The sequence below is a fragment of the Lathyrus oleraceus genome, chromosome 1 (assembly GCF_024323335.1).
Source record: "Lathyrus oleraceus cultivar Zhongwan6 chromosome 1, CAAS_Psat_ZW6_1.0, whole genome shotgun sequence".
In the NCBI taxonomy this organism is placed as follows: domain Eukaryota; kingdom Viridiplantae; phylum Streptophyta; class Magnoliopsida; order Fabales; family Fabaceae; genus Lathyrus; species Lathyrus oleraceus.
Genome location: NC_066579.1, coordinates 455,793,826 through 455,865,914, shown reverse-complemented (window position 1 = coordinate 455,865,914; position 72,089 = coordinate 455,793,826). Strand labels below are relative to the sequence as shown.

Genomic DNA, 72,089 nt, shown 5'->3' with positions numbered 1-72,089 from the left:
CTTGTGAACAAACCTTGCTCCTTAAGTGCCCCAGAACAGTAGCCAATGCTAGCCCGGGATTGGTTAAACAGGAATAAATCCATCAACAGGAATAAATCCATCAACAGCACTAAGGCTGGCAAATCTTCCTTGAGTTCACAATTCCCTTGCTCGGGATGATCCATCAATCTGGCAGAGTTGGCTCTGGTATAATACCGGCGAAGCGCGTCTTCAAAATAAATGAAGATCGCAGGGTCAGACCACAGGACGGGAGACCGGAACAAAACACCTGTTTATGCAAATGATGCATGAAGTGTTTATGCATATGCTTGTTTTTTATCAAAGGAACCCGAGGGTTTTATTTGCAAACTTTGAAATTTTTAAGCATTTTGATCATACATGAGAATATCTCATCAGATATATCAGGTGAAAAAATTTTCCCGGTTTTTTTCATGTTTTGAAAATTTTTGCAAATAAACTCCTTTGAGTTCCTTGAAAATTTTCTTTTTTTCTGATGATATGGATGTGGATGAATGCGTGAATGTATGAATGCAACAAACACACTCAAGGATCAAGCAAGGCACGCCAAACAAAGGTCGTGGGAAAGCTCTATGTATCCCTAATATCAATCATCCATTTTGGTGGATTTAGGTTTTCACCTTATCGACACCCAAGTTCCATTGATATTAACGGTACATGAACCGGTTCAAACATTCCTAATATCAACCAGCCGCTTTGATGGATTTTAGGTTTTACACCTGATCCGGGATCCATTGATATTAACAATGTTTGAACGACTCAACCACGAATCACGGGTTTGTTGAGAGTCACGAGCATGGAGTCTCGGTTAAGAACCACCCAAAGGGAGTGTACTAGGGTTTAAACCTGCCAGACATGTTCTATCAGAGGTTCCCATAATCATCGTTCCATCTTTCGAATATTATCGGAGGAACGAATACTCGTATTCCAAGAATATTCTCAAGAGAAACTCTTACGAGTGTAGTATCGCGTAACAATCGTATCAGAACTGACATCTGAACGACCTCCGCACTACGGTCCTAAAAATAGGCCAAGATGGGTTTGGTAAACTACGGTCCTTGGCTTCTGCGGCACATGATTGAAAGAATAATGCCTAACCACAAATAACTTGTGTGACATTATTAGTCCAACATGACCTCCACCAAGTGAATGGACTCGCAAGTCAACTGGCTAAGGACTACTCCACACCAGTCAACAAGACTATGCCATTCTCCTATCCTAGAGAGCACTCGAGTTCGGGTACAGAACTCATCTCACAGATCACCAAAGCACACAGCAATTGTATATCAAGCAATTCACACATTACAATCAATACAGTGATCCCAAATTGTACAAAAATATGTCACAAATGACAAATAATAACATATATCACAACAAGGGTGAAAAGTAGGCAATACCACCAGGGATTCTGGTGAGGTTTCTCCCCAGCAGAGTCGCCACTTTTCTGTGACGGTGTATTCGTCGCTATATGATCTATCGATTAAATCATAAGCTATGAGATACATTGAAATTTCGAGTCGCCACCGCACTTTTATTTATCCAAAGGACTGGCTAAAAAGCGAACAAAAGCCTAAGAAGTTTTACACGTAGAAAACTAATAAAAAGATCAGAGATTCTGGGTAAGGGGTAAATTACGCAATGGGAAGGTGTTAGGCACCCATCACGTCCTAGGTACTCCTAGGGAGCCCTTTTCACACTTGTTGTAAAAGATTGTTATTTGTTATGACATAAAGATTGTGCAAACATGATTGGGATGGTGAGAAAAGAATATACATTTTTTATTAGGTTATTGGGTTCGAACGGATGAACCCGTTGCCTACGTACCTTCCATCAAAGGTAAGGATCAGAACGCCGTAGTTCGGCTAAAAGATTTCCAAAAGTTGGTGGATTCAGTTTTAAACACAAGCACTGAGGCTTTTCATTATCAATGGGAGAACACTCGACCAAAAACAACATCCACCATGCGAGGATAGCTTCGACGTACTAGAGGGGTTAGCCCTGTTTGAAGTACGGAAGTCTTACTGTCGACTCACTAAGGATAGGCAAGATTTACATCAACCACAAAGATAATTGAAACCTATGGCTAATGTGAAAAGATTAACAATGGACAAAGCCAAAACAAGTGAATGAGTGAAGTTAATTGATTGTGATTATGAAAGTGAAGTCAGAGTATGATTAAGATTGATTCAAAAGAAGTATTATGAAATGAGTTTGAAAAAAAGTCAAGGACTTGAGTCCAGGTTTTTAGTTAGAAAACATGAAGATGTTTGCACAACACTTATGTCAAGTTTAAAAGGTATAGTGTGAAAAGTCTAGGACATAATGAATGAATGGATGAGGATGGAAAGTAAAAACTTCTTAGAAGGTTCACTTCTTGAGATCATATGGGAGATGATTCAAGTGTGTCCTTTGGAATAGCAATGGGTAATAACAAATAAACAAGCAAGTCAACAAAGGCGGATATCGGATGCCAATCACTGGGCTTATACCAATCTCCTAAAATAAAACTGGATATCAGATGCCACTCAATGGTCTTACACTAATCTCCTCAAACAAAGAAATAAAAGGCGGATGCCGGATACCAATAGATGGATTTACACCAGTCTCCTAAAACAGAACAGGATATCAGATGCCACTCAATGGACTTACACTAATCTCCTCAAAAGAAAAACAAAGATGAGAAACGGAAGCTAACTGCCAATCTGTCTGGACTTAGGTTAACTCCACAAATATGCTCATAGGAATACCAATGCCACGTTACAGGGACTTACAGTGGATCCTCACATACAAGAACAAAAGCAACAATATGATCACAGGAATGCAAATGCCAACTTGCAGGGACTTACAGTTGCAACCTCACATAAACAGAGAAAGCAAAACATGGATGTCAGATGCCAATCTGTCTGGACTTACTCTAACATACACAGTATGATCCTAGGAAAACAAATGCCAACTTGCAGGGACTTACAGTTGTATCCTCACATACAAACAAACAAAGGAACATGTGATCATAGGAAAGCAAATGCCAACTTGCAGGGACTTACAGTTGCTACCTCACATACAATCAAATGCATCAAGCAAAGATAAGATGAGTGGCCAAGGTGATGGTCTTATACTCACTTCCATATCACAGGAGCAAATGCCAAAGCAATGGACTTACAATTGTCCTCAATGGGCAAACAACAATGATAGCATCACAAAAAGTAAATGAGATGAACATGCACTAATGGCAATTGATGATGATGATGCATAACATATAAGCAAGCAAGTGCACATGAAGCAATCAATCAATCAATGAATATCAAACAGCACACTCTATAGCCAAACAATGGGGGCTCACACAAGAGGGTTTGACTTTGAAAGTCCACTGTAATGGGTAAGAGTCGCTCTTAACCTTGCCATTGAGGGGCTAAGGTGAAGCAGATGAAAAGGAGATGAGGGGTGTGCCTCATTGCTTCAATCTCAAATCAGAGAGAGCATAAAAGAAAGTGTGGGAGTTCAGAAAGTAGGAACTCTCTCCACATTATTGACTCGATTAGATCTTGGGTTTTTATCTCAATGCTTCAACCATGTAATGGGAGCAAAGAGAGGACACACTGAATAGTGGGGGATAGATTACTTATCCCTACCTTCCACCAATTGCCTTACTTGAAGGACTTTTCCTGCTTAGGACAAAATTAAACAAACACAGGCATTGCCTCTTAAGGAGGACTTCAGACAGTTTGCCCGGTCAAATAACAGACCGGGTCTCCAGACTACATGAAGAAGAAGTAATTATACCTCAAAGCAAATGCTAAAAAGCAAAGCAAGCAAGCAAGTTCAAAGAACTTAAGCAACTAAAGTACCAATGATGAAGCAAGCTGATGATGCAGTGTTGTTTTGGATCCTTTAGCTCGAAACAGGTACTCTCCTGGCCTTGGAATGGTAGATGGTGAAGCTATTTAAGCTCAAGCATGCTTGGACACGAGCAGATTACAAATTGCCATGACTGGTCCTTCGAAAAACAGAGCTAGAAAATGGCAATCCAGTTGTGATTTGGTGGTTGGAACAAGCTCAATGTTGGTGATGGATGATGGAACAACCAAAGGCAGCTTGAGGGTTTTAGAATTTTTGTGCAGAAAATGTGCTTTTTTGCAAAAATGCAAGAGAGAGTGAGAGTATCTTTCTGGTCCGTGGCTGCTGCAAAACTAGGGTTGGAAATGCAGAAGAATCCCTTAAATATCATCTGTTAATCATCACTTAACCATGTGCTAAGCTAACTTAGTGTAAATGCCTTCATTTGCAAAGTTGCTAATTGTGGACAAAGTGGAAGTGGAGGTGTGTTTTTGCTGCGAATTTGGGCTGGGCACAGGCTGCTAGCAGACCATGTTTGTGCTGTTTGTAGTGGTACATGTACTGCTGTACTTGATTTGCTCAAATGAGGTTATTTGCCTATTTCCAAGTTTTTGCATTTTAATACCAAATGGTGGTGTAAAGGTGGTATGATGATGGTTTATGGCTTGGAACAAGTCACAAATGTAATATGGAACATTTCCCAATTGACCCAATCAAGAAAAAGTCAAAAACTCAAAAAGTCAAAGTTTGGTCAAACTTTGATTTTAAATGCAAAAGGTCCAAAAATGCCATTTTGAATGGTAAGGTTTTAGGTCATGAAATTTATATTTTTGGAAAGAGGATGAAAAATGTGGTTTGTAGGAAAAAAACCCCACCAAATTTGGCCTTATGGTTTGAGAGATATGGCTTGTTGAAGTTCAAAAATTGGTGAAAATGATTTGATCATATCTTGACAACCACACATGGGATTTTGATGTTCTTGGACTTTTTGAAAATGGGAAGACAAGATCTTCAACTTTCATGTTGGGCAAAAATTCATTTGAAGCTTGTATCATGATGCAAGTTTAAGATCAAGAAGTTTCCATTTTTGGCAGTTGAAATTACAGGTCCACTTTCTATTTCTGGAAAATTTTCTGATTGGCTTGATTTTCTCCCATGATGAGGTTGAACATGATATATAAGGCTTACATGAGCATGAATGAGCTCCTTCAAATCAATTCTATTCATCAAATCATTGATTAAATCAACTGTTGACCAAGTTTGACTTTTCTAGGGTTTTGAGTGACTGGACCACTTCTGATGATTTCCAAACCCTAATTCCTTGAGAACTTGACTTCAAATAATGTCTCAAGTTGTATGAACTTGTGATTACTGATCATGGTGTCCAAATTCTGCAAGAATGGCCACCATCCACTGCTTTGACTGACTGTTGACCATCTTTGACCTAATTGCTTCATCTGCAATCAACAAGGTTAGAATGACAATATTTTTGTACTTTTTGGTTAGTAAACATATGAAAAGCAAAGATATACAAATGCAAAGTATGCTTGGTGATCAAGAAACACCTCACAAAGCAAACCACCCACTAGGAGGGAACAAAGGCATGCAATGATCCTTGAGGTTATGATGTGAATGATATGGGCCATGAGGGATCTTAGGGCCCAAAATTGGGGTCTTACAAGGGGTTAACCCTATAATAGGCAAGGAAGACTTACAATTCAATCAACTAAGGACAAAGGTGAGATTAACATCAACCACTAAGATAAATCAAACCTATAGCTCATGTATGAAAAGATTAACAATGGACAAAGCCAAAACAAGTGAATGGGTGAAGTTAATTGATTGTGATTATGAAAAGGGAGTCAAAGTATGATTAAGATTAATTCAAAGAAGTATTATGAAATGGAGTTTGAAAAAGTCAAGGACTTGGGTCCAGGTTTTTGGTTTGAAAACATGAAGATGTTTGCACAATATCTATGTCAAGTTTGAAATCAAAGTGTGAAAAGGTTTAGGACATAATGGGGATGAATGGATGGAAATGGATTGTAAAACTTCTCAGGAGGTTCACTTCTTGAGATCATATAGAGAATGATTCAAGTGTGTCCTTTGGAATGAACAATGGATACTAACAAACAAACAAGGATGAAATTCAAACAAAGCGGATACCGGATGCCAAACACTGGTCTTATACCAATCTCCTAAAACAGAATGGGATATCAGAAGCCACTCAATGGTCTTACACTAATCTCCTCAGAAGAAAACAAAGATGAAATATGGAAGTCAACTGCCAATCTATCTGGACTTAGGTCAACTGCACATATGCTCATAGGAATACCAATGCCACATTACAGGGACTTACAATGGATCCTCACATACAAGAACAAAAGCAACAATATGATCATAGGAAAGCAGATGCCCACTTACAGGGACTTATAACTGCAACCTCACATACAAATCAAACAGATCAAATTATGATCACAGGAAAGCAGATGCCAGCTTACAGGGACTTATAACTGCAACCTCACATACAATCAAACCAAACAACAGAAGATATGAGTGACCAATGAGGTCTTACACTCTATCCTTCCACATCACAGGAACAAATGCCAAAGGAATGGACTTACAATTGTCCTCAATGGGTAAGCAACAATAATAGCATCACCAATACAAATGAGATGATCATGCACCAATGGCAATGGATGATGATAAATGCATAAAGCATACAAGCAATCATGTGCATATGAAGCAATCAATCAATCAATGAGAATCAAACAGCACACTCTATAACCATACAAGGAGGCTCATACAAGAGGGTTAGGCACTGAGGCCAACTGGAATAGGGTCAAAGATTTGCTCTTAACCTTGCCATTGAGAGGCTAAGGTGAAGCAGATGAAAGGATATGAGGGGTGTGCCTCATTGCTCTTATCCCTAATCAAGGAGAGCATCAAATATAAGAAAGTGTGGGAGCTCAGAAAGATGGAGCTCTTTCCACATTAGACTCTATAGATCTTGGGTTTTGATCCCAATGCTACAACCATGGAATGGGAGCAAGGAGAAGACTCACTGAATAGTAGGGGATAGGTTGCTTATCCCTTTGATCTACCAATTGCCTTACTTGAAGGACTTTTCCTGCTTGGGACAAATTTAAACACACACAAGCATCGCCTCTTAAGGAGGACTTCAGACAGTTGCCTGGCCAAGTAACAGGCCAGGTCTTCCAGACTACATGAAGAAAAAGGAATTATACCTCAAAGCAAATTGCTAAATAGCAAAGCAAAGTAAGTTCAAAGAACTTAAGCAACTAAATGGTACCTGAAATAGTCAAACAAATCAGTACACAGTTCAACAGTTTAAATCAGAAGGAAACAGAAGTCAACAGTCAAACAGATAGACAAATGTGCAAAGCACAAGGCACAAGGCTTATGAGCCAAGCAACCTACAAAACAAAGAGGTTAGCACATGATAAACAATCAAGCTCAAACAAATTGGATTGTTCTCTTTGAAGCATTTGTGCTTAACCTGAAACAATGAGCTCAAACATAAGCAACAGGACCACTAGGACAAGCCTAGGGTCAAAATGAGATGAGAAAGTCAAAACAGCAAGGGATAGTCAACCAAAATCAATTTCAAACGTTTAAGAAGCAAACTCAATTGGTCTCAAATCCATATCATGCATTATCATCATTTCATAAGCAAAGGAAGTCAAAGCATGGCAAATTGGTGCATATAAAAGTCAACAGAAAGACTTGCATTAAAAGTCAACTCAAACATTTTCAAAAAATCACCAGATAATTCATGATCAATCCTAACACCTAGCATGGTAAGCATGTAAAATTTCATCACAATTGGACAAGTGGAAGGCAGTCAATGAAAATCATGAAGTCAAAGCAAGTTTGAATATGCTCAATGAAGTCAACAGCAAGACTTAGCTCAAAACCAAACATAGTCAATTCCAAAAATTACCAAATAATTCATGGTCAATCACAATCCATAACATGACATACATATAAAATTTCAGCTCAATTGGATCATGGGAAGATGGTCAATAAAAATCAGGAAGTCAACACAATTTCAAGTATGCACAAAGAAGTCAAACAAACATGTATCAACTTCAAAAAATCATAACTAAATGAAAACAGATGAGAAATGAATGGGATCAACACCAATGCAAAGCTCAAGATGTCTAGTATGCACATGTAAAATTTCATGATCATCCAATAAGGTATGAGAATTTCACAAAGGAAATGGCAAGATGTATCACACAATTCAACATTTTGGTCAAACAGGGGATAAAATCTCAAACAATTTGGAAATGGCATAATTAATTCCAAGAAAATTCACACACAAACTAGACATATAAGAGAGGGTTCATGCAAAATTACACATTAATTGGAGGCCAGGAAGCATGTCAACAAAAATCATGAACTTGCATATCATTGGTGTGACACAAATCGTCACACCCTACTTCCAAAATTCATAAGTCAACAACCACATATGATAAATGCACAAACTCTACATCAAAATCACCATGAATGAGTGTAGATTAACCACAAAAAATTTCAGGGTCATCGGATACATCATCACAATTTCACAAAAGAAATGGCAAAAGGTGTAAAATGTGCATACATGTCAAGAAACCTAAAGCCATTTAAAATCCAGCCAACCAAAAATTCAGCAAAAATCATGATAAAATAGTAGACATTCATGTGAATATGATGGAAAAATTTCATGAATTTTTGGAGTTGAAATGAATGAGAAATGAATTTTGTAAGTTGAGTAACAAATTGGAATGAATGAATCAACATAACATGATTTAGATAAGTCAAAGGTTGACCGAGTGGCATTTTTGCAATTACCACATTCACTAATCCAAACGCACCGTTTAGGGCCACAAAATAGAATGTTTTGATTGGCCAGTTTTCAATGAAACAGTAACAGGGGCAGAAAATTCAAACAATCAACCAATCGTGGTTCATGTTTCTGGGCAGGCTTAGGGTTTTGGAACTTGGGGTTTTAGCAGCAGCAAGGCATTTCATGCAACCAACATCAACAAACAAAATTCGACCAGCATCACACAACAGCATGGCATTGATATAGTGACCTTCATGCAACATCATACAACAAACCAACACAGTTCATGCAAATTTCTGGGAATGCTAGGGTTTATCACAACAGCAAACATTCATCACCTTCATGCAAATCGAAATTCCAAAATGCCCAGAAATAAAAATTAAGCATATCAATGGCATCAGCAAACATCAAGCATGCATGCTCCAAGCATAGATTTCATTGAATCAACAAATCAAAGCAAATCGATGGAAAACAAGTTTGAGCATAAAAAAATGAAATCCAGATTTCTCATGAATGACACAACCATTTTGAATGATACAAGTTGCAATGGATTCAGCATGGTAAGAACTACAAGAAACATAGCATTATTTTGAGAAAAGAGGAACTCGAAACCTTACTTGAATTTGAAGCAAATGGTGAATCAGTGATATTTTGAGTGATGCAGCTCGAAACAGATGAAGATCTTGGTTGATGTTGGTGTATACTTGAAGCCCTTTAGCTCAATGATGCTTAAACATGTCCAACTCTTGATTTGCCATGGAAGGGGTCTTGGAGAAACAGAACACAAACTGCTACTACAGGTGGGATTTGATGGTTCAAAATGCCTCCAAAGGTTGGTTAGATGATGAAGGAACCAAGAGTGCTCGAGGGTTTTTGAAGATTTTGGCCGAAAATGCAAAGGATGTGAAAATGGCAATTGAGAGAGAATCAGAATTTCTGTATGATGGAGGCTGCTATTAGGGTTGGATGTCCAGAAAATGACCCTTATATTTGCTGTTTTAAGTCTGCTAATGAAGTGCTAAACTTGTTTTACTTTAATGAAGCCATTTGCACAATTGCTAACTTTCCACCAAATGAACATGGAGGTGTATGGTCTGCACGATTTGGGCTTGAAAACATGTCTCAAATATCATACCAACCAAGTCCCAAATGGCAAAAAATGAGTAGAAACCTTTAATTCACAAAGTCAACTTTTGGTCCACTTGAATTTTAAATGGAACAAGTCAAAAAATGCCATTTTGATTGGCAAGGTTTTGGTACATGATGTTTATATTTTTGGAAAGAGGAGATGAAATGTGGTTTGTAGGAAAAAACCCCACCAAATTTGGCCTTATGGTTCATGAGATATGGCTTGTTGAAGTTCACAAATTTTTGAAATTGAATTGATCATATCTTGCAAACCATCCATGGGATTTGAGAGTTCTTGGACTTTTTGAAAATGGAAAAACAAGATCTTCAACTTTCATGTTGGGCAAAAATTCATTTGAAGCTTGTATCATGATGTAGGTTTAAGATCAAGAAGTTTCCATTTTTGGCAGTTGAAATTACAGGTCCACTTTCTATTTTGGGAAATTTCTGATTGACTTGATTTTCTTCCATGATGAGGTTTGGCATGATACATGAGGCTTGTATAGACATGAATGAGCTCCTTCAAATCAATTTCATCCATCAAATCATTGATTAAATCCACAGTTGACCAATTTTTGACTTTCTGTTGACTTTCTAGGGTTTTACAATGATTGAACCACTTCTGATGAATTCCAAACCCTAATTCCTTGAGACCTTGACTTCATATGATGTCCCAAGTTATATGAACTCTTGATTATTGATCATGGTGCCCAAATTCTACAGGAATGGCCACCATCCATTGCTTTGACTGACTGTTGACTGTCTTTGACCTAATTGCTGATGATTGCTTCAACTGCAAGCAACAAGGTTAAACTGACAATATTTTTGTACTTTTTGGTTAGTAAACATATGAAAGGCAAAGATATACAAATGCAATACATGCTTGGTGATCAAGAAACAAACTCACAAGGTATCCCACCCACTAGGAGGGAAGCTAGGGCATGCAATGATCCTTGAGGCCATGATATGATATGATATGATATGGGCCATGAGGGATCTTAGGGGCAAAATTGGGGTCTTACACATGCCTTTAAAGGTTATAAAGGGGAAGGTGGTTGCATACTTTATAGTCGACCACTCTATAGTTGAAAACTCCCAAAACTATATAGAGCTTGAGCCATGGAAATTATATTTTGATGTTTTTTGTCAGAAAGATGGAATGAGTATTGGAGTGTTGATGATTTCTCCTAGTAAAATTCCAACAAAATTTAAGTATAAGATCGATGGTCTCTGCTCGAACACTGAAATTGAATACGAGGCTTCGATAGTCGGACTTGAAATCTTGTATGAATTGGGGACAACTAGAGTCGAAATAATGGGTGACTTTGAGTTAGTTATAAAGCAAATAACAAAGGAATACAAATGTGTCAAGGAAAACATAATAATGTACTTTGTAATATTAAATAGACTATTACGGAGGTTTGAAATGGTGAGTGTTAAACACATTCCTTGACTTAAGAACTGATAGGCAGATGACTTGGCTCAAATTTCTTCTAAGTACAAAGTTTCAAAAGAAAAATTGGAAGATGCAATAGAAGTCTGAGGGAGAGTTAGGTCGACCAGACTGTTTCTGACAGATTTAGAAACAACGAAGCTAAGTCATGCAGATGAAGAGAACTTTGAGATATTGTCCATAGATAGTTTGACAGATGAAGATTGGAGGAATCCAATAATGGAATACTTAGAAAATCCAACAACACCAGCAGAGCGAAAGGTCGGTAATCATTCTATGAGCTACACCCTTATGGGGAATGAATTATTCAAAAAGACACCTGAAATAGTCTTACTCAAATGCCTTAGTGAGTCTGAGGCGTACTTAACTCTTTCTAATATCCATAGTGGGACATGTAGAGAACATCAAGTAGGCCATAACATGAAATGGATTTTATTTCGTCAAGGGATATACTGGCCCACTATGCTAAAAGATTGTATCGAATTCGCTAAAGGATATCAGGAATGCCAAATACATGCAGGTACCCAACACATTCATGCAAGCGAATTACACTCTATTATGAAGCCTTAGCCTTTCTGAGGTTGGGAGTTGGATCTAGTTGGAGAGATTTGACCAGCATCTTCTAAAAATCAGAGATACATCTTAATGGGCATTGATTACTTTACTAAGTGGATCGAGGTCATACCTTTGGTGAATGTTGATCAGGAAGTAGTGATCGAGTTTATCCAAAGGCACATAATTTATAGGTATGGGATCCCAAAGACCATCACAATTAATCAAGGGTCAGTTTTTACTAGTCGAAAGGTTCAAGACTTTGCTAAGGAAGTAGGGTTTAAGTTGTTAACGTCTACGCCTTATTATGCTCAAGCAAATGGTCAAGTCGAAGTGGCAAATAAGTTAATAATTAGATTGATAAAGAAACATGTGGGGAAAAAACCAAGGAATTAACACAAGACATTAAACCAGATTTTGTGGGCCTGTCGAACCTCCCCTAAAGAGTCCACAAATGTTACGCCTTTTCGATTGACTTATGGGCACGGTGCAGTGCTACCAGTTGAAATCTATCTCCAGTCACCTAAAATTCAAAAGCAAAACGAAATCCCATATGAAGCCTATTGGAACATGATGTTGGATGTACTAGTTGGTTTAGACGAAGAAAGGTTGAATGCCTTGGAATTATTGGAAAGACAGAAAAAAGGGTATAAAAACCATATAATAAAAAGGTTAAGGTCAAGTCATATTCGACTGGAGACTTAGTATGGAAAGTTATTCTACTTATGGATCCAAAGGATAAGTCAAGGGGTAAATGGTCCCCAAAGTGGGACGACCCTTTCCAAATCATTCAAGTTTTTTCTAATGGTGCATATGAAATCGAATAGTTAGTCGAGGATCGAAGAATCCTGAGAGTAAACGGGAAATATTTGAAAAAAGTATAGGCTTGCGCTTCGGGAGGTTAAAATATTAAAAGAATAATGCATATGCAGAATCGAAGCCAAAATGGTAATTAAGATAAAATGCCAAAATAGCTAAAGTTATTACAGAATGCCAAAAATGGCGAAAGTCACTACACCATAAATTCAACTGTCAAAGAAAAAAGTTCAAACAATTACAAAAACATGACTATAAGGGAAAAGCAACCTTCATGCGCTCATACTTCAACTTTGAAAGCCCTAAGCGACGTTCGAACACATACTTGTTGGAGGCCATAATGTTAATCTCTTTTTCCATAGTTTAGGCTCGTTCGACGTGATGTATCCCCACCTAGATTTCTTTGTTAAGTTCCTCATGGCCAACCTTTAGAATCTCATATTTACGATTTTTGGCTTTCTTGATGTTGGTTTGCAAGTCCATGATCTGTTGTTCCCAAGCAGAGATGCCGTTATCACGGGTTTCAATTTCTTTCTTATTTTGTTCCGAACTTGTTTTCAACTGAGCAACTTTGGTGGTGGATTCACTGGCAGCCTCTCATTCAGTTGCTTGCGTTTCTGTTATGTTCTGAATTTTAGTCAAAGCATCCTTGATGCGATGGAGGTCTGCAGTGATTTGATCAATCAATAGCCCAAGTTCCATGATAATTGTCGCATCTCGAAAAATACGATTCCTCGCGATGGTCGCGGAAAAATTAATGTTCAAACAGAGTCGCCACCGATCTTTATTTATCCCAATAAAGGGATAGGAAAATATCGATAAAACCTTTAGGAAATGGGATAATGGTCATCGCAACCATATTCGGGTTCGGGAGTGGATTACGTAAGGGGAAGGTATTAGCACCCCTTACGTCTGTTGTACTCAACGGGAACCTTTTAGTTCTAATTTGCATTTCGTGTGTTAATTTATGTTTGTTTGTTATCTTTGAGTTATAAAATATTGAAAATAGAAATGGATGAGAACCTCATAAAGGAGAAAGGGGAGGTTTTTTATTAGTGTGCTCGCGAAGATACAACAATCTCCTACCTACGTATCCTTAAATAAGGAAATCAGAGCATTCGTAGTTCGGGGAACTACGGTTGGTTGGTGTTTTTAACGAACAACTGTTTAGATCGCATCCTAAAGGCTAAACGTTGGCTTGTCTACTCTCGGCGGAGGCTTAAGCACTAGTTTGTTATGCGCATTAGAAAGGATTAAATAGTTTTCTTTTTGAAAAGAGTTTAGGTCACACGGAGGTGACAAGTTGGATTAATATGTTGGATGATTGGTTTTGATCGCACGGTGCGAGACAGAGATATATTTGATGTGTTAAGATATTTTTGTTGGATGACGATTACTCGGATGGTCAAGTAAGATAACTCGTATCCTAACAGTCGGGAAAGGGAATATAAGACTCTAGACCGCTTTCTTTTTCATCCTTAATTGTGAAAGGATCTTAATGATGATCAAGATATTTTAAACGGATGAAGAATACTCGGATAACCGAGTAAGACAACTCGTATCCTAACAATTAGGAAAGGGAATAGAAGACTCTAGACCGCTTTCTGTTTCATTTGAGTAGTTATGAAAAATAAGGTTGTATATGGTTGATGTATTTTAGCATGAACGAAAAATACTTGAATGGCTGAGTAAGACAACTCATATCCAAGCATTTGAGGAGAGGAATCGAAGACTCAAGACCATCTCCCTTTTCGTATAGTTTTTTACGAAAATGATTTGATTAAGTTGTATGTTTGGCAGAAAATGACAATTGTTCGATTGACCGAGTAAGAAAACTCGTATTCATCCAATTGAGGAGTGAAGTTGAAAAACTCAAAGTCATCTCCTTTTTCATTTCGTTATTATGAAAGTGTTTTGATTTGATCGGGGTTTGGAAGCTTGTAAAGAAATGACGATTGTCTAACTAACCGAGTAAGAAAACTCGTATTCAAACAATCGAGGAGAGGAGTTAAAGGCTTAAAACCATCTCCCTTTTCATTTCGTCATTACAAGAATGATTCGTTTTAATTGTGTTTAGGAGGAAATACTCGACGTTGGATCGAGGTTTTAGATTTGTGTTTTGAATGAAATGAACTTATTTAGTGTATTGCTCTTCTACTTGATAAAAATCGAATAGGTTTCATTGTAAGAAAGCCCAAGAGTAAGCTATGTGAGGTTGATGGCGTTGCTTTAAAAGCGATCGACTTACAAGGGTGTTTTGAATTGATTTGGAAAAGGCGCACTCGATATTGACCGAGGTTTGTATTTACATGTGCATATGAATTGAATTATGAAAATGGTCTCAAAATGAGATTGCTTATGAATTTTAGCTTATGCAACGTGAATGCAAAAATAATCAACAAGAAAATAAAGAGTCTCATTGTAAGGTAGCCCAAGAGAAAGCCTTTTGTGTGCAAAAAGTGATATATGCTAAACAAAGGATAATGGTCTTACAAATATGCCCCCCTAAGGTGGTGCCATGATTCCATTCTTACAATATGCATGTAAGTTACGGATGAAAATCCAAGTGTTTACAAAATATCACAAAGAGTAAAGGAAGCCTTCCAAGCAAAGGTCCTAAGATGAAATCCTCTAAGTCAAAGTTGATTAAGAGTGGAGTGAATGTTTTTTGTCTTTATCATTTTATCATGTTTTTATTATTTTTAATGTATGATGACAATAAAATGAATAACAAGTAAATAAACATGCATGATGAGTTTGTACAATGATAATGATAATGAGTACTTGAATGTAAATTACAAGGTAATGACATAAAAGTAAATCACAAGATAAAGAATGACAATATCACAATAATAATGGTTAGTGAATATAAATGAACAATAAAATAAATTGCAAGGAAGTAAAGTGCAATAATGTAAATGTTAGAAGTTAATAGTTAATGGTTAGTAATAATAAAATAAATTGCAAGGAATTAAGGTGTAATAATATAAATGTTAGTAGTTAGTAGTATAACAATAAGCAAATGGATTACCAAGTTAATATAGAGAATATGGTTTCATCTATGCATCAAATGACTTAAATATGGGTGAAATAGAGGCAATATATCAATGCCTCGAAGTATCATGAATGATCCATTGATCAACCATTAATAGGTTTGAAACATTGAAGATTTAATCAACTCTAAACAACCATGGTCATGATCTAATAGAACTCATCAACCAAATAAATGTAACAAAAAGTCAACAATAAATATTAAATGATAAGAAGAAACAATGTAAAGGAAATGGTTTCATCTATGTATCAAATGACCCAAACATGGTTGAAATAGAGGCAACCTATCAATGCCTCAAAGTATCATGAAGGATCTATTGATCAATCATTAATAGGTTTGAAACATTGAAGATTTTATCAACTCTAAACAATCATAGCCATGATTTAATAGATCTCATCAACCAATAAATGTAAATGATAACAAGAGACAAAGTTTGATTGGAAATGGTGGATAAAAAGTAGTAAGAGCAAAAAATCCCCAAAAGGGTGTAAACCCAACAAAAAACACTTGTCTCGAAGTTGACTCAAATCTCTCTCAAAACACAACCCAAGAGTAAAAACTCATTTTCAAACATAAAACAAAACAAAAAAAATGTTAAGGAGTTTGAGTCCAAAATATTACCAAGAGTGTGGTGTCAAAACTAGGTTATTGTTGTGTTTGGGTTTGAGAATGAAGCAAAAAGCTTGGAAGAGGGAGGCTATGGTTGTTGTGGTAGGAAAATGGAAAAGAAGGAAGGTGTATGTTTATATGGTGATGGTGAATGATTATGTAAGTGAAGGTTAGAAGTTTGCTACTGTTGTTGTTGTGTGGAAATAGTGTATTTTTATATGGTGGTTGGGTGGTTAAAAGAAGAAAAGAGGGTTTGAGTGAGTTAGGGTTTAGGTTGAAAAGAGGGAGTTTGAAGGTGATTTGGGCAGAGGTTTTGTGGCTTTTAAGCTTGAAAAATGAGTGAGGATAGTGCTCTATTTATAGGGGAAGCAAAGGGGTTGAAGTGGGTGAACCAAAAGGTCATTTGGGTAAAAAACAGAGTTGTTTTTGCTGTCTACGCAGGTGTAATCGGTTACCCAAATTAGGGTAATCGGTTACACAGTCTAAAATGGCCAAAAAATCAATTTTGAGTCTGTGTAATCGGTTACGCTGATTAGGGTAACCGGTTACACAATTTTTTTAAAATTCTTAAAATCTTTTTTTATTTATTTTTTAAATAATGAATGTATGCATGTGCAGTAGGGTCATGGATCAGATGAAAGTTGTATTGGGATATGGACAAAATTAGGGTATGACAATAATGTCTATGACTTCTAGAGAGGTGGTTAGGATATCGACTCGCTTTAGAAGATCCTTTATCCTAAAACAGACAGAAGGATCATTCTCTAAGACTTGAAGCAGGTCGACGTCGAAAGCTTTCTCTTTGATCTTTTTGAGCACATCATTAACAAACTCGTTCATAGAGCGGCCACCAGACACAGTTAAGGAGCTAGAGCATTTGTTGTTTGAACTACCTCTGGCGTTTATGATTGTCTTTAGGTATTCTACTGGCTTACTCCATTTTAATGCTTCTGATTCCTCTTGAGAAAGAGCAACAGTATTACTAGTCGAAAGTGCTTTCAATTTTTTGGCAGCGTCAGAGGTTTGGATAGCCTCAAACATTTCACCTGATTTTTCCTCATCATCTACGTATCATCAACTAGAGGGATGTCAAACATAGAGTGATCTTCATCTTGTTCTTCCTTATCATCGGAGACATCTTTAGTTTGGTCAAGAATGTCTGGCGAAGCATCATTAGATTTGTCTTAGACATCTTCCTCCGCCTCTGGCATATTCGTGTCTTCTTGGACTTCGATGATGGGATGTTCTTCTTATTCTCGATCAGAGTCGCTTGTTTGAGAATGTTGGGTGGTAGTTTTCAGTGGCGAGGCATCCTATTATTCTTCATTAAGTTGGCTAATACCCCCCATATATCCCTTTTGTCGAATTTTTAATGGATGTTAGATGATACGAATGAGTGCTGGCAGGGTGATACGACAGAGTGCTGGTGGGATGGTATGAAGGGCCATCACTACTTACAAGAATAATGTGTTTGTCGTTTGATTTCCCAATACCTTTCGCGCCACTCTACAGAGGAAATTAAGCCATTGTGAGTAGTCAAAAGAAAAAGGAATGAAATAACTGAGGAAATTAAGGTGAGATTCTTTTACCTTAAGACCTTTAGCTCCATATCTGGAGTTATCACTCTTAAGTCGTTCAGGGGTAATCTTAGCAGTTGGCTCATCAAGCACCTTGGAAACAACATTTTTTTTTTAATCTTGGTAACAATAACTTTTGGTTGAGAAGTGGGATCAGAGGTATTCACTTTTTTATTTTCTTCTTGGCTTGTTTGGAGGTATTTGGCGAGAGACTACCATTATCTTATTCAACTACTAGGATCTAAGGTTCCTTGAGTTTTTTTTTTGGTGTTGTTGGTGGATTTCGACTTGCATGAGAATAAATATCTCAAATATTAAAATACGAAGATAATACATCAAGATAAATGATAACAATATGTGAAGTATACCTTTATTATTATTGTTGTCATCGTGGGTGCTTCTTCTTCCTCTTCGAATGCATATGTGATCATAGTGGTTTTCTTTGTAGGACCTTTTTGTGGTGGTTTCCTTTCGATAGCTGAAGAGAAAAAAACAATAAGCCAGAACAATTATCACAAGTAAAAAGGGGAGTCAAGAAATTGTTGGGATAACAAGTAAATCGAGAACCTCATATTCCACACCTTCATATATTGGAGACTCTATGTGAACGTCTTCTATCAATATGAAGATGTCCTTTGAAACTATCCATAATGTGTTTAGTCGGAACCATCTGTTTCACAAGCTTTTGAGAGTCTTGTCGAAGAATTTTCACAAAATCCCCATAGATGAACCAGTCTGGAAACGGAGGGCTGAAGGCCACACCAAAATCAGCAAATGGTAGTCGAGGGAATTTTGGTTTGTTAAGATTGAAAGTCAACTCATACTTGTGTTCCGGTTTAACATACAGAGGCAATTTCAAATCAGGGAGTTTCTTCATAAATTTTTCTCTCAAAGTAACTGCTGCTTCGCGGATGGTTCGACTAAGATCATCAGGTCTATAGACAGTTCCAAAGTATTTTTGGAATGCTTTGATTTCCTTGATATGAGTCAAAGTACCTTTCTTGGCCTTTTCCTATACATAAGAAAACACATTTGTTAGATGTTGAGTAAAAGCTGTCACGTTAAACATTTATGTGTAGTAATAATTCTTACACCAGGTATCATATTCTTGCGTACAAAAGAATGATGGATTAATGGGGACATGGGTTAATTGTGAGATGCTAGAATATCTCTCAATTTCTTCCATACATTCAGCTTCAGAGTGGACCATGTTGTATAGGATGACAACATTTTTCTTGGCGAAAAGTGGTTTCGGTAAGATCTGGTTAAGACCAAACTGTCGAGAGACCAAATTTGGTTAATAACTGAGAAGAACGAATTGGTTCTTCGATGGTCTGAGTCTTGTAGGTATAATATTGGGTGTGAGGAACGCATCCCATATGGCCAAAGATTTTGCCTCTTGATCCCTTGAAAGAGGGGGAAATTTTCTAGTGAACCACTCTGGACCATGAATCTTGTTGGCAAAGGGGGCCATAAAAGAGGTGAAGTTGTAACGCTTGGCGTGCATCATCACGTATCCAGTGAATGTCTTATGCAATTTAAGCCCTTCGTCATTGGGAGTCAGTTGGGTGAGGCGTGTTCCTTTGACCTTAATGTTCTTAATATCCTTAGCTTCTTCATTTATGGGGTTTGAAATTCTAGTTAACAGACTTTCGATGTCACACGGGTTGTTATGACATCCAATTCTGCGCAGACAAGAATTATGCAGAACTTAAAAAGTAAGTGCAGTAAATAACACAAGGAATTGTTTACCCAGTTCGGTCCAACATGACCTACGTCTGGGGGCTACCAAGCCAGGGAGGAAATCCACTATTAGTAGTATTAATTCAGACCTAAAACCAACTGTTTAACCCTATCACTTAATACCTACCCAATGCAATTTCAATCTTACACTAAGATCAGCGTTCCTACTCACTCCCCCTTAATCACCTCAGTGATTACAACCTTTAATTAAGATTAAAGACAATTGTGAAGTCACACTTCAAACAACTTTTGATTGTGCTTAACAGCTTTAATCAAGATACACAGCACTCACGCTTAGAAGCTTAGAGTGACACAACACTTACAACTCAATGAACACCCTATACCAATGCAATCATCTCAGTGATAATAACTTGGCTCACAAGATACACCTAATACAAGACACACAAAAATACAGCAGTGAAGTATGATGGACACACAAAATCTTCACGCCTAAAATCCCCGAGTTCTGAATGAAGGATAGCCATCCTTTTATATTGCAGCACTTGGGCCTTGTACTTGTATTTCCTGAAATTAAGGTCAAGCATGTTAACCTAATTTCCACATCTTAGGGTACTAACAAATAGGTTATTTGTTAGGTTCATTAATTATAGCTTAGTTGTTAGTTTCCTAGATTTTAGCTCAGCTATTGAATTCCTGAAGAATAGCCTGAGAAAAATGCTGAAACAGAAAAACTAAATAACCTACAATTTAGCATATGCTGTCAGGAATGAATGTCACAACATTCAGTTTGACTTCCACATCATAGACCATATGCTGAGTCTATTTTTCCTGAAAACAGACTGTACAAATTCGATGTACTGTACAGGACCAATTTGTCCATACTTCAGCGTACATTAATAAATGTCACAATATCCAATTTGACATTTACACATAAGGCCTTATGCCATGGTCTGTTGTTCTCCTGAAGAACAGACTGAGATACATACTGAACTGTAGCAGACAACCAACCTGCCTATTATTCAGCATATGCTGTCAATGATGAATGTCATAACACCCAGTTTGACATTCAGACAGTAGGCCTTGTGCCAGGTCTGTTATCCCCTTGATAAACAAACTGGAGGTAAATACTGAGTTATTAAAGAACACCAGCTGTTCTAGTCCTCAGTATCTGCTGACAGGGATGAATGTCATAACATCCAGTTTGACATTCAGTAGATCATGTATTAGCTAAACCTACAGCAAACTACTCAAGTATGTCATGACATCAGTCAAGACATCAGAGTACAGTTAGATGATCTAACACACAATGCAGTCAAACAATCATCTCCACAGCATGTCATGACATCAGTCAAGACATTAGAATCCAGCTAGTGTTTTACCATACAATGCAGCCAATTAAACATCTACAAACTCCCTCTTTGGCTAAAACACTTTGGCCTCACAACAGAGTCCACAGCAGCGGAAAACACACATCTAGCAGGAAATTAACCTAGCTAATACACTCAGAGTAGCAGCACACTCACACACATGGAAGTTAAATAAAAACTTCACATATCAGCACACATACAGAAGTTAAATAAAAACTTCTAATTGCAACACACATACAAAAGTTAAATAAAAACTTCTAATTGCAGCACACATAAACACACTCACACTCATGGAAGTGGAACATCAGCTGCAACACAACCTCTGGATTAGAGGATCTTGAATATTTGTCCTGAATATCTGTTTAGCAAAACAATTTGTTATCCTGGGGCATCACAGGTGTTACTCCCCCTTTTTGTCAAAAATGTTGCCAAAGCAGCACTTTAAATTACACACAAATGACAGAATTACATACTTGATTTTACTTCACAGTTTCAACCAAGAATACCCCCTCTTGATCTTGCTTTACAACTTTGATCAAGACAACACCCACTTGATCTTGCTTCACAGCTTTGATCAAGTAGTCACACACTCTTGCTTTACAGCAGGTACACCCATATCAGATGCCATGACTTTGAGTCTGACATCTTGAACCACTCATGCATGAACACTTTCTTGAAGTCCAGAGGGCACATAGGATGTCTCATGTCCAAATATCCCCTTAACATCTTGTTACTACACTTGCAGCAAGTAACATAGCTGTGAACTGTTGTCCAGTCATAACACACTTTCAATTGTTTAATAGGTTGAGATATTAAACAATACATCCCAAACATCATTGGTTGCTATAAGTCCTCAGAAAGGCATATTCCCAGTTTGCCCCTTAAATTTTCAAATTGAGTAGCATCCAGAGCCTTTGTAAATATGTCAGCCAGTTGTAGTTCAGTGGCTACATGTTCCAAGGTAATCACTTTGTCTTCCACCAGATCTCTGATGAAGTGATGTTTAATGTCAATATGTTTGGTCCTGCTGTGTTGGATGGGATTCTTGGAAATATTGATGGCACTGAGATTATCACAGAACAATGTCATGACATTTTGAAAGACATTGTACTCAGTAAGCATCTGTTTCATCCACACCAGTTGGGAACAATTGCTTCCAGCTGCTATGTTTTCAGCCTCTACAGTGGACAGAGATACACTGTTCTGCTTCTTGCTGAACCATGATATGAGATTGTTTCCCAAGAAGAAACATCCTCCTGATGTGTTTTTTCTGTCATCAGCACTCCCAGCCCAATCAACATCACAATACCCAGATAGGACAGGCTCAGAGCCATGAGAGTATAGCATACTATAGTCACAAGTCCCATTGATATACTTGAGAATCCTCTTGACTTGATTCAAGTGGCTCACTTTGGGCTCCGCTTGGTATCTAGCACACACTCCAACTGCATAGGAAATATCAGGTCTACTTGCAGTTAGGTATAGTAGACTACCTATCATGCTTCTATACAAGCATTGATCAACACTAGGACCTCCATCATCTTTGGTTAACTTTAAATGAGTAGGTGCAGGAGTTCTCTTGTGCCTAGCATTATCCATACCAAACTTCTTAACTATGTTTTTGGCATACTTGCTTTGGGAGAGAAACATAGAATCCTCCATTTGGTTGACTTGCATTCCAAGAAAATAAGTCAGTTCCCCAACCAGACTCATTTCAAACTCAGATTGCATCTGGTGAACAAAATGTTTCACCATTTACTCTGACATTCCACCAAAAACAATATCATCCACATAGATTTGGGCAATCATGATTTTGCCATCTTCATCTTTCACAAACAAGGTCTTATCTATCCCACATTTTCTGTATCCATGAGAGGTCAGAAATTCAGTCAACCTTTCATACCAAGCTCTAGGTGCTTGCTTCAACCCATACAAGGCTTTCCTCAACTTGTACACATGTTTAGGTTGGTTAGGATCACAAAACCCTTTAGGTTGTTCCACATAGACTTCTTCATTTAAGTAGCCATTTAAAAATGCACTCTTCACATCCATTTGGAACAATTTGAATTTCAGAATGCAGGCTACACCTAACAGCAATCTGATTGACTCAAGTCTAGCAACAGGTGCAAACGTCTCATCAAAATCAACCCCTTCAACTTGAGTATATCCTTGAGCCATTAGTCTTACTTTATTCCTAGTGATTACTCCTTTCTCATCAGACTTGTTCTTGTAAATCCACTTGGTACCATTGATGTTAGTCCCTTCAGGTCGTGGAACTAGCTCCCACACTTCATTCCTTTTAAACTGCTCCAGTTCATCTTGCATGGCATTGATCCAATATTCATCAGTCAGGGCTTCTTTCACATTTTTTGGTTCAACCTTGGATACAAAACAAGAATTTGAGCTAATTTCCCTTGATCTGGTAGTCACACCACTATTGGGATCCCCTATGATAAGATCCTTAGGGTGGTCCTTCTGAATTCTGATAGATGGCATTTTGGTGGGTGCATCTACCTCACATTCAGGAGGAGTCTCCTGTACTTCTTCAGACTTGACTGGTATGTCTGTTGAAGTATCAAGGAATGTTCCAACATCCTCTATGGCATCGATTCCTTCCTCTTTATCATCCATAATAACATTTATGGATTCCATCAGGACATTGGTCCTGTAGTTGAACACTTTGTAAGCTCTGCTGTTAGTTGAGTATCCTAGGAATATACCCTCATCACTTTTGGGATCCATTTTCCTTCTCTATTCACGATCTGTGAGAATGTAACATTTACTTCCAAAGATATGAAAGTACTTCACAATGGGCTTTCTGCCTTTCCATATTTCATACTGAGTGGAGGAGGTTCCTTTTCTCAAGGTGACTCTATTGTGAACATAGCAAGCTATATTCATAGCTTCAACCCAAAAGTGCATAAGGAGCTTCTTTGCATGAATCATAGCTCTGGCAGATTCTTGAATAGTTCTGTTTTTCCTTTCAACTATCCCATTCTGCCGAGGAGTTATAGGAGAGGAGACCTCATGACTTATTCCTTCAGACGAGCAAAACTCGTCAAACTTGGAATTTTTGAACTCCGTACCATGATCACTCCTAATTCGGACAACACAACTGTCCTTTTCCCTTTGAAGTCTGATGCACAGTTCTTTGAAGACATCAAATGCATCTGACTTTTCTCTGATGAAGCTTATCCAAGTGTATCTGGAATGGTCATTAACCACCACATATGCATACCTCTTTCCACCCAGACTTTCAACCTGCATAGGTCCCATTAAGTCCATGTGCAACAGTTCCAGAATTCTGGAAGTTGTAGGATGTCCCAGCTTAGGGTGTGACATCTTGGTTTGCTTGCCAACCTGGCATTCTCCACAAAATCTTCCTTCATCAATAAGCAGCTTTGGGATTCCTCTAACTGCTTCCTTGGATATGATCTTTTTCATTCCCCTTAAGTGGAGATGACCAAGGCGTCTATGCCACAACTTCACCTTCTGTTCTTCCTCGGCTGAGGAGCACATTGTGGAAAAGTTTGAGACCTTAGGTTCCCACAAATAACAGTTATCTTTGGATCTGGATCCTCTCATAACTTCTTGATTATCTCCATTTGTCACAACACATAGCTCCTTAGTAAACTGAACATAGAACCCTTGATCACACAGCTGGCTTATGCTGATGAGGTTAGCAGTTAGTCCTTTTACTAACAACACATTATTCAGTTTTGGAACTCCATAGCAGTCCAGCTTACCCACACCTTTTATTTTTCCTTTAGCACCATCACCAAAGATCACATAACTGGTAGTGTGAGGTTGTATATCCACCAATATATTCTCCATACCAGTCATATGTCTTGAGCAGCCACTGTCAAAGTACCAGTCTTCTCTGGTAGATGCCCTTAGAGCTGTGTTAGGATAACCATGCAGCCTGTAGCAGAAGACTTTTATATGGCTAAACCTACCACAGTGATGACATCTCCATCGCTGAAATTTCTTCTTCTGATGGTTACTCATCCTGGTTCCCTGATGTTGAGACATCGGGTGTGACCTCCTCTTGAATTTATGAACTTTAGCCTTTGAGCGTTTGAGTTCAGCTGAGGATTTTTTCACAAAGCCTAACCCAGACATGGTTCCAGACTTCTGTCCCACCTTTAGGATCTCTTCCAAGGAATCTGTTCCTTTATTTAGCATTCTGATGGATTTCGTCATTTGATCCAGCTTGGAGGTCAGCAAGATTATCTCACCATTTAGACCATCTATGACTGTCAGATGCTTCTGTTTCTCATCCTCCAGCTCCTTGATGAGCTTCTTCTGCTTTTCTCCTTGTACACGCACTTCTGCACTAGTGACACATAGCTCCTTATATGATGCAGCAAGTTCATCAAAGGTCAGTTCATTTGCACTTGAGTCATCATCAGTGGCACAAACACTAGTTAGTGCAGTGACATGTTTAGCAGATTCTCCTTCAGATTCACTCTCAGAATCTCCCTCAGACCATGTGACAGATAGCCCCTTCTTTTGCATCTTGAGGTAAGTAGGACATTCAGCTCTAATGTGTCCATAACCTTCACATCCATGACACTGGATTCCCTTGCCTTGGTTGAACTTTTCTTCAGAAGTTGATCTTTTCCTGATGTCAAACGAGATGTTCTTGACATTTGGTCTACCTTTTTTATCAATCTTCTTCACGAACTTGTTGAACTGTCTCCCAAGCATGGCTATGGCTTCTGATATGCTTTCATCACCTCCAGTATATCCTGCTTCTGACTCCTCTTCACTATTTGATACAAAAGCTACGCTTTTGTTCTTCTTTTCAACATTCTCACACAAGCCCATTTTAAAGGTTTGGAGAGAACCAATGAGCTCATCCACCTTCATATTGCAGATCTCCTGAGCCTCTTCTATTGCAGTGACCTTCATGGAAAATCTCTTAGGTAAAGACCTGAGAATCTTTCTTACAAGTTTCTCTTCAGCCATTTTCTCACCTAAGCCACCAGAGGTGTTGGCAATTTCAAGAATATTCATGTGAAAGTCATGAATAATCTCATCCTCTTTCATCCTCAGATTTTCAAACTTAGTGGTCAGCATCTGAAGTTTAGATATCTTCACCTTGGAGGTACCTTCATGAGTTATCTTGAGGGTATCCCAAACTTCCTTAGCCAGCTCACAGTGGTGCACCAGTCTGAAGATGCTCTTACTGATTCCATTGAACAATACATTTAAGGCCTTAGAATTTCCAAGGGCTAATGCCTCTTGCTCATTGTCCCACTCTTCTTCAGGAATTTGCACACTTACTCAATCTTCACCTGTCTTCGTTGGATGTTCCCATCCTTTGTTGACAGCTCTCCAGACTTTGCTATCTAGAGACCTTAAGAAGGCTATCATACGAGGCTTCTAGTCATCATAGTTAGAACCATCCAGCATGGGTGGTCTATTTGAGTGTCCTACATCCTTGTCCATGGTACTAGAAAGTAACTTCCCTAGATCTCACCCAGAAATTAACAGGCAGGGTGCCTGCTCTGATGCCAATTGAAATTCTAGTTAACAGACTTTCGATGTCACACGGGTTGTTATGACATCCAATTCTACGCAGACAAGAATTATGCAGAACTTAAAAAGTAAGTGCAGTAAATAACACAAGGAATTGTTTACCCAGTTCGGTCCAACATGACCTACGCCTGGGGGCTACCAAGCCAGGGAGGAAATCCATTATTAGTAGTATTAATTCAGACCTTAAACCAACTGTTTAACCCTATCACTTAATACCTACCCAATGCAATTTCAATCTTACACTAAGATCAGAGTTCCTACTCACTCCCCCTCAATCACCTCAGTGATTACAACCTTTAATTAAGATTAAAGACAATTGTGAAGTCACACTTCAAACAACTTTTGATTGTGCTTAACAGCTTTAATCAAGATACACAACACTCACGCTTAGAAGCTTAGAGTGACACAACACTTACAACTCAATGAACACCCTATACCAATGCAATCATCTCAGTGATAATAACTTGGCTCACAAGATACACCTAATACAAGACACACAAAAATACAGCAGTGAAGTATGATGGACACATAAAATCTTCACGCCTAAAATCCCCGAGTTCTGAATGAAGGATATCCATCCTTTTATATTGCAGCACTTGGGCCTTGTACTTGTATTTCCTGAAATTAAGGTCAAGCATGTTAACCTAATTTCCACATCTTAGGGTACTAACAAATAGGTTATTTGTTAGGTTCATTAATTATAGCTTAGTTGTTAGTTTCCTAGATTTTAGCTCAGCTGTTGAATTCCTGAAGAATAGCCTGAGAAAAATGCTAAAACAGAAAAACTAAACAACCTACAATTTAGCATATGCTGTCAGGAATGAATGTCACAACATTCAGTTTGACTTCCACATCATAGACCATATGCTGAGTCTGTTTTTCCTGAAAACAGACTGTACAAATTCGCTGTACTGTACAGGACCAATCTGTCCATACTTCAGCGTACATTAATAAATGTCACAATATCCAATTTGACATTTACACATAAGGCCTTATGCCATGGTCTGTTGTTCTCCTGAAGAACAGACTGAGATACATACTGAACTGTAGCAGACAACCAACCTGCCTATTATTCAGCATATGCTGTCAATGATGAATGTCATAACACCCAGTTTAACATTCAGATAGTAGGTCTTGTGCCAGGTCTGTTATCCCCTTGATAAACAGACTGGAGGTAAATACTGAGTTATTAAAGAACACCAGTTGTTCTAGTCCTCAGTATCTGCTCACAGGGATGAATGTCATAACATCCAGTTTGACATTCAATAGATCCTGTATTAGCTAAACCTGCAGCAAACTACTCAAGTATGTCATGACATCAGTCAAGACATCAGAGTACAGTTAGATGATCTAACATACAATGCAGTCAAACAATCATCTCCACAGCATGTCATGACATCAGTCAAGACATTAGAATCCAACTAGTGTTTTACCATACAATGCAGCCAATTAAACATCTACAGGGTTGCGTGTTGGCAATAACGCTTTGAAGGTGGCATTGATCCATAGTTGAAGTAACCAGTATGGGCCAGAGAGTAGTGGATTCGACCCAAGACAAAACTTCTTAAAGGTGTAGACACATTCTCCCAAGGATTCATAGAGACAACCCAAGATCACATGGCTAAGGTAAAGTGTGTGCCTAACATGCAACTGGTTTTCCATGGGCAAATATTTCTTTGCTACTTGGATAAACTTTGAGCAGAAAACACACTAGGATAACCAGAGTGTGAGGAATGCAATATGCGCTACATCAGATATTTCTTCAGCGTATTTCTTGTGATAGTTTGTGAAAGTGGCTCGACTACCATCGAAGCCAATAGTGTCTTCAGCTATGAGGTTGGGGTCATAAGTTTCTCTTGTTGGTCAAAGACCAGTAATTACGGCTACGTCGAAGAGTGTCGGGGTCATCATCCCACAAGGATGGTGAAAGGTGTTATGCGTACTACCCCAAAAATACAAGGAAGCTATTAACATAGCTTGGTTATATCCAGGCCCAACCTTCGACAGTTGAATCATGTCGAAGATTCCCATGTCTTTCCAGACTTGGGTTTTCTTTTTCTCTACTTTGGCTAGCAAAGCTAGGTAATCTTTTGGATCTTTGAACAAAGGGCAAGAGCGAAATACCTTAAAGTTATTCATATTGTCTGAGTTTATAGGATATTTTATAGGCTTAGTCAAAGACGTGGTTTGTTTCTCTGTAACCTCAGTATTAACCCTAGTTTTCTTCTTACTAGCTATGGGTTTGTTACAGTGGTATGCTGGAAAAAAATCCTTAAGTTTTGCATAATTAACATTTAGATATGGTAAAGGACCTAAAATTGCATGTTTTGTACCAGAAATAGAAATGGGGATTAATATTTGAGATTAGTAAATACAACATTTTTCTTCTTCAAGAGGAGGTTCTGGGATATATTGTTGGTTTTCCACTATCGTTGGGCCAAGAATCTTGTGAATTGGAGCAAGAGCTGATTGTTTTTTGGATTCTCTGGAGCTTTTTGTTATTGACGTCGTTGATGAAGATTTGTTGAAGAAAATATGGGTTTGAAATTGAGAGAAATGAAGAGTTTTTTTCTTACTTGGGAGTGTTAGAAACTCAGAAAAGTGAAGGAATAGAAAAGAAGTTTAAAGGGATTATTTATAGTAGAGTGAAGATAAAACATTTCACTTCAAGCATTAATGATTGATGATGATCGTGAGACACGTGTTCGATTGAAGGAAGATTGAGTGGATGGTGGTAGTTGGCGTGACCCACGATCTCCTAGGAAATAGGAGCGTGATAGTTAAAGTGGAATTTGCGCATGCCTTGATGAGACATTTTAAGAAAAGTGGTCATGATAACCATGATGTCATAACAGTAAAAGATGATGTTACGTTGAAACATTCTAAAAAAATGTCTTTTTCTTCATTAAGTCGAAAACAACATTTTTTGGGGGAAATTTGTTAGAAGGAATTTCGACGCTGAGGAAATGTTCGAAATGAACTAGAAAGCCCAATTATGAAAAGAATACATGAAGATGATTCTTTCGACAAAATGAGTTTTAGTTGAGGAAACCCCTTGCGTATATGGAAATGTTGGTTTGGGACTTAGAAATTTTTTTGGGTTCAAACTGCAATTTAACAGAGGCATTTCGATTGGAGTTGTGTTTGACAAAGCGTGAATTCAAATAAGTCTCATAACTGTTTTTTGGCCTCATCTGATTCTTTAGGAAAACACGTGGAAAACTATGGATAATGAAGTGCATGCAGACGAAAATGTGTCATCTTTTGGAGAAGAGACCGTTTTTTACAATTATTTCGAATTAGTATAAATAGAAGTCTTAATGTTTAGGATTCGGGGTGTTCCATCTTGTATAAAACTCACAAATTTACTCTAAGTATCTGCGTATTGAGAAAACGAGTTGCTGAGAGAATGTACGTATGATCACCATATTTTTATATTTTTATGAAATCATTTACAATTTCGCCATTTATCTTCATTGCAATTTTACTTTGAAGCCTTCTTTACATTGTCCCTTTATATCTCTGCATTTACTCTTTAACTTGGAATGTTGTTTTAAAACCAAGAACATTGTCGAAATGTTCATCTTTTACAAAACCTAAAGTAACAAAAACACATGTCCTAAGATCAATCTAGTCGATCTTGCGACTGACCAAAATATTTTTGAATTTGGAAGACTAGTGCTTGTTTACCAATTTTGATGGTAAACAGTACCCCGACCCAAACGCCTATGGCACCGATGTAACAAGCTGAGACCCTATATTAAGGACATAAAATGAATGGCTTACCGCAATGGAAGACTTAAAAGAGGTCCAAAATGGCCCCTTGGACCATAAAGTCACCAATTTAGGCACTTTTATGTCTCAATATGAAGAAGAATAGTTGATCACCCTGCTCATGAGGAGCATTAACTTGTTCACTTGGGCGCCCTTAGAAATGCTAAACATAGATACTAGAGTGATGTGTCATTGTCTTGCCATTAATTCCGTTGTCAATCCAATATCTCAAAGGAATCCCAAGGTTGGTGATGAAAAATAGTAGTTATTGACGAGGAAGTACAGAAGTTGACAAACACCAGTTTCATAAAAGAGGTTAAATATCCATCTTGACTGACTAATATGGTATTGGTAAGGAAGATATCAAACAAATGATGTATGTGGGTTGACTTCACCGACCTTAACGTTGACCTCAATAGTGGTTGATATTCCTAATGGAGCGTAGGATTCAAGCTCAAGATTACTATAAATATCTTAGCCTTATAGCTGAAGGCGACAGTCTGATTCTCATACAGAAAACCATATATAGAGAGTTTCTCACATTCTATGTGAGTTAGCTCTCAACCTTACAATATGTTGGACTTAAAACTTCACACATAAAGAGGGGTGAGTTGTGTGGATTAGAAAAACTTGGTTTTGAAAAACTTTGGGAGATGAAAACAGAGTTTAAAAATATTTTAAAAACTTAACAGTGGGAAAATAAAATGCGGAAAATAAATTGCAAAAATAAAAGGAGTTAATGGAAAAGAGGAACACTAAGAATTATAGAGGTTCGATAAAAAACAAAATGATATACTCTTCTCCCAAATAATTGATCTTAAGAGTTTCCAATAATACTTTGAAAGCTTCTAGCAGGAAAGACTCACGACCCCCCTCATACAAGGGAAATGGTGATTAATATTCAATCACATATATCAAAGGATAAATGTGTGCATTTGTGTACTTTCTTCATGATAAGCTAGAGAGTGAAAGGGTCAATCTTCCTTCCCAAATGATAGATTGAAGCGGTTAGTCTTCTCTCCACAAACACATACCTTTGAGTGGTTAGTCTTTAAGTTCCAAAACCTTTGAGCTTAATACCTTGGTTTTACATAGGCTAACTAAAAACCAGTGAGATTTTAACACCATGTTGGTCTCAAACTTGTGAAGCTTTTAACATGGGGTTGAGCTTCAATCTATCTTGGTTTTAACATCGGGCCGACTAAGAACCAAAGATATTTTATGCAGATTGATCTCCAACCTAAACTAGGAGTGAAATACCCAATCCACAAAAAAATCATTTTACGGTTTTAGCTTTAACCTATACAAATCCCTAATTAGACAGTATCCAACCAAGATATATGCAAAAGGTTCCCTTGGTGGATTTTACAATTCTACCCATTCCTGAATTACAAAAATGATCTCACTTACAAAAAGACTTTTCTCACAAAAACAGTTAGGCTAAAAACATAGTGAGAGAAAGTTAAAGAAATGTTGAGAGAGAGAGAGAGAGAGAGAGAGAGAGAGAGATGAAGGTGTAAAAACACGACTATGGATGCTTTGAAACGAGAAATATAACCTCTATTTATAGGCATGATGTTGACTAAAAAAGGAAATTTCATTTTACGCATCTTGTAACAATCTAATCGATTAGAAGATATAAATAAGTGTTTGTAAGTTCCATAAAAGGAAGCAAAGTATATATACCAGTTGCGCTTCATTAAGGCGCTGTCTAAATTGCTTGAAACGTAAGTTTGAACTAAATTAATTGATAAGACAAAGGACCTAATCAACTAGATAAGCTAAAGTCTTCCATTTAGCTATTTTAATAGCTCCTAACTCATTTGGCATAACTTCAAAACATTTCTTAAAATGTTTTCTTTGATAAAGCAGATTGAAAAATGTTTTGGTGTATGTACTTTTAGCCACACATTTTTACAATAAAGTCCTTTTGACTTACAATCGTTCACTCATTACTAAAATAGGATATCACTAATACTAAGTTAGAAGATCACCATATAACTTCAAGACTTTGTGGGATATCATTCTTTATGTTGACACATGCTTGTGTGGCTTAAGACGAGGCTTTAGTTGTATTATTTGTTTGCCATCATCATATCATCAAGTTTATCAAACCCTAAAGATATGTTTCCATCTTTATCTGTTTAATCATTCATGCCTGACTTATCATTAGTTCTCATCATCAAAATTAAATGTCCTTTGTTAAAAGCATATCAACTGGAAAAAAAGGTTCCACACAATAAACTTTAAGGTTTATGACATCCCTTAATAACTAGGGGTTGTCATGTATTGTACTTTTAGCAAGTATAAAACCTAATAGGCTACAAGCTCGAACTTATGTTACATGTAGAAGCATGTGCTTTATTAATACTTAGAGGATGTTCTATAAAGGTTGGGCCAAATTATCAAACTAATTAGAGGCGAGGATGTGAGACCAACCGTTACTCCCTAGTTAGTATGGAACCTGAATTCAATAACTCATAAGTCCAACTCAATTAGTAACGTCGTCCACCTTAACATCACAACATATCATAATGCAAAAATGACCAATAACGATCCTTATACACATCATTTGATTGGAATAATGTTATCAAACATTTCATCTCTATTAGGCCTCGTACTTAGGGGTTGTGAACTGATATGAACCTAAAGGCAAACAAACTTATGCTAGTTGCACAATCATTGCCTTTAAACTAATACTTATGGCTCACTACGCCTATATGAGACATACCCAATCGTTATACCAAGTAGAGACGAAGTTGTGAAGCCAAGTTCTACTCCTTAGTGGGCATGGAACATAACTCGAACAAACACATATGTCCAATTGTGATAAGTAGGACGAGGGAGAGTGATCATTTTACCCAAACAGGAAAGTCAACCGCCTTCACGTGAAAACTAGTTATAATACAAAAGTGACCAATCACGATCCTCATACACAATCACAAATATTATATGAAATATGTTACCCAATCATTCCCAAGATGACAAATCAAAATACATAATTGTAGGTTACCTATAAATAAAGGGTTAATAAATAACTCAGATTATTTCATTCTCATCATAAACCAATCATACGTTTTCCACCATTTAGATATTATTTTGGATCCTTGTCTCTAGTACACTTTTAGTATAATCCTTGCTAAGTTCAACGAGAACATAAATGACACAAACTATATTCAAAAGATAACATCTTTATCTCTACAATGTTTGCAGTTTCATCTTCTACATTAGCTATTGTTAAAAGAATGATTAGGAAGCGATAAAAGTAAACAAGAGGGAGAGAAATTGTACTAGGAGAAAATTGGAAATATGAAAATAAAGGTATGATGAAGGGTCACTCTAAAGCGTGAATATCAATGGAAGTTATAAAATCCAAAGGGAAAACAGAAAAATAAAGCAACACACCTTCAGAACTCAAGGAAAATAATCGTAGTTGGCAAAAGAAAATAAGAAAAATAGAGTTTACGCAAAAAGAGGAAAACCAAATTGAAAGGAGAAATGAAACTTATATAGTAAAATGAGGTAGATAAATCAATGATCTAAAATGAAGGAAGGTGTGCAAACAAAAATTAACGGTATGATTCACCTCGAGGTCATAACGACACTGGAGTGCCCTTGAGCACCCTAAAGGGGAACGTCTCACCCTATTCTAGGGACCCGGGGCCACATGTAAGAACAACCATACAAATATGTTTCAATGATAAGATTAACATTTAATACATTAAAACCCCAAGGTCACCCATTATGGTTCCCCAAATATTGTCCACTTCTGCAAACATGGAACCTAATGCGAAGTCCCCCGTCTAGGTCGAAGGTATCCTGGAGTTTTGAAAAACTTCCCATTGTTGTGCTTTACTAAGCCATGGGGCAACTATTCCACGTCGAACTTATGCCTAATGATAGATATACCCAATTACCCATCTTATGGCATATCCACAAAAGGGTTGAAGGTCTAGTGCACCTACAACTATTACACTTATACTCGATTCATTCTACATGTGGTTACCCATCAATAGATATGATCTAACGAACCACCATGTTCATCGCCATAAAACATGAGGTAGTTCTAATTGTCTGTCATATATAATGTATCCACGACAAATATGTTGATACATTTTTTTTCCATAACTTACTCCACAACTTGGATTCATGAATTGACTTGGCTCTTGGAGTGATAGCCTTGTAGGTCATTTCTTCCGTTCTGTTGCATCCGAAAGCATCCTTCACCGTATAAGTTGGTTTCACGATCTCATATCCATCATTTTTTATTCCTTGAACATTACAAATACAATGAACCCATTTAATTTTAACTGCGTGTTAGATGCATAAATGCAGAGAAAAAGATAATGAATTTTTTAGTAAGAAGAAAATAATGATCCATTCTTTCTCTTTTTTTTTTATATATATATATATATATATATATCTTCCCCGTTTTCTTCGTTCATTTTCTTTTTTTTCTATTTTTACTATTCTTCTTTGATTTTTTATTTACTTCTCAAATGAAAAAACCATTAAATTACAAGATTTCTCACATTTTTGTTAGAAATTCAAATTTTAATTAAAAACTCATATTGCATAGGTTTCTCAGATTTTCATTTTAAAACTTTAATTTTATATTTTTCTCTTATTATTCTCTTATTCTATGATTGGTCAAAAGCTGAGAATTTTGAGTTAGATATATCAGATTTTCAATAACAAAGATGATTCAAAGAGATAAGAGAAACATGAGGTTAATGATGATGATTGATGTGATTTTGATGAACAAGTGAAAAAGTGATGTGGTGGAATAATATTCTCATTAATGAAGAATAATAATAAGAATCTTTAATTCGATTGTTATATTGAATATGATACATATTTTTCCAAATTTATTTTAAGCTTTTATGAGTTTTAATATGTATGTGTTGAAGATGGGGATGGAGATGAAAAAAGTTGATGGTTTATTGTTAGATTTCACAGACTTCAACGTCCCATTGTTTGATATTTTTTAATCCGACCAAATGGTTAAATCTTTAAAAAATAATAGAATTTATGATATAAAGTCAATAATATTATACCACCTTAGATATTTAAAGTTAAAATAAAGTGGAATGAACTAAATTGACTAACGAAGTTCGATTTAAAGAAAAAAAAATTAACTTTTATTAATTAAAGGACCAAACTTTATATATTAAGTTAAAGAATTAAATATTTAATTAAACCAACATATAATTAAAATTAGGGATGGACAAATTGGAACCATTAAGTGGTAAATGACTTCCGCTAATGAACGAAGATTAGGAGAATACAGGGTTCTATTCCTGATAGGAACAATACTGGTCACCAATATGATGGCCTCTTGACACGAGCTCTTGATTACTAAGGCTTCTTTCACCCTAAAAAATCGACTCAAACCGACTCAAACCGACTCATCGTCCGATTCTTCTAAATAGAAGAAGGAGGATTATGATGAATTTGTATTAGTTTTTGTCCTCTTTCTTGTTTGAAAAAATTGAAGTGGACCCTATCCAAAGTCCAATAGGTAGGTCGGTTTCTTAAATATTTAGGCATGATATTACATTTTTACACTCTCTCCTTTTTCATATTCCCTTTCAATATACTTTTACACACATTAGCGTGAAAATCAGTTTCAACGAAGATACACAAACAAAACCGTGAAATCAATCTTCTTCTCGAAAATACATATCTAGGGTTTTGAAATTGAAGCTGAACCAAAATCATGGCGTCGAACGACGAAGAGATTAAGAAGACGCAAGATGAGCGTAAGAAGATGGAACAACAACTCGCATCTCTCACTTCACTCACCTTCGACACCGATCTCTATGGTGCTAGCGATAAAGATTCATACAACACTTCAATTCCCGCTAACGAAGACGAAGAAAATGCTGAACCCGTCGTTAATGAAGCTCCTCGAAGAATAGCGTCAATCACCGGCCCTAAATCTCACTTCCTAGACATGCCTTCCGCCGACAACGACAACGATGTCGGCGGAGGTATCGGATTTGGTAAGCCTCAGAGGATTATTGATCGTGAAGATGATTACCGGAGACGTAGGTTGAATCAACTCCTTTCGCCGGATAGACATGATGCTTTTGCTGCTGGAGAGAAGACGCCGGATCCATCTGTGAGGACTTATGCTGATATTATGAGAGAGGAAGCGTTGAAGAGGGAGAAGGAGGAAACATTGAGGGCGATTTCGAAGAAGAAGAAAGAAGAGGAAGAAGCTAAGAAAGTTGCTCCGGAGAAGTCTCAGGAACAGCAACAGCAGAAGAGGAGGAACAGGTGGGACCAATCTCAGGATGAAGGTGGTGCTAAGAAAGCTAAAACTTCTGATTGGGATGCTCCGGATTCGACACCGAGACGGTGGGATGCGACTCCGACTCCCGGGAGAGTCACTGATGCGACTCCGGGGAGGAGGAATAGGTGGGATGAGACTCCGACGCCGGGGAGGTTGGTGGATTCTGATGCTACTCCTGGTGGTGCTACTCCTGGTGCTACACCTGGTGCAACTGCTTGGGATGCTACTCCTAAGCTTTCTGGGATGGCTACTCCAACTCCTAAGAGACAAAGATCAAGATGGGATGAAACACCTGCTACTATGGGAAGTGCAACTCCGTTACCTGGTGCTACACCTGCTGCTGCTTATACTCCTGGTGTAACTCCTGTTGGTGGTGTTGAATTGGCTACTCCTACTCCTGGTGCTTTACAAGGTTCGTTTACCCCGGAGCAATATAATTTGTTGAGGTGGGAGAGGGATATTGAAGAGAGGAATCGTCCTTTGACTGATGAAGAGCTTGATGCTATGTTTCCACAAGAAGGGTATAAGGTTTTGGATCCTCCGGCGTCTTATGTGCCTATTAGAACACCTGCAAGGAAGCTTCTCGCTACTCCTACTCCGATGGGGACTCCGCTTTATCAAATTCCCGAAGAGAATCGCGGACAGCAGTTTGATGTTCCCAAGGAAGCTCCTGGTGGTTTGCCTTTCATGAAACCTGAGGATTATCAGTATTTTGGTGCTTTGTTGAATGAAGAAAATGAAGAGGAATTGTCTCCAGATGAGCAGAAAGAGAGGAAGATTATGAAGCTTTTGCTTAAAGTGAAGAATGGCTCGCCTCCACAGAGGAAAACGGCTTTGAGACAGTTAACTGATAAGGCTCGTGAGTTTGGTGCTGGACCTTTGTTTAACCGAATTCTGCCGTTGCTTATGCAGCCTACTCTGGAGGACCAGGAGAGGCATCTTTTGGTCAAGGTAATTGATAGAGTTCTTTATAAGTTGGATGAATTGGTTCGCCCTTATGTGCATAAGGTTCTTGTTGTTATTGAGCCCCTTTTGATTGACGAAGACTACTATGCCCGTGTTGAGGGGAGGGAAATAATTTCTAATCTTAGTAAAGCTGCTGGACTGGCCACTATGATTGCTGCCATGAGGCCTGACATAGATAACATTGATGAATATGTTAGGAACACTACTGCTAGGGCTTTCAGTGTTGTTGCATCTGCTCTTGGTATTCCTGCTTTGTTGCCCTTCTTGAAAGCTGTTTGTCAGAGTAAGAAATCATGGCAAGCACGGCACACTGGGATTAAGATTGTGCAGCAGATTGCCATTTTAATTGGTTGTGCTGTGTTGCCCCATTTGAGATCTCTTGTGGAGATTATAGAGCATGGTCTGAGTGATGAGAATCAGAAGGTGAGGACAATCACTGCATTGTCTCTCGCTGCTCTTGCTGAGGCATCTGCCCCTTATGGTATTGAAAGTTTTGACTCAGTGTTGAAGCCATTGTGGAAGGGTATTAGGCAACACCGTGGTAAGGTGTTGGCTGCATTTTTGAAAGCAATTGGGTTTATCATTCCGTTGATGGAAGCCTTATATGCCAGCTACTATACTAAGGAAGTCATGCTTATTCTGATTCGGGAGTTCCAGTCACCCGATGAAGAAATGAAGAAAATTGTTCTGAAAGTGGTGAAGCAGTGTGTGAGCACTGAGGGTGTGGAAGCTGAGTATATTAGAACTGATATCCTCCCTGAGTTTTTCAGAAACTTCTGGGTTAGGAGGATGGCTTTGGATAGAAGAAACTACAAGCAACTTGTGGAGACGACGGTTGAGATAGCAAACAAGGTCGGTGTTGCAGATATTGTTGGAAGAGTTGTTGAAGATCTTAAAGATGAGAGTGAACCTTACAGGCGAATGGTCATGGAAACTATTGAGAAGGTGGTCACTAACTTGGGATCATCTGACATAGATGCACGGTTGGAAGAGCTTTTGATTGATGGTATTCTCTACGCTTTCCAAGAGCAGACCAGTGATGATGCTAATGTGATGCTTAATGGGTTTGGTGCGGTTGTAAACTCGCTCGGGCAGAGAGTAAAACCATATCTTCCTCAGATTTGTGGTACCATCAAGTGGAGGTTAAACAATAAGAGTGCAAAGGTGAGGCAGCAAGCAGCAGACCTCATTTCCAGGATTGCTGTTGTCATGAAGCAGTGCCACGAGGAACAATTGATGGGTCATCTTGGTGTTGTCTTGTATGAGTATCTTGGAGAAGAGTATCCAGAAGTTCTAGGTTCAATTTTGGGTGCTCTCAAGTCAATTGTTAATGTTATTGGTATGACGAAGATGACTCCACCTATTAAAGATTTGCTTCCCAGATTGACTCCAATTTTGAAGAACAGGCATGAAAAAGTCCAGGAGAACTGTATTGACCTTGTTGGTAGGATTGCTGATCGTGGGGCTGAGTTTGTACCGGCCAGGGAATGGATGAGGATCTGTTTTGAGCTTCTTGAGATGCTTAAGGCACACAAGAAGGGAATACGTAGAGCTACGGTGAACACTTTTGGATATATTGCAAAAGCCATCGGACCACAGGATGTCTTGGCAACTCTATTGAATAATCTCAAGGTGCAGGAGAGGCAGAATCGTGTATGCACTACTGTGGCCATTGCAATAGTTGCAGAAACATGTTCACCCTTCACAGTTTTGCCAGCATTGATGAATGAGTACCGTGTGCCTGAGCTTAATGTGCAAAATGGAGTTCTCAAGTCTCTCTCCTTCCTCTTTGAGTATATTGGTGAAATGGGAAAGGACTACATCTACGCCGTGACTCCTTTGCTCGAGGATGCTCTTATGGACAGGGATTTGGTTCATAGGCAGACAGCTGCATCTGCCGTGAAGCACATGGCACTGGGAGTGGCTGGTTTGGGTTGTGAGGATGCGCTGGTCCACTTGCTGAACTATGTCTGGCCAAACATATTTGAAACTTCTCCACATGTGATAAATGCTGTGATGGAAGCCATTGAAGGGATGAGGGTAGCCTTAGGTGCTGCTGTTGTTCTTAATTACTGTCTCCAAGGGCTGTTCCACCCCGCCCGAAAAGTTAGAGAGGTGTATTGGAAGATTTATAACTCACTATATATTGGAGCTCAGGATGCTCTTGTTGCCGCATACCCTTCTCTAGAGGATGAGCATAACAATGTTTACAGAAGATCCGAGTTGATGATGTTTATTTAGATTGCAATTTACACATGTCTGAACTTTTGTTAGACATTTTAACGTTTTTGGTAATGTCCTTAACAACCTAAATCAAGTTCAAGATCATGTTTTTGATATTAAACACCCTTTGTTACCCCTAATTGGTAACTATTAGAAATTGGCTTGTAAGTTACAAGATCATGTTTGATTTTGTATTTTATAGCTTTACTATTTCTCATATAAATATCTTTAGATTTTTTGTTTTTGTGTGTTCAAGTTAACAATGGATTATGCAATTTATGTTGGATTAAATGTTATTATATAAGTTTTTCTAACCACATGTTTGATTTGTGCAGTAGACTATAGAAGGGTTGATGGATGAAAATTTGAGTTGGACTCTGCAGTTATACTATTTCTGATATAAATATTTTTAGAATTTCGTTTTTGCTCTTTTGTTCAAGTTAACAATAGATCTCTTATGGTATTTATCTTATAATGAATGCAACTATATCAAATTTTTTCTAATTGTGTTTTAATTTGTGCAGTTGACGATGAAGGAATTAGTAGACGGAAAATTTGAGTTGGACATTGCAGTTATAAATTTATAATTGTGTATACGATATTTGTGATTAAAGTTACGCCGATGCGAAGAATAATATTTATCCAATGCATTTGTTTATTATCATATATAATAATACAAATTTTAGTTTGGCTACTTTTCTTGTATTTAGATTTGTACCGGAATATTTGTAAAGGTACAGTTGTTCCAAGTCTTTTAGGGTTAGAAATCGTTAAACTCGGATTACCTCAAAAGAATTCGAGTGGATCAAACATCGGTGAGGTCAAGCAGCAAATTACGTGACAAACACGTGATATTTGTAGAATATTCACCAAAGATGTCTTTAGATTGACAACGAAAGTTGAATTCACGATTCTATATATGATAAGTGTTGTTATGGAACCAAGAATAGGAAACAAGATAGTAGTGATATCTTTCAGTGTCGTGACAAATACTTCTGATATGGTAGAACATAGTAATATGTAAGATTAAAACGCTGACATCTAAATCAATGAAGTATTCGAATAGCAATTTAGAGTGAAAGTGAAAAATACCTAAGACTGGCGTGTGAAGCTCATATAGGGTGAGAAGTTAAACCACTTTTATTTAATTCGATACATTGTGCGTATCATTGTTCGATTTGATATAACGGGGGAGGATAGGTCGAAGGCTAGGATCATATGCTTTACGCTAAGCAAAGATCTCATTTATTCTAACTTGCTGCTTGTGTCTTCCATATTGGGCATTGTGGTTTGGGCCTTTGTCTATGGGGCTTGCAGACATTTCGTAACAATGGCCTCCAAGCCCTTATTACTACATGCCTTATTACTACATGTTGAAGCAAAGTTTTTGTGGTTATCGTTTACCGAGCTCTTTATCCAATCTCATGTTGAAGAAAGTGAAAAGGTTTTGAGGAGAAGTCGTTTGCTTTGGAAATATGCACATTGAATGTTTATACGTAACTACCACAATTCGTGAGAAAAACTTGATGCGTGGTTCTAGTTCATACAATGATAATTACCCTATTTCATATGGCACATGAGTGTTTTAGTAGATCAAGACGAGATCATAATCGTTCATGACAACGGTGTCCTTTTTGGCTCTATTTCACGTGACAATTGTAATATATATATATATATATATATATATATTCAACGTCTTTGTGGTGACTTTTATTAGTGTACTCTATCAAAATCACTTATTCGAGGTAACGACGAAAATCTCTTTTTCATAAATATTTGTTTATCTTGTGTTATGGTATCCTAGGATATGTGGTTATGGAAGATCTGGAAAAAAATGAGTTGCGATTGAAGATAGAAGGATATCTGGTAGCCTCGATCTTAGGAATGTTTATGTTAGACGATAAGCTACGACCTATAAGGGGCTTGCGGATATTCCATAACAGTTGCCTCCAAGCCCTTATTACTACTTGTTAAAGCGAGGGTTTTGTGGTTCGACATACCTTTGATCGCTCTAAGGTCTAAATCTAGTCTCATGTTTAAGGAAGTGAAAAGGTTTTGAGGAGAAGTTGTTTGCTTTGGAAACATGCACATTAAATGTCTATACGTAACTGTCACACTTTGTGAGACAAACTTGATGCGTGGTTCTAGGTCATACAATGATAATTACCAAACTTGCTATTGATATATATATATATATATATATATATATATATATATATATATATATATATATATATATATATATATATATATATATATATATATATATATATATATATATATATATATATATATATATATATATATATATGGGGTTGAAGGTAATGTTTTCCTTTTTCGCCATTCTTGAGGCCGATGAAATTTCATTTTTTTGTAATTATTTCTAAGTTTTGCTAATATTTCACGTCGATTGTTATTTCAACGTCTTTGTAGTGACTTTTATTCGCGTACTCTATCAAAATCACTTATTCGAGGTAACGACGAAAATCTCTTTCTCATAAATAGTTGTTTATCTTGTGCTAGGGTTTCCTAGGATGCGGTTATGGAAGATATGAAAAAAGAAGTTGCGATTGAAGATAGAAGGATATCTGGTAGCCTCGATCTTAGGGATGTTTCTGTTAGACGATAGGCTACGACCTATAGGAGGTGGTGTGTGTGTGTGTGTGGGGGGGGGGGGGGGGGATAGATAAAAAAAAACTTAACAAATATTGTTTTGAAAAATTAAACGTTAAACGTTAAACGTTTAGCGGAAGTAATCCGGATTAATTCGTCTAAATCGAACCGATATCTAAAAGCTCGGATATGTGTATATAGAATCAAGGTATGATAATAAGAACAAATTGATCAAACTACCTTTAACCATAACCGTTTGAAATCTATACTAAAAGTAATGTCTATTTCTAATGATCAAGTATACAAAAACACATTTGAGATAAATTATGGAACACCTTGTGTGCAATCAATTTCGCTTAGAACTTTGTATGGTTTTGTTGATTTGCAAATCCAACTACAATCTAATAGATTGTGATCAACTCAATAAAACCTCTTTCAAAAGGTTATCAAAAGGTTTAACCAAACGTATTGATCGCACAATCGATAAATTCAACAATTTGCAAATGAAAAATAAGAGAGAGAGAGAGAGAGAGAGAGAGAGAGAGAGAGAGAGAGAGACAGAGAGAGAGAGAGTACATAAGGATTTGAATAGGCAGTTGTCATACCCCAATTTTGTCCGGTCCTTGGTAACATCAAGTCTTTAATGATACTTTCATCTGTTAAGATCCTTAAATATCTGCTGCATTTGTTTTACTAAAGCATGGGATGGTATATGCATTTTTGGTTAACAAGGCCCATTTTGATTTATCCATAAGATTTCTTTGTTTCAAAAGGCCCATTCACATAGACATGTCCATGATTAATGTTGCAAAGTGTGGTTTGAATCTTTTTACGTCACTGATCCAAAAGTCCAGTTGATTATCAGTGAGTATTAAGAGACATGATTATTTTTATGATCACTTGTCATTAAACCCATTTGCACATTTCAAACAAATACCAAATCTCTAAACCGTTCATAAAAAAACCTTAAACTAAACTTGCATCTTTTCTAAGTATGACTATGTTTGGTTTATGTCAAGATACCACATATATGAGTATTGGATTGGTTTTTAGGATCAAAGTTTGAAATTGCAACATTTTTTGTGGCATGTTTTATTCTAGACCTTTTGGCACATTTTATTTTGGTTAATATTAATGTATTAAAGTTAACCAAGTTGAAAATCCATTAAATTACATTTTTTGGCCCAACCCATTTTTAGTTTGAGATATAGTTTAAAGTTTTCTTTTGATTAATACAATTAAATTGTTAAGACAAAATTTAAAATTAAAAAAAAAAAAAGACTAATTGCACAAATAATATTCCAAATAATACTCCAAACAATATTCCAAATAATAGCCCAAATACACTTTAATAATTCAATTCTTTCCAAGTCCAACAAGTTACAATGACCATTAGACTTTTAATTCAATAAGTCACAAATAACCCAAATACACATTTGTCTTAAAAAAAAACTTAAATAATTACATTTCTAATTAAATGAAAAAAAGTGCTGCTAATGACCAAGACCAGCGCGCCTCCAAGTTGGCATTCTTACAAGCCACCTTCCATTCCATCAAGTCATTTCAGAGTTGTAATTTGCATGGAACAAAAACATCTTATTTAAAAAGCACTTTTCAAAAGCACTTAGAGAACTGAAAAACAACTAAAAAATTACTCAGATTAAAACTTTATCCATAAGGTTAACCTAAACATCCAAAAAGCACGTCAAAGTTGATCTAAAACAAGAACAAACCAAATCCCACATAATCTGGGATGAGAAATTCGAAAAAGGAAGGAGTTTTTAAAACTTAAAAAATTTCTTCATAAAGGATTTTAGGAGAAGTTAACAAGAAGAACACAACAACAAACACAACAAGATCAACATAAACACAGTAAAGATTTTTCTAAAAAAAAACCTAAACAAGAACAGCAACAAAAGAGCAAGACCTTGTTTCTCATAACCCACACGAATGTCGCATTACGCGAAAAACCGGCGGGAAAACAAGAACAACAGAGCCGCCACCGTGCGTTATTTATCCCGAAAGAGGGAAAGGAAACGCTCAGAGTAAACCTGGAAAAAGCATGGTCTCGCGACCAAAGAGAATGGGATCGGGAGTCGGTTATGCGAAGGGAAGGTATTAGCACCCCTACGCATCCGTCGTACTCGACGGGATCCACGCACAATAGGAAGGAAAATGGTTGCTAAAACACTGCTCAAAATCATCTACACAGGCTGAAAGAGACACAATAAAACAGACAAGACTGACTCGGCAGGATATCGCATCCTGGGCCTACTTAGTCTATCAAGCATAGACATCAGAGTCAAAGTAGTTCGGACTGGGGAAACGACACATGCTCGCTAGGATGTCTCATCCTATGCATACGTATCTCCTTTGGACGAAGGAGAATCAGAGCATTCGTAGCTCGGCTAACACGCACACAAACAAACACGGGAAAAGGCAAACGTGGAGCCTGAATGCCAATCACTGGACTTACATCAGCATCCGAACCAAAAACACACACAAGAAGGCCAACATGGAGCCTGAATGCCAATCACTGGACTTACATCAGCATCCGAACCAAACAACACACCAACACTGGAACCCGAATGCCACTCGATGGACTTACATCAGCTTCCAAGCACACAACAACACAAAACAAAGACACAGGCGCCCGGAGAGATCTGCTCATCTCCTGCCTACGTACCTCATCTGGTATGAGGATCAGGGCGACGTAGTTCCCCTACGAAGGGACACAGGACTAGCCTAACCAGATAACAGAGGGAGACACAACTAGGGAGACTACGACTCGAGCCTAGTGTTATCATGCAAAGTCATCCCTAAGTTAAGGTTTCTAGCTAACTGGCACAGGGAGCAAGCCTATCCTATTCAACACAAGCAAACAGTAAATCAAGCATTCACAAGTAGCACACACTATATGCACACAAGTGAGGCTCAAACAAGGGGTAAGGCTGCAAAGGCAAGCCATCTGTACGGGCGAGGTTTTGCTCTTAACCTTGCCATTGAGGGGCTAAGGTGAAGCAGATGAAAGGTGAGTGAAGATAAGACTTCACAGCTCTTATCCCTGGTCAGGGAGAGCTTCAGACAAAGGAGCGTGGGTTCAGAATGTGGGAACCCTTCTACACTCGAGACTCGGACACAACTGTACATTGTACAAGATCTTGGGTTTGTGCCCCAATGCATCAACACACAGCCGTGTGAGCAGAGGGACGACTCAACAGAATAGTGGGGGATAGATTGCATATCCCTTGGATTCCGCCAATTGCCTCATAGAGGTCTTCACCTGCTTGGGCACAAATGTAAACAACCACAAACATCGCCTCTTAAGGAGGACTTCAGACAGTTGCCTGGCCAAGTAACAGGCCAGGTCTTCCAGACTACATGGAGAATAGACGTCCTACCTCAAGTGGTTTAAAAAACAAGCAGCAGCAAGCAAGTTCTTAAAGAACTGTAAGCAACTAAATGTACCTGAAATCAATCAAGTATCATCAGTACTCAGACAACCCAATAGTAAACAGCAAATTGTTAATCAGTTATTCTGTACAAAGCAACACAAGTTAATGCACACAAGTGCAAGCCATAAGCCTAAGCTCAAGCATCAATCCCTACAACACAAAGTCAAGTTAGTAGACAACATCAAACAATCTCAATTTAATTGACTTGAAGCAATCTCCTTAAGCATTGTGCATTTCATCCTGAAAAGTCAAACCAAATGTGAGAAACAAGACCACTAGGCCAAGCCTAGGGTCCAAAGGGGAGAAAAAAATCTAAACAGCAAGTGATTCTACACTAAAATCAAATTCAAACAAATTAAAAGCAAATGCAATTGGTCCCATACTCATACCATTCACCATTATCATTTCATGCACATTTTAACATCAAACATGCAATTTGCAACACCCAAAGACCCAAACAGAACTATCTCACTCAAAAGCATACCAAAACAATTCCAAAAATCCTCAAATAATTCACACCTAAACAGGACACAATCAACAAGTAGCATGTCAATTTTCAGCTCAATTGGACAAAAGAAAGTAGGTCAATGAAAATCAAGAAGTCCAGACACATTTACACAAGCCAATTCAAGACATCAACATAAGCATCAACTTCCAAAAAATCACAAAACAGTGACAACAATTGAGAAATGAATGGGATCAAAACCATGGTGTTCTACAATGTCTCTAAAATGCTCATGTCAAATTCCATCTTCATCCAATACACTATGAGAATTTCACAAGCAAAATGCCAACATGTATCACACAATGTTACCAAATAAGCATACAGTGAAGAAAATTATCAATCAATTAGAAAACTCCATCAAAAATTCCAGAAAAAGTCACATGTTATCTTGACATATCAATGATCATTCATGCAAAATTTCAGCTCAAATTAACATCCCTAAGCATTTTAAATAAAATCATGAAGTTGACCTAGCTTGGTGTGACACAAATTGTCACACCTTAATCCAAAAATTCATATCTACTCAACCAAGTATCCAAAAATCACAAACTCTATATGAAAATAACCATCAACATGTCCAGAATAAGCACAAAAAGTTTCATCCATTTATTTGAAAGCATCATCATTTTATGAATGATATGGTGAGCATGGTACACAAATGATACATTCAAACAATCCCTAGGCAATTTATTTTTCCACACGTGCACAAAAATATTAAAAATCACCATAAAAAACTACACATCACAAGGAGAATAATGCAAAAAGTCTCATCAAATTTGGACAAAAAATGAAGAACTTATGAATTTTTGAAGTTTGGAAAATAATGCATGTGGAAATTGGAGGGAAAAATAAAATGGATTTAAGTTTGAAAACATGCTGCAGGTGATACGCGTATGGTGCACAGTGATACGCGTATGGCCAGTGGTGGCTCAGTGATACGCGTATGGCGCACAGTGATACGCGTATGGCGCACAGTGATACGCGTATGGCGCATAGTGATACGCGTATGGCCAGCGGTGGTTTCCACCATCTTCTTCGCGAAGACGGCGGAGCTGTGTTCAGAAAATTTTCCAGAATTTTGAGAGGCATACATCAACAAAAAGCTCTTTCAATGTAGATTACAGATCAATCAATATCTAAACCTAACAATCCATGGATTAAGAGATCCGAGCAAAAACATTTTGACATGTCAAACTTTAAACAAGCATAACTCATTCATTTTTTATCCATTTCACACGAATTTTATATCAAATTATTCAGCATGAAAAACTCTATCTAAACATGTTAATGGAATTAAGAATTGAGAGATTCGAAAACTGAACCTCTTGAAGAGCAGTCCCTAAATGTGCACGATCCAAGGCTTTAAATGATCCAAATCAGCTCCTGAGATGATAACTTGAAGCTTTATGTGTGAATTGAAGCTTGAAACGAACCAGATCTTGATTAATTTTCCACTTCCATCTTCATGAGTTTGCTTGAAATGTACACAAATTTTGCTCGAATTTGATGATCCGATGCTTGATTCTTCATCCACTACACTCAATAAACCAGAATATGGAAGAAAAATGCTATGCTATGTGGAGAATTTTCAAGTTTTGATTGAGAGAAAATTTGGAGGGAAAAAGTTTCAAGATCCAAAAATGGTGAAAAAAGTGATTAACCTCTCCAATTCTGTTATGATTAGAGTATATATATGCTCTACTAATCACTCTCTAATCACACTTAAGCCAAATGTTAATGAAATGAATGAATTAGGGAGTGTTTTGGCAAATTGAGTTTTCACCCTATGCATGAAAATGCATGGTGAATAGTACATGAATTTCCCTTCAAATTCACTCAAAAAAAATCTGTTTTTGAGCCAATGGAAATGATGTTTGTAAGCCAATGCAAGTGAAATTATGTGTAAACCATGAATATTTTTCAAAATCACTTTTTCCCTCCACTTTTTAAAATTAAATCACTTGAAAAATGGACTTTTTATGTGATGAGTTTTCATGAAATGTGATGATGGATTATGATAGTACATGTCAAATGGAGTTTGCTCAAAGAAAGAACCACATGAATTGGCCTTGTGAATCAAGAGTTATGCCACTTTGAAATTCAACTTTTTTGTGCTTAGATCAATCCATAACTTGCCAACCACAAATGAGAAATTCATGTTCTTGGACTTTTTGGAAAGGTGAGAGTAAGGTCTACAACTTTCATGTTGAACAAAAATTCATTTGAAGCATTTTTGAACACGTAATTTTGAGGAGAAAAACTTTCCATTTTTGGCAATTTTCAATTACAAGTCACTTTCTATTTTTGGAAAGTTTCCATCTGACTTTATTTTCTTCATTCTTGATGTTTGAAATGTCAAATGAAACTTGTTTCAACATGAATGAAATATATCCAATCCTCTCCCTCCTCCAAATCCATTAAATCAGGCACAGTTGACCATAGTTGACTTTCTATGGTTTCTGGTTGACTGAACAATGACTGATGACTTCTGAGCATCCAATCTTTGGCCAAATCACTTCACAATGATCCTTAGACCATATGAGCTTGATAAATCCACCCTAGGGCTTTGTCTCAATGAAAATAGCACATGCTTGCTTGATTGACTGATTCTCCTGACCAGTTTGACCTAATTTGTCAGTGGGCTTGCACATGGGCAAAGGCTATGCAATGATATGCAATGGACCATGTTATGTTAAGACCTAATATGAAATGAATGTACAAAATGGTAGGGTGCAAATTTGAGGTGCTACAACGAACACAACAGAGATTTTTTTCAAAAAAACCTAAAGAACACAACACATAAAGAACAACAGAGATTTTTTTCAAAAACCCTAAAGAACACAACAACAATAACAGAAACGGAGACACTCGGTAATCCTTCACCGACGATTCACGGCAACTACCGCAACTGAATCCTCACCTTTTTCAACTCGCTCAAACAATCTCCCAACCTAACACGCAATAACGCAGTACAAAATCGATCAATAATCGAAGGAGAAGAAGAGAGATAGAGTTGGAAAAGAAAAGAAATAATAGAAGCATAAGAGAGAAGCGAAAAAACTCGACGATACCTTTTCGGAATTGATTCGCTTCCGCTCTTCATCTTTCGACTCGAGCATCGTCGTTCTGCGTTCCACTTCAAGCGGCGAGGCATCGCTCCACCCCAATCATCGTCAACGATCAATTTTCATCGACAACGCATTTCCGATTGAAGATTGACTCTCGCTTTTCGTCGACGGTGGATTTTCGATTGAGACTGATTCTTGTTATACGTCGACCACGCGTTACCGATTGAAGGTGATCCTTCTCCCTCGTTGACGATGCACCGGCGTCAGTGATGCGAGGTTAATGCGAGCGACTTCAGTTGGTCCGTGAGGTCTCACAATTGCTCATTTCGGGGAAAGTTTGAAGGTACGCTCTGAAGCTTTTGTTGTGAAACCAAATCGTGTTGGTGAGACTTGGGCCTTTGGCCCAAGCGATTTTGGCCTGCGTATACACTCCCTCAATGCTACTGCACCCCATCCGATTGGGCTCTGCTATCCTTTGTTGAGCCCATTCTCAACTTCTTTGGGCTTATTTCTTTGTTTTTGGTTACTAGTTGATTAAGTTTAGTTAATGTAGGTTACTTAGCTTAATTAGATGACTAAGTATTAATTAGATTAAATTAGTTATGATTAGGATTAATTAGAAATAATTTTAGGATTAGAAATAGTATTAGAAATATTAGAAATAATTAGGAATTTAGGTTCATTAGAATTTTTAGATTTAGGTTATAATTTTTTGAAGAGTTGGATTTAGAAATATTAGAAACATTAAATTTAGTTTAGAATTTAATTGTTTTTAATTAGAATTTCATAAGTAGAAATTTATTCATAATTGTCAAAGGACAATTTCACCCCTAGTGTTAGAAATAGACTAATCTTGCATGCTCCCTTAGTTTTAGGACTTATAGAATTCTCCAATCAACCTACCTATTATTTCTCATGTGGTTAACCTTAATTCTAATTTATGTTTAAATAGAGATTAATCTTTAGAATTTCCATTCGATTGACTTTTATTTTCTGCACTCCCTTGTACTTTACATGTACCCCCCCCCCTTTCAGATGTATGTTTTTACTCGCTTTCTTTATCTTTTATTGCTTGATAGCTCTTCCTTAGGCATTAGGAACGCTCACTCTTTCGCAATCAATAAGCAAACCCTTGATCCAACATCAAGTGGTACTTTTTTCCAAATCAAATTAAAATACACAATCACAATCAAATACTGTTTCATTTGGAAATGAAAAAGGAAAGGTTTTGAGTTTTCAACTCCTCTCTTCGATTATTTGAATACGAGTTTTCTTACTCGGTTAGTCAAATGGTCGTCATTTCTAATCCATTTAAGCACAAACAAATCAAATCCTTTTATAACAAGAAACTAAAAGGGAGAAAACTTTGAGTCTTCAATTTTTTCTCCTCGACTATTTGAATACAAGTTCTCTTACTTGGTTAGTCAAATAATTGTCGTTCCTATACCAACTTCCAAACTCCAATTAAATCAAAATATTTTCACAATAAGCTAAATGAAAAGGGAGTTGACTTTGAGTTTTCAATTTCACTCCTCAATTGTTTGAATACGAGTTCTCTTACTCGGTCAGTCGAACAATTGTCATTTCTCCGTAAACATACAACTTAATCAAACCACTTTCATAACAAATTATACGAAAAGGGATATGGTCTTGAGCCTTCGATTCCTCTCCTCAAATGCTTGGATATGAGTTGTCTTACTCATCCATTCAAGTATCTGTCGTTTATTCTAAAAATACATCAACCATACACAAACCTATTTTCATAATCACTCAGATGAAAAGAAAACGGTCTATAGTCTTCTATTCCCTTTCCCGATTATTAGGATACGAGTTGTCTTACTCGATTATCCGAGTATGCGTCATCCATTTAAAATACCTTAATCATCATTAAGATCCTTTCACAATTAAGGATGAAAGAGAAAGTGGTCTAGAGTCTTCTATTCCCTTTCCCGGTTATTAGGATACGAGTTGTCTTACTTGACTATCCGAGTAATCGTCATCTAACCAAAAATATCTCAACACATCAAATCTATCTTTTCTCGCCCTCGTGCGATCAAAACCAATCAAACAAAACGTCAAACATATTAATCCAATTTTTCACCCTCGTGTGATCAAAACTCTTTTCAGAAAGGAACACTATTAATCCTTTCTAATGCGCACAACAAACCAATGCTTAAGCCTCCGCCGAGAGTAGACAAGCCAGCGTTTAGCCTTTAGAACGTGATCTACACAATTGTTCATTAAAAAACACCAACCAACCGTAGTTCCCCGAACTACGAATGCTCTGATTTCCTTATTGCACCATAAGGATACGTAGGCAGGAGATTGCTGTATCTTCGCGAGCACACTAATAAAAAAACCTCCCATTTCTCCTTTCTGAGGTTCTCATCCATTTATATTTTAATAATTTTATAACTTAAAAATAACAAACAAACATAAATTAACACTCGAAACGCACATTAGAACTAAAAGGTTCTCATTGAGTACAACGGACGTAAGGGGTGCTAATACCTTCCCATTACGTAATCCACTCCCGAACCCGAATATGGTTGCGACGACCATTATTCTATTTCCTAAAGGTTTTATCGATATTTTCCTATCCCTTCTTTGGGATAAATAAAGTTCGGTGGCGACTCTGTTCGAACGTAATTTTTTTTTCCGCGACCATCGCGAGGAATCGTATTTTTCGAGATGCGACAGATGGCGACTCTGCTGGGGAATAGCTCCAAGCAAAAGAGAGTGAAGCCTAATTTAGTTCAGTTTCTGTATTGTGTGTTAATCTTGTTTGTTTGTCTGTTATTTTTTCTATTCTTCTATTATTATTCTGTCCTAATTATTATATTGTGATTTATTGACTATGTCTTATTTGGGGGCCTCTGATTGATGATACTTTGTGAGATAGGCCCTCCACCCGAGTCTGAGAAAAACCATAAGATTAAGTTGGTGGTTGCATAGTGGGCGCCCACAAGGAGTCTTCCTTGTTGGGAAGAAATGAAGACCCCGCCTAGAGGAGATTCTCTTGAAATATTATTGCCCAACGAGTTTTCGTCACGACGATAGTATTCTCAAGTTGGATCAATGACTCTAGGGACCTTTTTAACCCATTATATCCGGTGATTATGTAGTATCTACCTGAAAAGTCCCAGACTTATTGGGTTAATACGAAAGCCCCAATCAGATGAGATCCCTTGGACGTATTACTACCTTACAGTAATATTTCCAACCTCGACCTATGACTCTGAGAACCTTATTAGAACCTTGGACTCGAGAGTTGTGTAGTATGGACCCACTAGGAGTTTTCCTCTTTGGGACCATACGAAGGCCTCACCCAGATGAAACTTTGTTTGGAGATGTTATTTGCAGATGATTCCATCATGACAATAACTTTCCTAGATATTGATTGATGACTTTGTGAACCTTTTACCTTTAGCATTCTACCAAAAGGGTTTTGATTAGTAACCAAGAATACCCACTCGCATGACCTGTATACCAACCTACATGTGACACGCATAATATCATTCATAACATAACATTCATATTATTTTATTTCCAAGGAATCTGAGTATCATGAGTTGCAGGAATTCAAGAAACATGGAATCAAGCAAAAGAAACATTTACTCCTTGAATTTCAAAGATCTCGATCTAAGGAGCTTACGTAACTTGGTCTCTCAGATGCACCCTGTATATAGAATCAACTTTGGAAAGAATTATGGCATTTTGCTCAGCATCCTCAATCAACAAGTGGACCATACAGCCTTGATCACTTTAGCCCAATTTTATGACTTACCTTTAAGATGCTTCACATTCCAAGACTTCCAGCTAGCACCAACGTTGGAAGAATTCGAGCGTCTTATTAGGATTCCTATGAAGGACAAGTCACTAGTTGAAGGGACAGATGAATCTTTGCCCCTCGAGGTCATTTCCAGTGCGCTACACATGGATGAAAAGGAAGCAAAAGACAATTTAGAGACCAAAGGAAATACCAAAGGGTTTTCACTAAGTTTTCTTTTGGAAAGAGCTCATACCCTGTTGAAGGCAGAAAGTTAGGATGCTTGTTACTCTGCTATTGCATTGGCTATCTATGGCATCGTCCTGTTCCCTAATATGGATGGTTTCGTAGACATGACTGCCATTTGTGTTTTCCTTACTAGGAACCCAGTATCCACTTTGTTAGCCAATGTCTATTATCACATAAGTCATAGGTATACTAAGAAGAAGGGATTGCTTGTTTGTTGTGCTCCTTTATTGTATCAGTGGTTTCTAGAACATCTTCCAAAGACAGGTGCTTGGGTTGAACAGACAGATATTAGTTAGCCTCAGAGATTGGGATCACTCTGATATGAAGATCTCTCTTGGTACTCCAAAGAATATATCAACGCAGACATCATATTCAGTTGTGGAGATTTCCCAAATCTACCGCTCATTGGAACTCAAGGATGTGTAAATGCTAATCCAGTTCTATCTCTCAGACAACTTGGCTACCCAATGGAAGGCCCTCCAGAGGCAAATTCTTTGGAAGCTTTCTTGTTACTTGACTTTGGGGTTGAGAATCCTAGCTTATTCCAGCGAATCAAAAAAGCTTGGAAGAATATCAATCGAAAAGGGAAAGCTGAGTTAGGGAAAGCAAGTGGGATTACAAAAGAACCATATTTTCAATGGGTAAAGGAAAGGGTGAAAATAATTAAAATGCCAATTGTCATTCGGACACCTATACCTCTTCCTGAACCTAAGCTTACCCATGTCCCTATTGAAGAAATGGAGGAACTCAAGACCGCCATGGCAAAGTTAGAAAAAGAGAATGAAGAGCTGCAGATAAAACTCCAACAAACCATAAATGAGAAAAATAATATGAAGTGGGAGCTTGAGAGAAAAGAGGCATAACTTCAAGCCCACGTGGACAAGTTCAACAAGGAGGAGCATAAGAGAAAGAAGATCAAAGTGGGATTAGAACAGGCCGATCATTGTTTGGATACTCTTAAGGGTCAACTACGACAAGCTCAGAAAGAATGTCAAGACAATGAGCGTTGGTGTCATCTAGCCACATAGGAGAACAAGACAATAAGGGATATACTTGGGGCTCAGATAAAAGAACTCACCAATTCTGTTCGTCATGCAAAAGCTGAAGTAGATCAAGAGCGCTGACTCAAGAAAATAGCCACTAAAGCTTCTAGGGTGTCACCCATGGTATGGGAGGAGAAGTGTCGAGAAGTAAGAAATGCCAGGGAGTCTGTAAGCTATTGGAAGAACTAGCTAGAGTCATTACGCCAAGACAGCTCCATATGGTTGAAAGAGCGAGACTATATGATTGAATATTATGAATCCTTTAAGAAGACCATAGACTTCTTACAAGGAGACAGGGATAAGTTTCGTGCAAAACTCGATGGGCTAGTAGGATTCTGTAATTGGGCAGCTAAAGAATTGCCATTGAGGTTGAGAGACGCAGTCGAAGAGTTGAAAGAAGATAGCACTCCTCCAGCCATAATCAATTTCGTTCTGCTTTGCAAAGGGTTGTTGAAGAGATTCAATGAGGAACTAGAAGAGCTTCAGGCCAGAAAGCCAGCTGTCTAATTTGCTTATGTCTTGTATTTTGTTCCTTTAACAAATGTACTTTTGAACTATGACTTTTTTGGACCTCTATGTTATGTATTGGAATGAATGACGTTTAAAAATTACTCCATTAGTGCTATTCTAAGTATTTTTTGTTTCTTCGAATTACTAACAACTAATGAAACTCGAATGACTCCCTGGAAATAAAATATGCATAACATTTGCATTATGCATCACACTTCATGAAAATAAAAAAAACTCACCCAACCTTTTTACCCTTTATTCAGCCACACTGACTAATCAACACCGGTACGAGACGCGAAGCAAATACAAGATGACATTAGAACAAGTTGAGGCCAACCAGGTTACCATGAGGACAAACATCAATACGATCCAGGAGAAGATGGATCAGCTGTTGGAAACCATGCTTGCGATCGCTCAGAGAGAGAGGAGCGAAGAGGAAGAAGCTAGGGCAAGAAGGAATGATGGCGCGCCAGGTCCGAATCCCCAAGACGAAAGTTACGTCCCCACCAAGAAGAGATTGGTTCAGATACCAGTAGGAGGCAAAGGAGATGGAGACCGTGCAGAACCTTCTGACACGTCTACTCATCATGGATCCGAAATTGGAGATGACCAGTATGATGCATTATATATTCCTGATCAACCAAAGCCTAAGGTACTTTCAGATCCTGCTGCAGATAGGCTCCGTGCCCTGGAAAAGAAAATCAAAGCCATAGAAGGAAACAACATCTTCGGTGCTTCTGCCATAAACATGCATTTGGTATCGAATTTAGTTATCCCGACTAAATTTAAAACTCCTGATTTCGAGAAATATAAAGGACAAACTTGTCCAAGAAGGCACTTGGTGATGTACTTCAGGAAAATGGTTGCTCATACTGAAAATGACAAACTACTTGTACACTATTTCCAAGACAGTCTGAGTGGAGTATCTCTGAGATGGTACATGAGCTTAGAACAGGGGCGAATTCAAAGTTGGGAGGATTTGGCTGACGCATTTCTCCGTCAGTACAAATACAACTTAGATATGGCACCCGACCGAATGCAGTTGCAAGGGATGGCTATGAAGGAGAATGAGTCATTCAAAGAATACGCCCAGCGGTGGAGAGAGTTGGCTGCTCAGGTAGAGCCACCATTGTCTGAGAAGGAGATGACCGAGATATTTGTGGACACCTTGAAGGATCCATTCTTTGATCGATTAGTGAGCAGTGCCGCATCTGACTTCACACATCTCGTCACGATTGGAGACCGCATAGAGAAGGGGTTGAGGGATGGAAAGATTCCTGGAGCAGTGGCAACATCTAGCGCACCAAAGAAATATTCTAGAGGCTTCCCAAAGAAAAGAGAAGGTGAAACAAATGCCATATCCAGAAACTATAAAGGGAAGCAACAGGCTTCATATGGCCAAGTCACCGCCGTGGTACCTATACCCTATCAACAACCAATGCAGCAACAACAAATATATCAACCACAACATCAACAACATCATCATCAGCAAAATACCGCACCACCAAGACAGTTCAAGCCAAGACCTCCAAGAAGACAACTTGATCCTCTACCAGTACCCTATAGTCAGATATTCCCATATCTGTAGAAGGAGGGCCTTCTAACATTGAGGGAATTAAAACCAGCCATTTTTCCATATCCACCTGGATACGATGTTAATGCCCATTGCGAATTTCACATGGGAGCACCTGGTCATACTTTGGAAAACTGTTTCGCATTTCAGAATCGAGTACAAGACTTGATCGAAGCCAAGGCCGTATCTTTCACTCCAAGACGCCCGAACGTGAATACCAACCCTATGCCGACACATAAGGATGCTTCCGTCAGTGCCATTGAGGATTGTGATCAAGGCAAATTGATCTGTAAGGTTGAAGAGATTCAAACCCCTATCACCATGATAGGAGCACAATTGTTGAAAAGTGGTCTGATCCCAGAAGAGCTGGTTGAGGAAGAGAACAATGAAGAGTTGAGGAGCTTTATACAACAAATGTTGGATCGAGGCGAGTTACAGATAACTTATCGTGTCAAGAACAAGCGTCAGGAAGAGATAGCAGTGGTGGATATCCCCTATGATGAAGTTAAGGTAGAAATACCTATAAGCCCGTTGGTGATAGAGTTCCCAGCACCATTCGAATATAAAGATAAGAAGGCGGTCCTAGGATATATCAGCCCAGAGCTTTTAAGCAGGGGCAAGAAGATAAACCTTTAATGATTAACGAACCAAATGTCACTTCAATTGTGGGGCCAGCAGGAATGACGCGCAGTGGCCGGGTATTTACACCAAGAACTACTGATACTTATGAGAGAGCTAAAGGGAAGGAGGCTGTTGTCCAGATCCCCATCCCTAATCAGGGGATGCAAGACATGCACCTGTCTCCTAAAGTTGGTGTCACTCGTGAGGAGGCTGAGGAGTTTTTGAGAATAATCAAGAAAAGCGATTATAAGGTGGTGGACCAGCTAAACCAAACACCTTCCAAAATTTCCATGTTATCTCTCCCACTTAACTCAAAAGCACACATGAATTCGCTGTTGAAGGTATTAAGCGCCGCTCATATCACCAAGGACATAATAATAGAACAGTTTGATGATGTGATAGCTTGTGTGACTACTGAAATTTCTTGGGTTTTAATGATGACGAACTACCGATTGAAGGAAAGAACCATTACAAGTCTCCACGTCTCTTTGAAGTGCATGAATACTATACTGTCAAGGGTGTTAGTAGACACAGGTTCCTCCTTGAACGTCATGCCAAAGACGACGTCGATAAAGCTGCCAGTGGAAGGGATAAGTATGAAGCCCAGCACCCTAATCGTAAAAGCATTTGATGGCTCAAGGCAAGCAGTGATAGGAGAGGTTGAATTACCAACCAAGATAGGTCCAACTATTTTTAATATCACATTCCAGGTCATGGATATACATCCTGGTTATAGTTGCCTACTTGGGAGACCCTGGATTCACTCCGCAGGTGCTGTCACCTCCACTCTGCACCAAAAACTAAAATTCATTACAAATGACAAAATGATTGTGGTTGGAGGAGAAGAAGATATCTTGGTCAGTCACTTAATATCTTTTCGATATATCAAGGTGGATGGAGAAATCACGGAGACACCATTCCAATCCCTGGAAGTGGTAAACATGATGGTCGTTCAACAGACCTTGGAGGTCCCGAAATCCGGACCATCCATGGCCTCATGGCAAGGAGCTAAAGTTGCTATGGAAAGTGAAGATGCACAAGATTGGGGCAAAGTGGTGGAATTGAAAGAGAAACGAGACAAGTTTGGCTTGGGGTATGACCCATCATCACACAAAGTTGGTAACCAATCTGACAAAGAGAAGATTCCTTCTATGGAGAAAACGTTCACCAACGCTGGCCACATCTTTGGCAAGCAGGTGGCAATGATCAGTGAAGAAGACCGCAAGGAGGGGGTGTCCAGCTGGATGCGTCAAGCCGCACCTAATGAAGAACTAACAAGCTGGAAGGTTGTGGAAGTTCCCAAAATATTTCAAAAGTAATTTTATCATTTTTAGACAAAACCATGTGCTCTGCCCAAGGCACAGTGGCATGTTGTAGGGCCTCCTTTATCTTTTTCAAGAGTTTTTATCATTAATGAAATGACGTTTTGCATTCAAATTTTTGTTCCTTTTCTTTCGTATTGATCTATTTATGAAAATGGCAATCAATTTTTATGCACGCACTTTCTAAATAAACTGCATAAATCATAACATGCAGAAACACCACCGAGACCATTGATAACGACACTGCTATGGTCCAATATGACTTTGATTGTCCAATCTACCAAGCTGAAGACGAAGTGGGGGAAGATTGCGAACTCCCTGAAGAGTTGGCCAGATTACTCAGACAAGAAGAAAAGGTCATTCAACCATACTAGGAAGACGTTGAAGTTATCAATCTGGGAACAAAAGAAGATAAGAGAGAAGTAAGGGTAGGCGCCGCGCTTCAAGATACAGTGAGGACAAGACTGATAGAGCTCCTCCACGAATATGATGACGTGTTTGCTTGGTCATACCAAGACATGCCCGGATTAGACACTGACATCGTGACCCACAAGCTTCCCCTTAAAGAAGAATGCCCTACCGTCAAACAAAAGCTAAGAAGAACTCGACCAGATATGGCCCTCAAGATCAGAGAAGAAGTGAGAAAGCAGTTTGACGATGGTTTCCTGGAAGTCGCTAAATACCCACAATGGGTTGCTAACATTGTACCAGTGCCGAAGAAAGATGGAAAAGTCCGCATGTGCGTAGACTACCGAGACTTAAACAGAGCTAGTCCCAAAGACGATTTCCCATTACCTCACATTGATGTACTGGTGGATAACACAACTCAATTCTCCGTGTTTTCCTTCATGGGTGGTTTGTAACACCCCGATAAAAATAAGATAATTATTTAATTTAAGTTAATATTATATTTATTAATTTAATTAAAATAATTGGAATTATTGGATTATTATTATTATTATTGGAATAATAATTATTGGAAAATATATAAGTTGGAAATAAGGAAAAAGAGTTCCATTTTTGGTAAAGAGGGTTTTACGTGAAAAGCAGAGAAGCGGATGAAAAGAGGAAAAGGGCAAAGAGCAGAGCAAGAGGAAGAAGGTTGGAGAAGAGAAAAGCTTGAAGCTTAAAGATTCGCCGGATTAATTCAGGTAAGGGGGGTTTATCGTCGTTTAATGGGTATTATAGATTAACATGTAATGGGTAGTGATAAACCGTTGAATTGACCCTAATTGGGATGATGAGTGCTGAAAATTTATGATGAATAAACTGTGTTTAAGCTGTGATTGAATCGGTAATTGTGTGAGTCGTGATTCCCCGAGCGTATCGCTTTTTACGGAATTGGAATCGGAGGTCCGGAAGTCCTCCAACGGCGGAAAATGCGGAGAATTCTGCATTCTGCTTCGTGTTAGCGCAGGAACAGCTTTCTGTCTTGCGTTAACCGGTTAACCCAGGGCGTTAACCGGTTAACACTGTTGTAAGTTGTGGAAATATTGTTGTTCTGTCTGCGTTAACCGGTTAACCCAGGGCGTTAACCGGTTAACACTGTTGAGTTTTGCCAGAAAGCGTGTTCTGTCTGCGTTAACCGGTTAACCCAGGGCGTTAACCGGTTAACACTGTGGGAAAAGAGAAAAAATTGATAATTGAATCTTGTGTACGTTTTGGAATGGAATTATATAGTACTTAGTTTATGTCAAAGTTGATTATAAGTTGATTATGTTGAAAACATTGTTGTGTTGCTATTATTATCCTGTTGTCGGAATTTAAAGTCGTGTATGTCAAAGTTGATTATAAGTTGATTATGTTGAAGACATTGTTGTGTTGCTATTGTTATCATGTTGTCGGAACTCATATGCATTAAGTCGGAGCTTTGCTCACACCACGTTGGCCTGGATTGGCAAAAGTTGAAAGTTGAAGGCTTAAGCCTTGATGCCTTGTTAAATTGGCAAATTTTAAGTTGGGAGTTTTACTCCAAATGGTACCACATGCATGACGAGTCGAGTCTCATTAGAGTTGCATTTTGTTGGTTCGTTGTATGAGTATTTAATTTAATTGAGCAGTGGTGCTTGTGTTGATATTGAGTATGACGTTTGAGTTGATGTGCCGTTACTGAATGTGGGATGTGATTAGGGTGATTAATGTGTCAAATTACTTAACATGACATGATATTTTATAATGCTTTTTATATCGATTGAGGAACTCACCCTTACAACTATTTTTTTCAGGTAACGAGCAGTGATTGAGTAGAAGCTAGTGCTTGGAGTCTAGTGTAGTCTCCTTAGTGGGTCATGCTCTGATAGATGTAACATCGGGACGGGATGTTTTACCTTGTTGAATAATTTTACATGTAACGTGTTACATGTTTTGCATGATTGATTTGATTTCTATTCCGCTGCGTATTGTGTAAATGCTTTATGTTTTGAATTAATGATAGAGCATGACAGTTATTATGATGAATGGTGTGAAATGATTGTGTGACACCCTTAATTGCATAATTACTCTGATTGATATATTGTTATTCTAATTAAATATTTGGGGTATTTTAGAAGGGTGTTACATTAGTGGTATCAGAGCAGGTCGGTCTGTCCGGCCAGTTGTCGTGTCGTTACTGTCTAACAATTGTGTATTGTTACTAATCTAACTTTTAAGTTGTGTTGTGGTGATAAGTTGAAATGGCTGGAAGGAATGACGCTGCAATGGCTGCCGCAATGCAAGCGATGGCACAAGCTGTGCAGAACTTGCCAAATGCTGGTGGAGATGCTGGATCACGTAGCTTGGCGACTTTTCAAAGAGAGAATTCGCCGGTGTTTAAAGGGAAGCATGATCCAGATGCAGCCTTGGGATGGTTGAAAGAGATCGAGAGAATCTTCCGTGTTATGGATTGTACTCCAGCTCAGAAGGTTCGGTATGGTACTCACATGCTAGCAGTCGAAGCTGATGACTGGTGGCTAGAGACTCACGAGAGGTTGACCGTGGCAGGTGAAGTCATTACTTGGGATGTATTCCGTAGGGAATTCATGAGAAAGTATTATCCGGAGGATGTCCGTGGTAAGAAAGAAATTGAGTTCCTTGAGCTGAAGCAAGGAAACTTGTCTGTCGCTGATTATGCTGCAAAATTTGTGGAGTTGTCCAAATTTTATCCTCATTACACTGGTGCTGGTGCTGAATTTTCAAAGTGCATCAAGTTTGAGAACGGACTGCGCTCTGAAATTAAGAAGGCTGTTGGGTATCAGAAGATACGCATTTTTACTGAATTGGTGGATAGCTGCAGGATATTTGAAGAAGACAATAATGCTCATTACAAGATTGTCAGTGACCGCAGGGGCAAGCAACATCAAAATCGTGGCAAGCCGTATGATGCTCCAGTGGAAAAAGGGAAACAAGGAGCTGCTCCGGCTCAGAGGACTAGTAGGGGAGGTGCTCCTGCTGGTATAGTTTGCTTCAAATGTGGTCAGGCTGGTCATAAGAGTAATGTATGCACTGCTGAAGTAAAAAGGTGTTTTCGCTGTGGTAAGACTGGCCATGCAATAGCTGATTGCAAGCACAAGGAAATGATTTGTTTTAATTGTGGCGAAGAAGGGCATATTGGAAGTCAGTGTCAGAAGCCAAAGAAATCTCAAACTGGAAAGGTGTTCGCATTGACCGGAACTCAAACCTCCAGTGAGGACAGACTTATCCGAGGTACATGTTTCATAAATGGTACTCCTTTAATTACTATTATTGATACTGGTGCTACACACTGTTTTATTTCTGCTAACTGTGCTCGAAGACTGGGTTTAAAATTGTCCGCTTTGGATGGTGAATTGATTGTTGAGACCCCAGCTAAGGGATCAATAACTACTTCCTTGGTGTGTTTAAATTGTCCTTTGTCGATCTTCGATAAAGATTTCTATGTTGATTTAGTATGTTTGCCGTTGGGTGAGATGGATGTAATTCTTGGTATGAACTGGTTGGAGTATAATTATGTTCATATAAATTGTCATCATAAGTCGGTGAGGTTTTCCACTCCTGAAGAGGAAGGAGTTGACTTATTACCTTTCAGAGAATTGCGAAAATTGATGAAAGAGGGAGCTCAGATGTTTTCTTTGATGGCGACGTTGTCGGTTGAGAGTAAAGCTAAGATAGAGGAACTGTTAGTGGTGAAAGAATTCCCTGAAGTTTTTCCTGATGAAATTCCTAGTGTGCCGCCAGAGAGGGAAGTTAAATTTACTATTGATCTGGTGCCTGGTACTAGGCCTGTTTCGATGGCACCATATAGAATGTCGGCATCTGAATTGTGTGAATTAAAGAAGCAATTGGAAGACTTACTTGAGAAGAAGTTTATAAGACCAAGTGTGTCACCGTGGGGAGCTCCAGTGTTGCTAGTAAAGAAGAAAGATGGTAGTATGAGGCTTTGTATCGATTATAGACAATTGAATAAAGTAACGATCAAGAATAAGTATCCACTACCGAGAATAGATGATTTGATGGATCAATTAGTGGGTGCTTGTGTGTTCAGTAAAATTGATTTAAGATCGGGCTATCATCAGATCAAAGTGAAAGATGAAGACATCCAGAAGACAGCGTTCAGAACTCGGTATGGACATTATGAGTATTCTGTGATGCCTTTCGGTGTGACTAATGCGCCGGGAGTATTTATGGAATACATGAATCGTATTTTCCATACTTATCTGGATCATTTTGTGGTAGTATTTATTGATGATATTTTGATTTACTCTAAGTCCGAAGAAGAGCACAAGGAACATTTGAGATTAGTATTAGATGTTTTGAAAGATAAGAAATTGTATGCGAAGCTGTCCAAGTGTGAATTTTGGTTAAGAGAAGTCAGTTTTCTCGGCCATGTAATTTCAGGAAAAGGTATTGCTGTAGATCCTTCCAAGGTAGAAGCTGTATTGCAATGGGAGACTCCTAAGTCGGTTACCGAGATTAGAAGCTTTTTGGGGTTAGCTGGATATTATAGAAGGTTTATTGAAGGATTTTCTAAGTTAGCACTTCCGTTGACTAAATTAACTTGTAAGGGTAAAGCTTTCGTGTGGGATGTTCAGTGCGAAGAGAGTTTTAATGAATTAAAAAGGAGATTGACGTCGGCGCCGGTGTTGACTTTGCCAAATCCGGAGGAACCGTTTATAATCTACTGTGATGCTTCATTGATGGGCTTGGGAGGTGTGCTCATGCAAAATAATAAAGTAATTGCTTATGCGTCGCGACAGTTAAGAATTCATGAAAAGAACTATCCTACGCATGATCTTGAACTTGCTGCTGTGGTGTTTGTGCTAAAAATCTGGAGGCATTACCTTTATGGTTCCAGATTTGAAGTTTTCAGCGATCATAAAAGTTTAAAGTATCTTTTTGATCAGAAAGAGCTGAACATAAGACAACGTAGGTGGCTAGAATTGCTTAAGGATTATGATTTCGGGTTGAATTATCATCCAGGAAAAGCAAATGTTGTGGCCAATGCTTTAAGTAGAAAGACCTTGCATGTGTCGGCAATGATGATTAAGGAGTTGGAATTAATTGAGCAATTTCGTGATATGAGTTTGGTTTGCGAAGTAACACCGCAGAGTGTAATGCTAGGAATGCTAAAGATTAATAATGATTTTATGGATAGTATCCGAGAGGCACAGAAATTGGATGTGAAATTAGTAGATATCCTTAATCGTTGTGGTCAATCAGAGAAGAGTGACTTTAAGATTGATGCGAGAGGTGTGCTAAAATTAGGGGAAAGGATTTGTATTCCTGATGACGCGATTTTGAAAAGAAGCATTCTAGAAGAGGGTCATAGAAGCAGTTTGAGTATTCATCCAGGAGCTACTAAAATGTATCAGGATTTGAAGAAAATATTTTGGTGGCCCGGAATGAAAGAAGATGTGGCTCGTTTTGTGTATGCGTGCTTAACTTGTCAGAAGTCGAAGATTGAGCATCAGAAGCCTGCTGGGTTGATGCAACCGTTGGAAGTTCCAGAGTGGAAATGGGATAGCATTTCTATGGACTTTGTAACGGGGTTGCCTGCTACTTTAAGAGGGCATGATTCGATTTGGGTGATCGTTGATAGGCTCACGAAGTCGGCTCACTTCATACCTATTAACATCACTTACCCAATTGCGAAGTTGGCAGAGATTTACATCCGAGTAATTGTAAAGTTGCATGGTGTTCCTCTGTGTATTGTGTCGGACAGAGATCCGAGGTTTACATCGGGATTTTGGAAAAGTCTGCAAGATTCGTTGGGCTCTAAGTTGAGGTTGAGTTCGGCATATCATCCTCAAACTGATGGCCAAACTGAGAGAACTATTCAGTCATTGGAGGATTTACTGAGAGCTTGTGTTCTTGAACAAGGAGGTTCGTGGGACACTTATCTTCCATTGATCGAGTTCACATATAATAATAGTTACCATTCTAGTATCGGAATGGCGCCTTTTGAAGCATTGTATGATCGTAGATGTAGAACTCCGTTGTGTTGGCACGAATCTGGTGAGGGTGTAGTACTTGGACCGGAGTTAGTTCGAGAAACTACCGAGAAAGTGAAGTTTATCCGAGAGAAGATGAAAGCTTCTCAGAGTAGGCAGAAGAGTTACCATGACAAGCGGAAGAAGGAATTAGAATTTCAAGCTGGTGACCATGTGTTTTTGAGAGTCACACCTGTGACCGGTGTTGGGAGGGCTTTGAAGTCTAAAAAGCTCACTCCTCGCTTCATTGGTCCGTATCAAATCTTAGAACGGGTTGGAAAAGTTGCTTATCGGATGGCATTACCACCTAATCTTTCGAATTTGCATGATGTATTCCATGTGTCGCAGCTTCGGAAGTATGTCTCAGATCCGTCTCATGTGGTTAGTATGGATGATGTGCAAGTGCGGGATAATTTAACAATGGAGACAAAGCCTGTACGAGTTGAAGATCGTGAAACAAAGACTCTTCGAGGAAAAGAGATTGTGTTGGTTAAAGTCGTTTGGTCGGGAGCTGCGGGCGAAAGCATGACATGGGAACTTGAGAGTCAGATGAAGGAGTCTTATCCGGAGCTATTCGCTTGAGGTATGTTTTCGAGGACGAAAACTCTTTTAGTGGGGGAGAGTTGTAACACCCCGATAAAAATAAGATAATTATTTAATTTAAGTTAATATTATATTTATTAATTTAATTAAAATAATTAGAATTATTGGATTATTATTATTATTATTATTGGAATAATAATTATTGGAAAATATATAAGTTGGAAATAAGGAAAAAGAGTTCCATTTTTGGTAAAGAGGGTTTTACGTGAAAAGCAGAGAAGCGGATGAAAAGAGGAAAAGGGCAAAGAGCAGAGCAAGAGGAAGAAGGTTGGAGAAGAGAAAAGCTTGAAGCTTAAAGATTCGCCGGATTAATTCAGGTAAGGGGGGTTTATCGTCGTTTAATGGGTATTATAGATTAACATGTAATGGGTAGTGATAAACCGTTGAATTGACCCTAATTGGGATGATGAGTGCTGAAAATTTGTGATGAATAAACTGTGTTTAAGCTGTGATTGAATCGGTAATTGTGTGAGTCGTGATTCCCCGAGCGTATCGCTTTTTACGGAATTGGAATCGGAGGTCCGGAAGTCCTCCAACGGCGGAAAATGCGGAGAATTCTGCATTCTGCTTCGTGTTAGCGCAGGAACAGCTTTCTGTCTTGCGTTAACCGGTTAACCCAGGGCGTTAACCGGTTAACACTGTTGTAAGTTGTGGAAATATTGCTGTTCTGTCTGCGTTAACCGGTTAACCCAGGGCGTTAACCGGTTAACACTGTTGAGTTTTGCCAGAAAGCGTGTTCTGTCTGCGTTAACCGGTTAACCCAGGGCGTTAACCGGTTAACACTGTGGGAAAAGAGAAAAAATTGATAATTGAATCTTGTGTACGTTTTGGAATGGAATTATATAGTACTTAGTTTATGTCAAAGTTGATTATAAGTTGATTATGTTGAAAACATTGTTGTGTTGCTATTATTATCCTGTTGTCGGAATTTAAAGTCGTGTATGTCAAAGTTGATTATAAGTTGATTATGTTGAAGACATTGTTGTGTTGCTATTGTTATCATGTTGTCGGAATTCATATGCATTAAGTCGGAGCTTTGCTCACACCACGTTGGCCTGGATTGGCAAAAGTTGAAAGTTGAAGGCTTAAGCCTTGATGCCTCGTTAAATTGGCAAATTTTAAGTTGGGAGTTTTACTCCAAATGGTACCACATGCATGACGGGTCGAGTCTCATTAGAGTTGCATTTTGTTGGTTCGTTGTATGAGTATTTAATTTAATTGAGCAGTGGTGCTTGTGTTGATATTGAGTATGACGTTTGAGTTGATGTGCCGTTACTGAATGTGGGATGTGATTAGGGTGATTAATGTGTCAAATTACTTAACATGACATGATATTTTATAATGCTTTTTATATCGATTGAGGAACTCACCCTTACAACTATTTTTTTCAGGTAACGAGCAGTGATTGAGTAGAAGCTAGTGCTTGGAGTCTAGTGTAGTCTCCTTAGTGGGTCATGCTCTGATAGATGTAACATCGGGACGGGATGTTTTACCTTGTTGAATAATTTTACATGTAACGTGTTACATGTTTTGCATGATTGATTTGATTTCTATTCCGCTGCGTATTGTGTAAATGCTTTATGTTTTGAATTAATGATAGAGCATGACAGTTATTATGATGAATGGTGTGAAATGATTGTGTGACACCCTTAATTGCATAATTACTCTGATTGATATATTGTTATTCTAATTAAATATTTGGGGTATTTTAGAAGGGTGTTACATGGTTTCTCAGGATACAATCAAATTAAAATGGATCCCGAAGACATGGAGAAGACCACGTTCATTACTCCTTGGGGCACCTTTTGTTACAAACTAATGTTTTTTGGTTTAAGAAACACTGGGGCAACATATCAACGTGCCATGGTGACTCTCTTTCACGACATGATTCATGAAGAGATTGAGGTGTATGTCGATGACATGATTGCCAAATCCCATACAGAAGAAGAGCATATCACCAACCTGGAGAAACTATTCACTCGTTTGAGGAAGTTTAGGTTGAGACTTAATCCTAATAAATGCATATTTGGGGTTCGATCTGGGAAGCTTTTAGGCTTTATTGTAAGCCAAAAGGGAATTGAAGTAGATCCTGACAAGGTTCGAGCCATTCAGAACATGCTTGCACCAAAGACTGAGAAGGAGGTTTGTGGTTTCTTCAGGAGACTAAATTACATCGCCAGGTTTATTTCTCACCTCACTGCAACATGCAAACCGATATTCAAGCTTCTGAGGAAGAATCAAGGCGTGGAGTGGAATGAGTACTGTCAGATAGCCTTTGATAAAATCAAAGAATACTTGCAAGAACCACCGATCCTAATGCCCCTGACCGAAGGAAGACCTCTCATCATGTATCTAACCGTGCTCGATGAATCCATGGGTTGTGTATTGGGGCAACAAGACGAGATTGGTAGAAAAGAGAACGCCATCTACTATCTAAGTAAGAAATTTAATGATTGTGAGACCAGATATTCATTACTCGAGAAGACTTGTTGTGCACTCGCGTGGGCTGCTAAGCGTCTTAGGCAGTACATGCTAACTCACACAACTTGGCTGGTATCTAAAATGGATCTTATCAAGTACATATTCGAGAAACCATCTCTCACTGGTAGGATTACTTGATGGCAGATGTTGTTGTCAGAATATGATATCCAATATGTTGCACAAAAAGAGATCAAGGGAAGTATACTAGCAGACCATCTTGCTCACCAACCACTGGAGGATTACCAATCTTTGAAATTTGACTTTCCAGACGAGGACATCATGGCTGTTAAGGATGTTGAAGACTCCGAACTAGAGAAAAGCCTCGAGCCAAGAGCAGGATGGACGCTCATGTTTGATGGTGCCTCAAATGCAATAGGCCATGGAATTGGGGCAGTGCTGATGTCTCCCAAGAATTTCCATATACCATTCACCGCAAAGCTCTGTTTTACCTGCACAAATAACATGGCCGAGTATGAAGCTTGCATACTAGGGTTGGAAGAAGCCATTGAGTTCAAGATCAAGATACTAGAAGTATTCAGGGACTCCGCTTTAGTCATACATCAGATCAGAGGCGATTGGGAAACAAGACATGCTAACTTAATTCCATACCGGGATTATGTGCTGAAGTTACTCCCAAAGTTTGACGAAATCACTTTCTCTCATATTCCTCGAGAAGAGAATCAGATGGCAGATGCCTTAGCAACTCTAGCCTCTATGTACAAATTGATATGGCCCAACCATCGGCCTCATATTGAGATTAGGCGTTTTGACGAACCTGCTCATTGCCTGACAACAGCAGAAGAACCAGATGGTAAACCCTGGTTCTTTGATATCAAACAGTATCTGGAGAAGATGGAGTATCCGGCAGAGGCTTCCAGCCTTGACAAAAGGACCCTCCGGGGATTGGCATCAAAATTCCTCTTGAATGGGGAGGTATTATACAAACAAAACTACGACATGGTTTGGTTGAGGTGTTAGGACAAACATGAAGCAGATCAACTTATGAGGGACATACACGAAGGTTCTTTCGGTACGCACGCCAATGGGCATTCCATGGCCAAGAAAATTCTAAGGGCAGGTTACTACTGGTTGACAATGGAAACCGACTGTTATCATTACACCAGAACATGCCACAAGTGCCAAATTTATGCTGACAAAATACATGTACCGCCTACCCCGCTGAATGTCATAGCATCACCTTGGCCTTTCTCTATGTGGGGCATCTACATGATTGGAATGATAGAACCCAAAGCGTCAAATGGACACAGATTTATTTTGGTGGCCATAGATTATTTTACCAAATGGGTGGAAGCCGCGTCTTATGCGAATGTCACAAAGCACGTAGTCGCCCGTTTCTTGAAAAATAACATCATATGTCGATATGGTATTCCCAACAAAATCATCACTGATAATGGGTCCAATCTCAACAACAAGACCATGGATGAGTTATGCGCAACATTCAAGATTGAGCACCACAACTCATCACCCTATCGACCTAAGATGAATGGGGTTGTTGAGGCTGCAAATAAAAATATCAAGAAAATCATCCAAAAGATGGTTGTTACGTACAAGGATTGGCACAAGATGTTACCTTTTGCGTTACATGGCTATCGCACGTCGATACGAACTTCAATAGGGGCAACTCCTTATTCCTTGGTATACAGTATGGAAGCAGTTCTCCCTATAGAAGTAGATATCCCCTCGATGAGAGTCCTAATGGAGGCTAAGCTAGACGAGGCGGAATGGGTTCAATCAAGGTATGACGAGCTCAACCTTATTGAGGAGAAACGCTTGAAAGCTTTAGGTCACAGTCAACTCTATCAGAGGCGTCTTAAAAAGGCATTCGACAAGAAAGTTCGTCCCAGAGTGTTTCAAGAAGGAGATTTAGTACTGAAGAAAATCTTGCCTATTCACAAAGACTCCAGAGGGAAATGGACACCAAATTATGAGGGTCCATTTGTGGTGGTTAGTGCCTTTTCCGGAGGTGCTCTAATTCTAGAAACTATGGACGGTGATGAGTTGCCACTTCCACCAATGCTGATGCTGTTAAAAAGTACTTCGCCTAAAAAAGTGGAATAATAAAAGCCGCTAAATCGAAAACCTGAAAGGGCGATTTAGGCAAAAAAAATGGCTATCCCGGTGGATCGAAAACCCGAAAGGGCGATCCAGGCAAAATTAGGGATAAAAGTAAAAGAATTTGACCCGCTGAGTTGAAAACCCGAAAGGGCGACTGTCATACGGTGAACTGACTTGGGGTGTTTTGCTTTTTATCGCAATGTCGCGGATAGCAAGAGTCGCCACCGACTTTTCTTTTATCCAATAAGGAAAGGTGGAAAAGAACAGGAAAGACCTCAATAGATTTTGGGTTCGGGAGGTACATTATACAAAGGGAAGGTGTTAGCACCCTTTGTATCCATGGTTATCCATGGGCTCTTAATTACTGGATCACTTATATTTTTGTCTGAAAAGTGTCGGTGAATTGCTTAAAAAATGTTTGAAAGAGAGTTTAACTTTGTAATGATTCTCGTATGAATGTATACAAAGTATTTATCTCATTTGATTTTGAAAATGGTTTAGAAAAATATAACTCGGTAATGATTCTAGTATGAATGTATACCAAGTGGTGATTTTCTAGGATTTGTAAAGTGTAAAGTGTGAGGGGTGGAAAATGTTTTAGGTTATGATCCAGTAATTGAGAGTTATACCTTCCTGAGGTCGTTATGGGCATTTCCTATCCTTATGAGGGTAAAACTGTCCTTACTATTGAGAAGTAAGTAATCTTACCCTTTGGATGTTTAAGGGTCACCGTAGGGTCATCGATAGGTCATTGAAGGCAACAGTTGTAAGGATACCTTAGCATTCGAAGGGACGATCATCATTTAACCGTAGGCTACACCGAAGGGTCATCGAGGGACAAAATCGTATTTTCGAAGGCAACATCCGAGAGACCATGATTTATTTTATGATGATTTAATCGAAGGGTCTTTGCTAAGTGTATCCCTACATTCGCGGGACATGACCGTTATACCGTAATACCGTAGGGCAGCAAAGAGAGGTCCAAGATCACTTATTTAAAGGCAATATTTTAAAGTCAATTAGGTAATTAGGACGAGCCTCCATATTAAAATCAATACATTAAAATTAATACATTAAAATTAATACATTAAAATTAACACATTAAAATTAATTAAGTAATTTAGGGTGAGTCTCCACAAGGGTATCCCACAAATAAAGTGGAAGACCTAACGGCAATCTTTTCCTGGGACATGTGAACCTTGGCAAAATTCAGCAAACGGGTTAGAATACCAAATCGGGGTGTAATCGAAGATTACACCGCAAAAGAAAATACAGCAGCATGAATGTCAGGCAAAACAGTGCATAATTAACATAGAATAGATCAGAGACGCATAGGACATAACAAACAAAATATTAGCGACTGTCCCGTTCGCCTCTGCCTCGCCTAGCGAGGGCCTAGCGAATACTCGCTACATGCTCGCTTAGCGATGTGCTAGCGAGCGGCTGCGGGTTTCGAATTTCAGAACAGTATGACTTCAACCTACGACATGGCTTATGGCATCCAACACATAATTATACGGTTCAGCATTCACAATATTCAGGCACACTTAAATTCACATGCAAAACCTCAAATATGTTTATGAATTCAATTATAATATCACATGCAAGTTAAGAACATAAAGCGGTATCACATACAAATTAAGAAAATAAAGCGATAATAGTAATGCAAACCTGTTTGCAATCGAATTGCAACCTTGAATTGGCGAGCCGGATTGAGTTGGGCGGTGGTAGCTTCGGAGCGGAGGAGCGGCCTTCAGGGTTTCTAAAGTAGCCTCCAAGGTTTTTGTGCCAGGGTTTTCGTCTGTCTCCCTCTGTTTTTCGTCCTCTTTTCGTCCTCTTTTCGTCCTCCCTTTCATTACTGAAGTGCTGGTATTTATAATGCCCTTTTTCATGACCTAATGGGCTCAGAACGAAGCCCGAAATTTTTTGTTGTCTGTCAGCCTCGCTAGGCGAGCTGGTAGCGAACGTTTGCTTCGCTAGGCGAGCGTGTA

General features: G+C 38.4%; 1 protein-coding gene across 1 annotated transcript; it reads left to right on the top strand.

Moving 5' to 3' along the window:
• The first annotated feature begins 35,833 nt into the window (after positions 1-35,833).
• Positions 35,834-40,009, top strand: LOC127084494 (uncharacterized). The gene has a single exon (XM_051024956.1). The coding sequence runs from the start codon at positions 36,000-36,002 to the stop codon at positions 39,783-39,785; it is 3,786 nt and encodes a 1,261-aa protein (XP_050880913.1). The 5' UTR covers positions 35,834-35,999; the 3' UTR covers positions 39,786-40,009.
• The last annotated feature ends 32,080 nt before the right edge of the window (positions 40,010-72,089 follow it).

Coding starts and splice junctions, on each gene's coding strand:
- LOC127084494 (XM_051024956.1), top strand. CDS start 36,000: ATGGCGTCGAACGACGAAGAGATTAAGAAGACGCAAGATGAGCGTAAG.